At 35.3% G+C, this 68700-nt stretch overlaps 3 protein-coding genes across 4 annotated transcripts; 1 reads left to right on the top strand and 2 right to left on the bottom strand.

The window, feature by feature from the left end:
- Positions 1-11409: 11409 nt before the first annotated feature.
- Positions 11410-21327, bottom strand: LOC128242334 (malonyl-[acyl-carrier protein] O-methyltransferase-like). The gene is made up of 5 exons (XM_052959443.1): positions 21199-21327; positions 18598-18652; positions 14805-14928; positions 12677-12907; positions 11410-12024 (listed from the first exon to the last, which is right to left on the bottom strand). Exons 3-5 carry the CDS (start codon positions 14919-14921, stop codon positions 11527-11529), a joined length of 846 nt encoding a protein of 281 aa, XP_052815403.1. The 5' UTR covers positions 14922-14928; positions 18598-18652; positions 21199-21327; the 3' UTR covers positions 11410-11526.
- Positions 21328-28201: 6874 nt separating this feature from the next.
- LOC128244327 (uncharacterized) lies at positions 28202-42016 on the top strand. Its single transcript, XM_052962342.1, has 12 exons — positions 28202-28272; positions 29304-29378; positions 30473-30645; positions 34306-34456; positions 34842-35008; positions 35242-35381; positions 35704-35894; positions 37521-37588; positions 38346-38499; positions 39893-39973; positions 40928-41035; positions 41612-42016. The coding sequence occupies exons 2-12, from the start codon at positions 29304-29306 to the stop codon at positions 41879-41881; spliced, it is 1578 nt and encodes a 525-aa protein (XP_052818302.1). The 5' UTR covers positions 28202-28272; the 3' UTR covers positions 41882-42016.
- Positions 42017-51506: 9490 nt separating this feature from the next.
- On the bottom strand, positions 51507-63409 carry LOC128242415 (uncharacterized). 2 transcript variants are annotated; one of them, XM_052959556.1, is made up of 6 exons: positions 63351-63409; positions 61830-62012; positions 59895-60029; positions 58247-58309; positions 57661-57750; positions 51507-56487 (listed from the first exon to the last, which is right to left on the bottom strand). In XM_052959556.1, exons 2-6 carry the CDS (start codon positions 61983-61985, stop codon positions 55765-55767), a joined length of 1167 nt encoding a protein of 388 aa, XP_052815516.1. In that variant the 5' UTR covers positions 61986-62012; positions 63351-63409; the 3' UTR covers positions 51507-55764. The 2 variants fall into 2 exon arrangements, with proteins under 2 accessions (XP_052815516.1, XP_052815517.1); XM_052959557.1 differs by having other exon boundaries at positions 63305-63355.
- Between the last annotated feature and the right edge of the window lie 5291 nt (positions 63410-68700).

Genomic DNA, 68700 nt, shown 5'->3' with positions numbered 1-68700 from the left:
ACGAGGACTTAACACGTCTAAATCAGCATGTCTTTACAGCGATTAGACTAGAAGGGCAAGATGATGTCAAATCGGTATGGACCAGAAATGGCCGTATTATTCTGAGGCGCTACAACGAGAGTACATCGTATGTCGAATTTGAAGACTACAATCCATGGCTCGAACTACCGTGGCCTCAGAGACATCATCAACAGTAGACTTCCATTTCTTTTTTTGAACAGTTTACTATAATCTCATATTATTGACTCTTAGTAAATCCTTATAACAACATCAACAGAATCTTATATTGCATTGCCATGCTCTATAAAAGGGACGCTTCGACTATGATCACATACTTATATTTCAAATGAATGAAATGCAACATATTATAAGGACATTTTCTGTAATATGCATATAGCGTGAGATACTCCCTCTTTGTATTACAAGTTATTTCTCAGTCACATAAAATAACATATATTCCATATGTATTATTAAATTTAGAGTTTTATATAAGTAACTCTAGTTCATTTTAACTTCAAATATAGTATGTCATTAACATTTTATTGTTATAAGAGAACAAATTCATATACTTTTTATACCAGAAGTATTAAGAAAATTACGAAAAAGAAATATTATGAAATGTTTTAGTGCATACTTACTTTGCTGCTTTCTTTTGTTGTGTAATGCAATAATAAGACATGAATGTTATTTTTCTTACCTCGTAACTCAAATTGCTTTATTTTGTCAGACACTATTAGATACTTAGTTGGTTATTGTATAAAATACAATTATTGCTGATGTAAGTTAGAGTACCCAATCTTAATGGTTTTCATTTCGTTTTTCGGAAAACCTTTAAAAAGATATTGGAGGTATATAACCAAAAGTAATTGTTCCCTCATACAAAAGTTTGGGTATCTTTTTACAAGTTTTTTTTCATATGTTATCATTTGAAATATTCCAGGTAGAAATGCATTCAGAAGGGAACATATAATAAATATGTTAAAGAAATTGTTTATAACAAATACGGTCATCCAGCCTTTTCGACTTTCTTATTGTTTTTTTTTTTTTAATTTTAATTTGTTTTAGAATATAGCCAAAAGTAATGCTCCCTTACAAAAGTAGAAGTAGAATTTATTTGACAATTGTGTGTTTATCCCATTTCTTGGTAGCCTTATTAAAGTATTGTGCATTCACTAAAGAAATTTGATGGCGCAATGCCAATGAAGTTTACTAGTTTAATAAAATGAAAACACTGTATTCTAGAAGTTTAGTTATGTGTAATGTAGAGCTAAACTATGTATCCGTTTAACAATCTATGTTTATTTGAAAGTATTCAACATTGCATGATTGTATTAATGTATGATGTTATTAATTTGAGATACAATAGCTATATGTCAGAGTATTTGGTTTACTTGTTTTGTTTTTTATTGTGCTAGAGTACAACAATTATTATTAGATCTTTTTTTCAAAAACATATTTCTCTTTATATTTTAATTCATATATAATTTACAACTTGTGTTAAAAGATGGCGCTTATCGCGAAAAAATACACCCCTTATTATTTATTCAATACTGTTAGAACATGGTATGTGTTTTTGTTTATGTTTCTTTTTAAATTAATGCTGCTTAACTTTAATGTGACAGGATAAAAAATATAGTATGAATTAAGTCATTCAGTAACATTAATTGCTCTTATGCGTAGTCATGGCATCTTTTTATAAACGAAAATATATGTTATTTTTTCTGATATTATCTTTTGTAATTGTATCAACAATTTCAAGTACTCATCACGCTTTACAAGACTATCCATATTCTGTTCGGCTGAACAAAAAAAAACTTATGCCACTAAATTTATTTCAAGACCCGTTTCTGAGAGACATCTGGAATATTCCAATTATCTTTATTCTTTTTAAATAATGAGTGTCACTTTTTGTACTCTTAACACTAAAGGACTAGGCAATAAGCAAAAACGTTTACAAGTATTTAAGTATATTGAAGTTAAATCGTATGACGTTATCTTTTTACAAGAAACTTATTCCGACGCATCAACAAGTCAATCCTGGAAACGAGAATGGGATGGTTGTTCATTCTTTTGCGGACTTAAATCAAATAAAGACGGCGTCGCATTCTTTGTCAATAAATTTTCAAATATCAAATGTTTAAATTTTAATGAGTTAGTAGCCGGACGGTTACTCTAGATATAAAAGTTAATAACAAGGATATAACAATAGTTAATGTTATGGGCCTAACGATGATAAGACATCTTTATTTGATCAATTAGAAAATTTTGTGGCTACCAATAATGAACGAAATATAATAATAGGCGTTGATTTCAACACAGTACTTAATCCTTCTATCGACAAGAAAAATGGAAGGACAGATACAAATAGAAAATGTCATCAACACTAAATAAAATGATTTTAAACTGTAATTTGATTGATATTTGGCGCGAAAATATTCCAAACTTGCGCCAGTACACCTGGCATTCAAATACTAGGCCTATTATTTATTCTCGTCTAGACTATTTCATTATCTCCGAATATCTTCGTAATACAATACCTGAATGTGGCATCAAGCCAGGATATAAAACAGACCATTCGACTGTAGTACTCACCCTTAACACACTTGAGCAAAGGAGAGGACCAGGTTTTAAGATAAACAATAATATCATCAATCACACAGAGTACCAAAACCAAATAAAACGATATCACAAAATGTATGTTTACCTTTATTTGGGATAATAAACCTGATAAAATCAAACGGGAACAAATATATTGCTCCAGGGAAAACGGTGGACTTAACCTTCCAAATGTTAAATACTTGTTAAATGCTATTAAAGCAAGCTGGGTAAAAAGACTCATTGATAAAAATAATCGGGGTAAATGGAAAATATTTGTTAACAAGGTATTAGAAAAGAACGGTGGGAGTTTTATACTTGATTGTAAACTTGAAGAAAACGACATTAAAGGCATATGTGGTCATAACGTATTCATTCATAATATTCTGCACTCGTGGAATATACTAAAGAGGGAACAAACAAATATTAATATATGAAAATTCATCATCTGGAACAATTCATTTATTAAATGCAATAATAAATTTTTATATTATAAAGAATGGCATAACAAGGGAATAATATACCTCGGACACATTTTCGACTTTAGAGAAAAGAAATTCTACTCATTTGATAGCATGCAGTTTCTTTACCAAATTCCTAATGATGATTTTTTTTAAAATATTTACAACTGACTAATAATATACCACAATATATGAAGAATGATCTGAAATCTTTGAGTATAACAATTCCAGTAGAATATACGTCGATGATTAATGAAATAAGATCTAAAAAAAACATATCAAAAATTCTCTATAGTACACATATTAAAAACAGCAATATAGAATTAAAGCACAAACAAAAATGGGAAAATCTTTTTTCATAAAGAATTAAATTGGAAGGAAATCTACATAATGCCTTACATAGCTACAATTGATACATGTATACAAGCATTTCAGTTTAAAATAATTAATAGAATCATACATACAAACAGATATTTGTTCAAATGCAAAATATTCAACTCCAGCCAATGTGACTTGTGCTCAAGCAATGAAGAAACAATTAGCCACATGTTTTGGGAGTGCACCATAATACAAGATCTTTGGAAAAAACTAAGGACCTATCTCCACACTAAGGGTATACTTGTTGAACTTAATCTATTGACATTTTTATTTGGAGTAAACACATCTACACGTAGTAAATATTGCAGCACAAAACATTATTATTCTATTGATGAAATATTTTATTTTCTGTTCAAAATACCGACAAGCAATACCAAACTTTCGTAACTTTGAAAGGTACTTGCAAATGCGTATAGATATCGAACGCGAAATAGCCATCATTAAAAATAAATTAGATATTCATTTACATAAGTGGAATTTCATATCATGAAAAATAAAACAAACAACAACAACCAAACATGAAATACCAGTATGTCTCTCAGAAACCCCCTTTTTACCCCCTTCCCCCTTTTTTTATATAAACAAAAACATTAAAATTTAGCTCAGCAATTCAATATCTAAAATGGCAAGGTGTGACAATAAATAAGCTTATTTAACATAGATGAAACATTAAGTCATATGATAATTGAACTTATCCTGTGTATCTGATATACAGTATTTTGTATATATATTGCTGTTGTATAGATATTAATAACAAAAACTCGTCTTGCCTCGGTAATCGCCTTGGTAATGACGGGAAAACTACCATCAGTTGTAGAGGATTTAGGTTTTAGTTGATGGAGTATCTAACGACAAAACAAATTAATATCCTTTCTATAATCATAACGATCGAGGTCGAAAAACAAACACTAAAAGAGAGACAAACAATGTCATAAAACAACAACAATATTACAAAAGTATTGAAATATCGCTAGTAATTAATATGAGGGGGGATGTCGTTGACTGATCAGTGAAACTTTATTCAGAACTCACGCGGAGATTTAACCGGTTAAAAGTCCGTTATGATATGGTCAAAGATATTATTAACCATATAATATTCCTTTCTCAATACAAAGACGGCTGTTTTCGTTTTAAAAGACTTTATAGTGTTATTAGGTCACATAAGAGACATGATATTATATGTTTATTGCAACGGAAGTTTTGCGACACAACCAAGAGTAAATCATTTGAAATCATCCAAATGCAGTTGGTTTCATCAATAATCTCGACTCCATAAAGCTTTCAGAACAGTAAGTTCCATAGTTAATGTGATACAATTAAAACACAACGATACTTACGATAATAATAAGGCGAAGGCAATTACATAAATTTGACCTGTCTTAAAGAAGCTTTGGGTAAATGAGTTTCTAATGTATTTCCATATTATGCCAAAAAAATAACAATTAAAAAAGCAGCCCAATTACCAAATTAAACATGACGCGTCAAATGTTTTATCAGGACACGGTAGTTCCGGTAGTTTGACCTCTAGCATCTGTTTGACGCGTCCATCCGCCAAGGCATGACCTAGTTTATCCTTCGCCTGCTGTAGCATCCCACTGGAGGCATCACTTATAGTCACCTGACCAATACCCCGTTCAAGGAGAGCACTAGAGTAGTTGCCCGTTCCGGAAACTGCGTCCAATACATGGATGTTCTATTCAACGAGATTGAGTTGTTGTTATGTCTTTTATATCAGTCTTTTAATTTATTCTTAGACTAATATCCCACCTGCTTTTGAGAGCTCAAGACTATGTGACATAACGGAATACAACTTACCTTGACTGAACAACGAGACAAAAGCCTTGTATGTTAAATGTAAATATTTTAATAATCGAGATCAACGGGATGAATTATAGCTGAACTTGACATTCGTCGTTAAGTGTCGAGTAAGCAATTACAGAGCTAAATCAGTGTGTGTATACCACGTGATAAATTACGTCATATATGCTACGTCGAAAGGCAAAAAATTGCTTAAAATGAAGACTTGAATGATAGATAGCTTCATTTACAACAACATTCTAAATGAAACGGTAGTTTATGCCACTTAAAGAGCTCCGCTATTGTTTTATTTTCTGAATTTGATGACGTCATTAGTTTTATCAAACATTTCGACAAACCTGTTTCCAAAATAATGTTTTGACAGTGCTCCGTCAGACGGCCGCATTGTGAAAAGGTTTGTCGAAGTGTTTTAAGAAACAAAACTCGCAAACAAATTCTGGTAAAATACCGATGGTGGGGCTCCATAAGCGGCGTAGACTGCGCTATGTAAGTAAGTAAGTAAGTTGTTTATTATAGTGGCATATGCATAACACAAATGACATTCACAATACAAATATAACTGATGATAACACCCAGCCCATCGGCCCTATAAGTAACCTTAATGCTAACATTTCTCAAGGATTGGTACATATATTAACATATATAAGTATGTAAGTCGCGGTGCTGTTTCTCTTTAGCAAATAGTGTGTACTATTAAACAAAATAAAAGTAATCATAATAATAATTTCCAGAATAACGAACAGTTAACGTGTTTATCTAACATCCTTCAGATAAATGAAGCTATGTTTCATTTAAAATGGTGAAGAAATAGTGAAGTTATCTTTGTTTAAAGTCTCTCTTTTTTCAAAATATTGCCTTCCGACGTAGCATTTATGACGCAATTTATCACGTGGTATACACACACTAAATGTGATACATCCTAAGTACAAGTAGTTAAGCACTTTCATGATCGACATGATTATCATATTTAAACGTTAGATAAATTATTGTTATAGTCATTTTATTTAGCTAAATTAAGATAAAGTATCGCCAAATACATTTGTTACATTATAATACGTAGTGTGTTTCACATTAACAATGTGTTTTGGTTGCACTTTTATTGAATAATGCTTTACTTAAACAAAGTATAAAAATTTGATCAATCCAGTACGGCACAGTTACCATGCATACAACTGTTAATTCGTTTGTTTTAAATCGCAAAAATTGCATTTCAACGCCTCATCAATTGCAAACGACTTTTTAATGAGTTCAGAAATTTTCGTTCAACTGATAGAGAACAGAATGCATATCATTTGCCATTTTTAAACATTTGTTTGAAGGTTTATTTATTAGTTTTATATTACTAAAGGTAGGCAAAAATTGGGAAACAATTTAAAAGATGCGGCGCATTTTCGCTTCAATATTTGGTACATTTTGGTCCCGCCACTTGTCACGTTCTTTGCACTGCACCATAATGCATTTTCGCCCTTTTCAACCAACGTTAGCAGCCGAGAACCCCCGTCCTTAATCACATTAATCATATCTTTTCTCAACACATTTCAGCTTCGGCAACGTTCAGCGCAACCACACCTGTGAATACCGTCGCGTATACGGCGACCATCACCTACACTGACCCCGTAACTGTGACTTTGACATGTGACCCTACAGGAAGTCCATTCGCCGTCAACAACGGTATGTGTACACAGCCAACCATCCCTGATACTGACCCATAGCCATGACCTTGACCAGTGACCCAAGTTATGGTGTTTCCTCGTCGTAGCTTTTGAGCGGAGAACGCTGTTACAGATATGGATTTAATGTCATTTTAAAATTTCAAGAATCTTTTCCCCTTTGCATCCTTGGCATCTTGACAAGTTTCCATCTTCCATATTAGTTTTATGACATATTTAGTAGATTGTTTTCTACAGAAGCACAAACACAAAAATAATATAACGTCAGATTTATTTAGTAACTATTTTACAGTTGAAACCAAAACCTTTAATATATAATTTATGCAACGTAATGCAATCTTTTTCTTGAGCAATTGATGTTTATTCGAAATTAGAATTATTTTCAGTATTCAATAATTCTATGGTTTAATACATATTTCAATGAGTACGGTATAATCGTGGAATATTATTATAAATGAATATTTGGATCCAATCTTTGTATATAGGTTAGTTCATCAAAAAATTAGATTCGTCTTTTAAGACATTGCAATGTGGGCAAATTCTTTGTTCTAGAACTGTGTTATTCCACCATGAGTTTACATGCGACTGATGCGACGATAATCTCAACTGGCCTTCAGAAATTCTGAATATCTGTACATTAACACACTTAAGGTTATGTTCATATACACAACCTCATGCATAGAGTTCTCCCCATACAGTAGCAAATTATTTGTACTTTCCAATTGCATACGAAAAGTGTACTAATAAAGGACTGGCCGCGAAATCTCTGGGCCATACCTTGAGCGTTTTGCTTATAAGGAACTGGATCATGACCGCGATGGTGTCCGATGCAAGTGGAAGCCTCTGTTCGTCGTAGTTGCGAGACGTTGAGTTGTAATTATCGTTACTGCTGATTTTGACACTGCAATAAAGGGAATTAGCCTTACACACATAAAACGGCAATCAGAATGTGTTCAAAAATCAGTGACTATGAGTCTGTGATTATTGAAATTTCATTCTAAAAGGTTTCGTCACAAGATCGCTTGTTAAGCACTGTCGTTTATGTTTAGCAATGTTAGGGTATGGGAAGTTCCTACCAGTATAGAGGCAAGGAATTAGTCAATGTTACAATTGATGTAATACATGGAAAGACTTCTGATCTGAACCTCTTGTTTAACACCGAATGTTTTTATCTGTAACAGGCACAAGAGATAAATGATGCATTTAGACAAGCTTCCGGATAAAAGTGTTTTCATTTTTAAATCGTTTAAGAGTTTTAGGTTTGTGAGATTCTGTGCTTACTTTTAAAAGCAAACTATAGCAAACAATTGCACTAATTCGTTTGAGAGTTTAAAGTTTGTGAGAGTATCTGCTTACTTTTAAAAGCAAATTATAGAAAACACTTGCACTAATTCGTTTAAGAGTTTAAAGTTTGTGAGATTTTATGAATACTTTTTAAAGCCAATAATTGAAAGAACTTTGTTTACTAATTCAGGTTTGTGAGATTTGTAATTACTTTAAAAAGCCAATTATAGGAAGGCTTTACACTAAACGTTTAAGAGTTCGTAAAATTTAAAAAGTCAAAAAAGGAAACACTAACACAAAACACGTACATACAAAATACTTGTTAACCAAATACATTCTTAACCATGCAGATATATTTTACTTGAAGGGTTTGTCATAAGAATAGATTAGCTATGTTTGTAATTATAGCATGTTCATCTGTTAAAACATTTCATCAACACCTTGTAGTCTAGAATACATTTCTATAACATTACTATAGCAATACCATTATGAAGAAGAAGAAAGTTTATTCAAGGCAATTATGCGAGAATACCTTTAGCTGAACCAATGATGTAATTATGATTGTAAGATTCAACTGGGTCATTGCAACCATTTAAAACAAAGTGTTTTATTAAAGTCTCAATCATTACGCTTCAAGTTCACGTAATTAACTTCTACATTTACTCATAAAAGTTGCTTCCTTGGTTGGTTTGGTGCATGTATTCCCCGTAAATAATGTTAATAACGTCATTGAAGCGACGATAAAGTAATATCAACTGATTCATCTATCGAGAATGCCACTAATTTATCAATTAATTTACACTTTAATAAAAACAGCATAAATCTCTCATCTATTTTAAAAGATAACCATAATTTGAATTAAGTGGTAGATCCAATAAAGCTGTTTTATGTAAATCAACTTCCATATGTAGGACAATGTCAGAATCTACATAACATAATTTAACGCGTAGTTTAATATACATATTTGAATATGTTCTTCTGTAAAGGTTATAGCCCTGGGACGGCAATCCTTTCGGGAAATTCATTAAAATTGACGAATTAAAGTTTGACCATCAAATGCATTATGACAAGCGTTATAAAAACCCAATCAACCACCAGTTTAAACTTATGACAAAACATTTCAATATGGATTTAACCCTTATTCACCAGGGCCTTCACAGTGGCAACACCTCTGTACAACACCTTTCCCCATGGGCTTAATGTCGGCATAAGATAAATTAAAGCAGTGATAGCGAAAATGACCAATTCGAACAGGTCCTTAATAGCATCAAGTTAAAGTTGTCGGCTGTTGACAACGGAATGAGTTCGGTAGAGACGTAGATCGACGACATTGAAAAGTTATGCAGCTTTGTCAGAAAAGGAAATGACGCACGAAAAATAGAGGTCAACCATAATATACATTTAGTCCTGTATCTGCAATGCAGTCTTTTGAACAAGGAGTAGAAAGATTTAAAGATTATCTCTCTAAAAGATGAAAACGCGGTCGATGAATAACGACCTTCTATTCTACGGGATATCCTAACGTGCCCCTGGAAATAATGAGAACGGTAAATATTTAAGTTAAAATTACAGTTGGACACAAACAGTATGCATCCGACAGTGCGCATCGCTTGGGGCAAAGGTTGTAGGTAAGACTCGCCCCATTGTGGTTAAGTTCCACAATTACAAATCCAAAGAGGCAGTTAGGGTGAAATCCCTCGGACCGGGCATTTAAACTATCTTAAAAAAGGGCCACGGCATCGGAGTCCAATTACAACAGGAGTACCGTGATCTTCGGAAGGCATTCAACCCCATCGCGAAGGCCACCAAAAAACGTGGAAACACTGCCCGTATCATCGGAAATAAACTTAACATTAGTAGAAACTAAACAAAATGATTGTAAATATTAAACTATGTGACACAAAAAACTATAGTGCTTAGGTCGGACCTCAGATACAAATCATGGATTAAAAATGAGCTTTCGAAAAAAATAGCAGATTTTAACTTTTTAGACATGATATATAAGTTTGACATTATTTTCTTATCAGAAACTTGATTAACACGCATAGATTTTTTATATGGTATATATGCACTGTGTTATTTGTGGAGTTTTGTGCTGTTGTGTCATGTTTCTTTTGTTGAAGAGGATTTTAATAGTAGAAGCTCTAACCTTTCTTTCGTCAGATAACTTGAGAATAATAATCAGCTGTCAGATTTTGTTAACATTTCTCCACGTGCTTAGAAAGATCAACTGCTTAAATGTACACATAGTAAACACCTGATTGAATTATGTTAATTCACTTTTATTTAGTGGATTATTTAGTACTTAAGCCAAACAAAATATTTTAGACCTCACATTTTCAAGTACTCAATCATAACCAATTTATCGGATCATAAAGAGGTGGGTTTAACAGTTCCTGTTTTAAAGGGGAAAATGTGTACGTTAGAGGAATAGCTTTCATTAATATACTCTCGAAAATTTACTCTCGAATATTACTTAATAGACTGGCAAAGTGGAGCTTATCTTATAATAAATATTTTGAAAATCAGTCTGGTTTTCTTAAAGGAAAGTCTACGATTGATATTATCTTATATTCAATGATTGCAAAAACATTTTCATTAAAGATTAAACTCTATTGTTGTTTCATTGATTATGAAAAGTGTTTGGATAAATTTACAATATCTATCTATTCTATAAACTTATAACCGAAAATATAAGGACCCGTTTTGTAAAAGTCATTCAGACGATGTACAACATAAAGTACCGTTAAGGCATGTGTACGATGTACATAATTTAAATTGTCTTCACATGGCCCATTCATCGAAACAGGAAGACACCATAGCATCCCATGAACTGATAGAATTTGTTCATTTTGCATCATGAATGCTCTCGAAAATGAATATCATTTTCGCTTGGTATGTCCAAATTCTAACAATTCACGAAGATAATGCCTAAAACAATAGTTTTGCCATTGACTAGCAAAACAAAAATTCTAACAAATATTAATGTTGTAACATTTACTGCTGAATAAATTCTATGTTTCTTTGGCGACAACTCTATAGAGGCCTTCTTTGTTCCTATTGGTGAAGTTACCAATGATATAGGTAACGAGTCAGGCGACTGGGCAGTGTTACTGAAATGAAGTCCTGAAATTCATTACTTTTTATATTTTATTGATATTGCTAGTATACTTTCATGAATACAGAAAATAGGTGTGCATAGTGTGAAATGTTACACACAATTTATGTAAATTTTAACTTTCCAGCAACAATGATCTACCAACATACAAAGTAACGGACTCCCTGTCCAGGCTCGATCCGTCTCTTTTGTCCAGCAATATTTACATTGCTTTGCAAACAAACAATGTGATCGATCCCTCGGTCCTGGCTCTATCTCTCTCCTTTGCCCATGCTTCAAGTTCTCCTCTTTCTTTCAAGTCAGAGATCTTCTCCTTAATTTGCCTCAATTCTTCCTCCGTGGCAAGGGCCCAATAAGACTCCGTATCTCTCCACCAGTCATGCAACGGGCCTTCATAGAACTCATTCTCATTCAGGTAGTGCTTGGAAAGTATGTTAACAGTTTCAACCAGTTCAAATTTGGCCGCAGAAAATGTACTTTCATAGTAATCCAATTCTGGCCAGCGTTTCATGTTGCGTTCTGTGAGGTTCTCATTGATCCGAGAAAACCACAGATTGTTTTTGAGGATATTCGGAAGTTGAGTGGTTACAATGAGTACGCCGTTTTTCTTGATAACTCGTCTTGCCTCGGTAATCGCCTTGGTAATGACGGGAAAACTACCATCAGTTGAAGAGGATTTAGGTTCTAGATGGTGAAGTACCTACAAACAAAAGAAATCAATATCCTTTCTATAATCATAACGATCAACGTCGAAAAGAGAGACAAACAATGTCATAAAACAACAACTATATTACAGAAGTATTGAAATATCGCTAATAATCATTGTGAGGGGGCACGATCAGTGACACGTTATTAAGAACTTATGCGGAGGTTAAACCGATTAAAAGTCCTTAATGATATGGTCAAAGATATTATTAACCGTATAATATTCCTTTCTCAATACAAAGACGACTGTTTTCATTTTAAAAGAGTTTATATTGTTAACTAGATCACATAAGAGACATGTTATTATATGCATATTGCAACTGAAGTTTTGCGACACAACTAAGAGTAAATCATTTTAAATCATTCAAATGCAGTTGGTTTCATCAATAAGTCACATAATCTAGACTCAACAAGGCTTTTATATTTATGAGCATGGACACACATACATGCTTATGAGTATGTCTGTACAGTTACTACTTTCAGAACGGACAGTTCCATAGTGAGTGAGGTACAATTAAAACACAACGATACTTACAATAATAACAAGGCAAAGGCAATAACATAAATTTGACCTGTCTTTAAATGAATTCCTAATGTATTTCCATATGATGCAAAAAATATAACAATTAAAAAAGAAGCCCAATTACCAAATTAAACATGACGGCGTCAAATGTTTTATCAGGAAACGGTAGTTCCGGTAGTTTGACCTCTAGCATCTGTTTGACGCGTCCATCCGCCAAGGCATGACCTAGTTTATCTCTCGCCTGCTGTAGCATTCCACTGGAGGCGTCAATCATAGTCACCTGACCAAGACCCCGTTCAAGGAGAGCACTAGAGTAGTTGCCCGTTCCGCAACCTGCGTCCAATACATGGATGTCCTATTCAACGAGATGTTATTATGTATTTCATCTATTCTTAGACTAATATCCAACCTGCTTTTGAAAGCTCCAGACTATGTGACATAACGGAATATAACTTATCTTGAATGAACAACGAGACAAAAGACTTGTATATTAAATATAAATATTTTAATAATCGAGATCAACGAGATGGCCTAGAACTGAACTTGACGTTCGTCGTTAAGTGTCGTTTAAGCAATCACTGAGCTGAATGCAGTACATCCTAAGTACAAGTAGTTAAGCACTTTCATGATCGACATTTATCATTTATCATATTTAAACGTTAAATACATTATTATTATAGTCATTATATTAGGCTAAATAAAGATAAAGTATCATCAATTACATGTTGATACATTATGATACGCAGTGTGTTTCATACAACAATGAGTTATGGTTGCATTATTATATAATAATGTTTTACTTAAAGGTATTAACATTTGATCACTGAAGTTCGGCACATTAAAGAAGTAGTACAATAACCTTTTAACCTTTTAATGAGTGGTATTCTAATGCATACAAATGTTAATTCGCTTGTATTAAACCACAAAATACTTAAAAATGTCATTTAAACCTCAGCCATAGCAAACGACTATTAAATTATTTCAGAAAGTGTTGTTGAGTGTTGACTTGATAGAGAACTCATCATTGAGAATGCATGTGAATGCATTCTCAATTGTCATTATAAAACATTTGCTTGAAGGTTTATATAATAATATATATATATATACAGTTTTGTAGAATATAGTTTTTGCTTTAGTTTGATGCAATTTTTTCTAATCCCAAAAATGACAACAGTACAAAGGCAGTCCGGGACTGCACCACGTTAGTTGTATGATGAATAGATTGATTTCTACAGTAACACATACAGTAGCGAATATTTAAACTCTTCTTCAGAAATAATATATTGTCAGATTCATTTTGTAACTATTTAATAGTTGGAACCGAAACCTTTAATATATCATTTATGCAACGTAATTTAATCTTTTCCTTGAGAAAATGATGCATAAACAAAATTAGAAATAGTTTCTGAATTCAACAATCTATGGTGTAATACATATTTCAATGAGTATAATCGTGGAATATTATAAATGAATATTTAGATCCAAAATATGTATTAAGGTTACTTCAGTCAAGTAATGAAATTCGTCTTCTAAGACATTGTAATGTGGGCAAATTCTTTGTTCTTCAACTGTATTACTCCACAAACTTTTGCATTTTGCCGACACGATGATTATCTCACCTGACTGAAAGAAATTAATAATTTTGGAATATTATATAGATATAAACTCATTGCGGTAGAGTTTGAATTCAAATCATGTAATGGGTATTTAACTTGAATACCAATATGTAGTATTATTGGTATACTCATCATTAATATCATAAACAGGTAAGGTGACTGGCACGTGCAACAGTACTGAGTAAGCCACTATGCCTAAAGCTGCACTCTCACAGATATATCGGTTTTACAACTTTTTTTATTTTTTGTCATGGAAAAAGCAAATTTTTGTGTAAATATCTGCAAACCAAGGATAGAAAAATGCTGACAAAAGATCAGATCGCTGATTTTTATATTTCTTTTCGAAAATTAATGTTCTATGGCTTAAACCGTTAGTAACGGTTTAAGAAAAAAAATCATGAAACATCATTTTTTTAACTTACCAAAGTTGCCAAAACGTACAATCTGTGAGAATGCAGCTTTACTGTCTGTCCTCTGTATTTACAAACGTTTCTTGTCTACTCATAATAAGGGTTTGAGCCATATACACAATCTATGCTAGAGCCCCCCATGCAGACTGAACTCATTTACGCTTTTCAAAATGCTTAGGAACGTTGTACTAAGAAATTATTCAACCGTTAAATTTCTTGACCATACCTTGAGCTGTTTGCTCGTAAGGAACTGAATCATGGCCGCGATGGTGTCCGAGGCAACTGGGACCCTCTGTTTGTCATAGTTGCGAGACGTTGAGTTGTAGTTCTCGTATTTGCTCATTGTTACGCTGCAATAGACATTTAACGGGAATATAAGTTGTATTTTGGAGCCTTTTTAAACTTCGGAATATATGGCCACGTAGCTATTAAAACACCCTTTTTAGAGGCTTATATTTTGTTATTTATACACAACTCATATGATTTTCATTTTTGAAAATTAAAGTCAAATGAGTTCATTGATGTTTCATGACTTAATTTCTGATATATAAATGACTTCAAGTTTTCACATTTCTCGAATGACGTCAACATCGCTCAAAAACGTTTACGATGTCATCGACAAAAACTTGAAGAGTGTGTTGCTTTAAAATTGCATAATTCTACCAGTGTTTCTTTTTCTTTTCCAAAACTCAAGTAATGAGAGATGAAAGAATTTGAATGCCATAGTTTCGTAATTTTCATTTTTTGTGAGAATTCAACTTTTCCCAGAAATAAAGTTGAGAACCAAATTGAGAACAAAAAGACAAACTTTTCGCCACCTGTGACGTTCCTATATATGTACGATTGATAACGAAGTTACGAAAGCAGCAAACTGTTTTGAACTGTTTTCCTTGACCTAGGAAAGCATTTGATTTAGTAGATGACGATTTTTTTGCATGAACTAAAGCATAACCATTTTACACAATATAATACAGGTTTTCTTTAAGTCTTACTAAGTTAAAAGGCAGCACTTAGTTAAAGTTTGTAATAAGCAATCGGATTTCCTCACATTTACTTCGGATGTAACACAAGGATCCATATTGGGACCACCGTTATTTACATCAATGGCAATACTTTCTGTAACAATAAAATGAAAATACATGTAGGCCAATTTTCAGATTTATCAACCTTCCAGATTCCTGGCTTTAGTTTAACAGAAATTGAAAATAAGCTTCAATTAATCTAAATCGCACAGAGAAATAGCCTTAGGCATGTTGTTAAATCCTACAAGATCGAAATGCATTACAGTCTATACAAAAACCAGCATCCAACCGGCATTTAGAAATATATGAAATGTCTTTAGAATTTGAATGTTAATAATTTAAATGCTCTTCAGAGTTATATCGATAGCAATCTCAAGTGGCTTTCCCAGACTGACTGTTTGTAAATAAAAAAAATCGTTATTAAAGAAAGTTATTTATCATATCGCCGACGAGATGAAGTATTTTAATAATTGATACATTATTATACTTATTTAAAGAAACGGACCCCAGGTTCGTATCATTGCACGAAATATCAAGCGTAGATAATTGTATGATCAAAGGGGATTGATATAGTTCGCTAAGAACCTTTGTTCTACGACAAAATGTTGTACGTACTTTTGACCCAGGTCTTAAGTCCCATACGATAGAGCTAAAATTGTTGTCAGCGTTTTAGGTATCAACCTTCCATTTAAGTATATACTCACACACGAATGGTAAAATTACCAACCTACCGCATTTATAAAACATAAGTAATGTTCAATGATACAATGAAGACTACAGAGACAATGACATGGTCGGCAACCACGGTACTTAACTCCGTTAAATTTCATAAATACCGTGGGACAAATGACTGACAAAATCTCGTTTTAATGAATATGCATGAGGCAGGTGAGGCAACTCTTTTTCCAATGAATTCGAATGTTTTAATTTAATTTTTCTTAAATAACTCTAAACTATCAGTAGCCGCCATGGCCGAGTGGTCTTTATTGCAGACAAATATCATTGTACTATTATTGTTCAATTCAAGCTTTCGTCAAAATAATTTTCAACGCGAAAGCACCTGGTACTTTACGGAACCAATGAAACCGCCTCATTATTTAGCCATGATAACGAGAGTTTCGTAGCCAAATTGCAAACGGTACATAACAAAGCATAAGGTAGTAAGTATCGGGGGTATCCGATGATGGGACAAGTCCAGTACTCAAAACTTTAAGTAAAAGCCCTGTGTAAAGGGGCTAGGGCCGAACATAAGACGCAGAATGAGAGGCAAAAATCTACAAACAGACCGCACAAATAGCTTTATCAATAAATGATAAAGAGTAATTTTGTAAGATAAAACTCAATGTTTTTTATCAAAAATCAACGTTCACTTTCAGTGTCACTTGAGTACATCATTATATTATTCGTTGTATTATTAAATTGCATTGGAAACAACACTAAGGGCGTCTTTGGGCGCTTGTTTCCAGGATAGAATCGAGTCGATTCGGAACGTGTAACTCGCGCAAAACGCCCTAACACCGGGAACCGGTAGTAGAGTTGTTCGCTGTAAATCATGCACGCATCGTTCTTAACTTTACTTTCCTCCATTTTGTTCTCGTGTAGTTCTCGGTCCTCCAGGTTTGTAGGTAGTGCGGAATTTTGACCCGAGAACAATGTTCTTGGGCCTTGTTCGTATCGTTAGGGCGAATGTATCTAGGATCGGACACAGAAGAACAAGAAGAACGAAGCGCCCAAAAACGCCTCTAGCTGTTTGCATTAAAGCACGTAAAACGACACATTATATTACAACGTCTATTGCCCTTGAATACTTTAATTTCTAGAGGCACAGCTATGATGAATGTCACATTCCTCAGATCTGAAACTTGGGCTAACATATAGAAAAGAGCAGGTTTAGGCTAATCGTTTTCTGATTGTGTACTTTTATGCACTGTGCTCCTTTTTTCTCCGTTATTGACAATAAAATAACAGTTCTATTGGACTAGTGCAAATGATACAGTACTTAACTTACTTTAAACTTGTCCTGCACAAAATTTCAAACACCAAGTGTATGTTTCATTTTATTACTGACACTAATTTAACAAGTAAGCCTCGGTGGAAAAGAGACTTACTGAAATATAAACTGTTAAACTATTTTCGGTGAATTCCTCAATCTAGGTACAATTAATGAAAATTTGACAGAATCATCTGCATAAAAAATTGTTTGCAAATCAATGTTGAAATACTTTTAATCTCTTGATAAAATGAAATATGTTGAACACCTGTTTGGAAATTAAAGTCAATTAATGGTAAAAAAATTTTTGGTCAAATCAGAAGGCACTATTTCTCAATTGTTCCAATTATATTTATATCAGAAAATCAGAAGTCGGCCAATATTGATTTAAAGTGACACTCTTATTCAATATCATGTATAACAAACATATATTTTGAGTGATAAACCTTTAACTACTTACCTAATAATGCATTTACAGAAAATATTAATTACTGATATCAAGATTGTAACCGTGTATTTAAAGCTGTAAACGCAAAAATATTAAATGATTGGTGAATGCTAAAATATTTACTACGATCTACTATAATCACAAATGGTAGAAATACTGTGTTTTATGCACATTTCTTTCAAATTAAAATATGTATACTTTATTAGAACCATTGTTTTCGACATTTATTCATCCTTTTTGGAATAATTAAACTATAGTAGTAATTGTGGTAAATCTTATGTGGGAGTAATAGTGCATCTTTGAAGCAAATGAAACGATATATATAAACAATAGCTTGCCCATTTAGTAGTTAGTTTACACAAGAAAATGTAGACCACTAAAATCTTAAATGTTACAAGTATGTCCTCACACAAAATAAATGGTTATGCGACTGCGTCCTATCACACGATTTATTGTTGTAAATGCATACCAAAAAACCTTTAACCTTTATATGATGTGTTTACCAGATTGTTATAAAAGAATTGATTATTTTTATGAATTGTTTATGAAACACACTCACATTTCCACGTGCTAAGTTCCTTCTACAATCTTCCACCAGCACCAGAAGTGAAAATCTGAAATGGTGAAGTGTTATATATATGCAGTTTTCTTAAAAACCTTTCAACGATGACGGTCTGGTTTAAAGTCCCACTGCGTATTATTACAGTCATTAAATATTAAACATTTGAAATGAGCTTTAAAGTATGAAGTAGGATAGAGCACAATATGTTTTTATAAAAAAATGTAACAAATGAAGATCAATGTACTGATATTATCAGAACTAGAATCAACTACCTCTTGGCCATATTTAAATTTGATACGTGACTTTACAAGTTTCAAGTTTATTGGCAATATCGGCAATACAGAAGTCTTTGGCCATGAACATACACATAGGATGAGATGAACACAAATTGAAATGGTGACAAATACAAAATAAAATAAACAAAAATCAAACCAAAAAAGCATTTTACACGTACATAGGATAGAGAACACAATACTAATTTACTTTATTGTACTATCTAGCTACGAAGCAACTGCATCATTCGTGACTTTACAGGACGCAATTATTTTAATAGGCGTATGTATAGTTTATACCTTTAACTTAGTAAACATGTTAATTTGTCGTCATAAGAAGTAAATTTTGAGTACTTTACTGGCAAATAACATCCAGCAAATTTACAAAGTCACAATGATTTTACTTTATATTTAAACAGGACGCAATTATTTTAATAGGCGTACATAGTATGCCTTTAATTTAGTGAACATGTTAATTCGTCGTTCTAAGAAGTAGCATTTGAGTACTTTACTGGTCAATAACTTAAAATTAACAAAGTGACATTGATTTTACTTACTTTTAAATCAGGGGCGTTACCATAAGGGGTCAAGATGAAGGTCCGTCAAGGTCGTAATTTCTGGGCCGCAATAAAGGACGTGCGCTCCAGAACCGAAACATAAATGGTTTAAAAAAACTGAAAAGGATAGATTTTCAACCCGCTCCCAAAGAAAAACATGACTAATTTAAGTCTGGAAAAGTGCATTCTGTAATATTATTTGCATTTTCATGCTCTCATATTGACATGAAAATGAACGCTTTGGCTATTTTAGAATCGCCGAACCAATTGCTCATAATTCCGAAGGACTTAAATAAATAAATAAGAAGAGTTGTCATTTGATATAGAAGCTGATCATAATTGAGGCTGGGTCGCTCCTATGGGATTTAATTATCGATTGATCGCATTTTATCTTGCTTTCATGTCGTATAAACGCACCAGGTAAGCACGCAAGCAAATTACATGAAGCGCGCTAGCGCGTTTTGGTAATTTGCTCGCTTGTCCTGCTGCATTACAGTACAAACGCAAGAAATCAATGCGATCAATATCAATATTAACATTTAAAACAAATCTGCATCACGACTAAAGATTAGCAAAATCATCTGCATTGAGTATTTGTTTTTTAAGAATTGTAACCGACAACATACGCTTGTATACTTAAGTATCTCTATTAAACTGTTTGTTTTGTGGGGGGTTTTCGTTTAAAAATATTTAGCCAAATTGTTAATTGATTGTCAAATACGCATTGGCGGCATGTAAGTATTTTGTAAACAATAGTTATATATTCACTTCATTCCTAAAATGTCAGACCCTTTCACGAAGAAAGTATCAATTAATTTGTATTAAATATTTTCGTAACTTAATTTCCTCAAGGACATACAGCGGGGCGCTGATCATTGTGGTGTAATTCCATCTTTGACTTAGTTTAGTACAACGTAACCTTTTTACCCAAAGCGTGGCGGAAGTTGCGCAGTAGGTCATTGAAATTTCCAAGCCCACGCAGAACATTTACAAGCAGCATTGTTGACGATTTTCTCCAATCCAATCTGATTAAGTGTAAATTGTATATTCATGCAATATGTCACCTTTAGTTAACCATATTCAAAATCAATACAAACATATATGTATGACAAACATACATTTTGAGTGATAAACCTTAAACTCCTTACTAGATAATGCATTTATGAAAAGGATTAATTACTGATAACAAGGTTGTAACTGTGTATTTAATGGCTAAAAACGCAAAAATATTAAATGATTGGTGAGTGCTAAAAGATTTACTGTGATTAATTATCGACTCATAAGGTAGAAATACCGTGTTTTATGAACATTTCTTTCAAATAAAACTCAATATCCTTCATCCGTTTTGGTAAATTAAATCATATGTATAAAGTGTGGTAAATCGTATTAGTAAGAGTGCATCTTTAATACATATGCAATCAAACTTGAACACGTAACTGAAAAAATTCCATTATATTACAAAAAATACACATCTTTATTTTTTGATCGCCTCGAAATATCTTATATTCAAAGATTATTGTCATTGCTTCATTTACGAAACTTTTACATTCTAGGTGTGTTTCGAGTATCAAAATCAGCTTGAATTTGTCCCGAGAGGTGATCATAAGTTCAATTTTAAAGATTATACGACGTTCGATTGTCTTTAAGTGCAAACAATGAATATCCTTACTAATCATGAGTATCTTACAAATAAGTAATTTTCATTATTTATACCTGGGACAATGCAAGATCCGTTTTTTAATTTTATAAATTATATAGTAGATATATACCTTATTAATACGAAAGAAGTCCAATATGTCACCCAAAAAAACTTAAGCGGAGTTAATATATGAATATATTTTCTCCAAACAATTAACAGTTAACGCTTTTACTGCACAAAAGTCTTATCGACGTTGTCGCTGATCACTCATGAATTGCGTGTCTTGTTTATATTTAACTGCCTTATTATATGACGAGATATCGTTACCCATGGTAAACCAAGGATAATCAAAGCGCTGAAAGCACTGATGGACTAGGGCTTCATCTAGGGGAATGTTGATAACCATGTTCTAAGCATTAAACAAATCGGCTCACATCACAAGGGGTCACTGTTTAATGGGCTAGATTAAACTTTAGACTAAAACTGCTTGCAAGCTGCAAAGGAAATTTTAAAAGTGTGGGTAGAGGGAGGTGGGGGGGGGGAGGGCTAAAGTGTTTAATCAGATAAAGTCATAGTTCTTTTGAAAATCTCAATGTCGTTAAATCAGACCTAAACAAATTAATTTACGTGGTTGGCGTATGTTAACCAAAGTACACATACTTGTTTAATTTGAATAAATCATTTTATATCAAAGGTTTTTTATTTGCAGTTTTAGAGAAGATTTTCAATGATGTAATTATATCCTATATAGAAAACCTGTCACCTCTTTTTCAGGGGAGCTTTAAATCACAGGGCCATACTTTGGATAATATTTTTAAAAGACATCAATAAATACAACAGTAGGCCATTCTTGTATTGTCATCTGTCTCTGTCCTGATATGGTTTTGGATTTGGTAAACATTCATAAGTGATGGTTAAAATTAAGATTCATACTAATCATGCCTACCAAAAACACCTGACTGAACAATTAAAATCCAATTTTGGCAGGACTTATTGGTGGTTCAGTGAAATCAACCATGACCTCCCACAATCTGCACTGATCAACAGTAAATGCATTGTTTCCATTGTTCTTATTTTCATAAAGTTAGAAAACAACTGCAGTGAATAAAAATTATTCCTTATCACTGAGAGAAAGTTTAGAATGAACGAAGCCGACGGTTACATTTAGTGGGATATCAAATCCTACAAATGTATTCATCATTTTATGTAACCGTATTTAGTATAAATGTTAAAGTTTTGAAAGTCTAAAAAGTTTCAATTTTTGTATATTTTGTGCTTCATTTAATTTCATTGAAATTTGTTTTTCTTAGAGTTCAATCCCAAGCATACTTCTTCACATTTAAGTGCATAAAAATTCAAATAACATAGACTCTGCAAGGTACTCATATTTGGATGATTCATAAAGATTTGCACAGTTATTTATGTATAATTGCATTTATTGATACAGGTTACCTTTTTCAAATCTATGATTTAGATTGCAAAGTATAACTTATATAAATAAATATATATTCTTAACTTCTAATAAGTAATTAGTTAATTTGTCAACTGCGCACCAAAACACTGAATCTGTATGTATACGCAAGCTTATGCATCAGTCAATTAATTGTAACCATGCAACCCCCCCCCCCCCCGGTCCAGGGAATAGCGGGGACTTTTACTTTCGGTCCAGCCAACCCAAGCTAAAATCCCCGCCCTGCAGGGATGATCTGATGGCAAAGTCCCCACCAAATCCCCCCAGCACCCAAGGGACATTAGGTTAAGCTACATCCGAACTGTATTTTCCACGAAGACCCGATACTGTGGGGCCACCTGAAAGGTAAAAACACGGCCCATTTCCCCGGTATACCCCCGGATGTGGGGGCCCTGGTTACAATTGACTGGTGCATGCTGATCCATAGTAATCCAATCTCATGCCAAGACGATTTCTGGTCTGACATCTCCAGGTAAGTTATTCTTAAGCATAAAAAAGCCTGGACAGCATTTGAGAAAGACTGTTGTGAGGTTAAATCTTCATTACTTCACTATGCCACAACATTGGGTGATTACTGATTTTCATTCTTGGCGAGGAAACAAAAAGTGAGCTCAAAGCGTCTTCAGAAAAAGAACTTTATGCACCAGTCAAATGTAACCACGCCCCCCCCCTCCAGGTCTGGGGAATACTTTGACTTTCAGTCCAACCAATCACCTATAAAATCCCTGCCCTACCCTGCGGGAACGAACTGGTGGTAAAATCCCTGCCAAACAACCTTGCACCCCAAGGATCTTAGGTAAGGGTAATTCCCCGAAGACAAAACCACCGCAATCATCAGGCACTGCGAGGACACCACTGAGAGGTGAAAACACTGCCCTTTTCCCTAGTATACCCCGAGGGGGTGGTAACAATTGACTGGTGCATAATAAAAGTAGAAATCAAAAGTGAGCAGGCAAATGGCGATGGTTTATCACACAATGTCATTGAACAAAATGAACTTACACTGAGAATGGCTCCAAGACATTTCTATGCACATAGGTAAACGCTCATCATATTCATAAGCCAGATGCTATGCACATATTCATACATTTGGCTTCATGTAAAATGAAACTTTATAAATAAGCATGCGCATATTTGATATTTCTTTATCTCCATTTTGCAAAATTGAAATCACATGATTTTATCAAACGAACTTGTATTGCTTGAAATTCTACGTGTCAAATTAAATTTGCTATCCACGGTAAGATGACAATAAATCCGTTTGATGGTGGTAATCATTCAATGGCGACTTTATTGATAAATATCTTCAATATAACACGTATATAATTCACATCATCAGCATCCGGAAGTAGTGATAACATGTACGTGTGAATCATTCGACCGCTCTGATCAGAGTGAATGAGTCAATACAGTAGACTGGTACCCGAATTTAATTTTCCTCAAGAACACAAGTTGTAAGGTTATACAGGTACGCGGCATATGTCTTTTTTTATTTTACATTAATAGTATTTAAACAATCAATACCAAAAATCATGCTGTATTTAAAAAAGTGCTGAGTGACATGCAATGATTAGTTAAAAAATAAACTTTGTATTTAAAAAGAAAATGTCACGGCAACATGCAAATTATGTCGAAAAAAACCCCCAGCCCTGTTAATAAATTAATACCAACATTCTATACAAAGGATAACAATACTTTTTTTTAAAAAAACAACAACAAATATCTTGGTTGTTTACTACTTAGACCGCAAGCTTGATTCGTTTTACGTACCCACAAGACATTCTGAATGCGCGACGGGCACCGTGGTTAGCTGATACTGGTCTCTTTTCGGATAAAAGAGAAAGCGGCTACCAGTCTATCAATCAAGAGCTTTGAACGGACAATGTCGATGCGTACTTTTCCAATATGTTCATATTCTTATTGCATTTAATCTGACCGTATGCAAGAACATTCATGTAGTTAACCCGATTAACTCACTCGCTACGTACCCGTTTCTTGTGGTTCATTAAAAGAACATACAATTAGCTTGTCTGGTTAGGAGAACTATTTTTATTGGATGTTTTAATTGTAATCAGTTCTGGTACTACTTTGATTATTCAAATTTGCTAACGGCAATCCAATCAAAATACAGCGTATGAATACATTACGTCATTGAACTCCCAGATTCGGCTTGAAAATGCAGACATCGCGATTACGGCTATGAACTAGGCCACAAGTGCCCTAGTCCAAAAACCGGCAAGATGTTTTATTTCTCAATAAAATTAATGTACCAAAAGTCTTACAAAAAGAATCAAGTATAAAGGAACGCTAAAGTTAAAAAAAAAAACTTAAATAAAGAACAATATCAAAAAGTACATTGTGAAACTTTTATAAATACTTTGTGTTGTTTATACGTGTGTTTCTCCAGTTCGATTTGGCTCTTGCAGGGTATATGTTGTCATAATCAAATCGTATTATACATGTACACATGTACTATGTTTATATTTGTGTCTAAAAATAACCATCTTCTCCGGCCCATATCCAATATTCTCCGTATGGCTAAAATCCCATTTAGCCACTTTACAAAGGTTATCAGTTAGTTCTAAATATCGTAGAACTTAGTACAGTATTTCCTACTTCAGGATAAGTCCGTAGTTATCGGTCAAACAGATAAAATAACCTTTTAACCATCACACCTTTCCCACCTACAGTTAAGCCTATCGAGCGCCATTTTCTATGCTCGGGATTCTCGAAAAACCGGTCTTCAAAACTGAGAATTGCCTAAGTGGTAATCGGTAATGTCCGCGTATAACGGAAATGGCTGTGCTAGATCTTTTTCTCCGATGTATCTCATCTTATTTATGACGTCACCGGAGCCCCTACTTTTTGTATATACCCCCCCCCCCAAATCCGGGGATGTTTTGTCAATCTCCCTAAAACCTTGTAACCATCCTTCTATTTACGATCCCCGTAAACCTCATTCTCCGGATCATCCGGACATGAACCGCTTAGTAAGCGAGGTAATGAAATCTATACCATAATACATAATAATATAATACTAAATATTGGGAGAAATACCATAATACTATTCTGGACCATCCTGACTATAAAACAAATCCCTTTACCTTAAGGCTTATTCCTGGATTCTGGGGCTCGGAGATGATACTCGTACGATATGATATGTATGCTTGTGTATCCGTATAACTTACCATGATGCAACTATTTAAATGTTAAAGTACGACTTGGAAATAAATGTCTTGACTTAAGTTGACATCTTGTTCTGGTTTATGCGTACTAAGAGAAAACCCTGCAGAAACTACACATCGAACCCACATAACATATTGTCATAAGACCAGTACAATAGCCCGGAAATGTTACCGCCGCACTAGGGCAGGGCTGGTCGGCGGCGGAACAATATTGCCTCTTAACAGGGTATAAATTGCCTCTTAACAGGGTATCTATTGCATCTTAACAGGGTATATATTTCCTCTTTACAGCCTCTTAACAAGGTATATTTTGCCTCTTAATAACAGGGTATAAATTGCCTCTTAACAGGGTATATATTGCCTCTTAACAGGGTATAAATTGCCTCTTAACAGGGTATAAATTGCCTCTTAACAGGGTATATATTGCCTCTTAACAGGGTATATATTGCCTCTTAACAGGGTATATATTGCATCTTAACAGGGTATATGTTGCCTCTTAACAGGGTACATGTTGCCTCTTAACAGGGTACATATTGTCTCTTAACAGGGTACATGTTGCCTCTTATCAGGGTACATATTGCCTCTTAACAGGGTATATATTTTATTATTTTAACTACTGGTCTTGTCCATGTAGTTTTCATTATCTTATTAACTTTTCAAAGAAACTTTATGTTTACCAAAGACCTAAGACCTGAGAAGTTTGCCCTTATAGAACAGAACATACTACAACAATGCGCATGAACCTTCTCTGAAATTATAATAAGAATGGTGAATGTTCTCAAATTTCTATAGATGGATTAAATAGAAAATTCTAGACCATTCTGAACAAATCCTGACAAATACATGAATAAAACACCATAGGGTGGGGGATTATGTCTACTTTTAAATTAAATATACGTCAGACAATTTATGTGTGTATACCACGTGCTAAATTGAGTCATAAATGCTTAGTCAGAGGGCAATATTTTGCTTCGAATGAATACTTCAAACAAAAATAACTATTTTTTCACTTTTTTGAATGAAACATAGCACAGTCTACGCCGCTTACGGGGTCCCGCATTTGGTCTTTTACCAGAGTTTGATTGAGAGCAAAGTTTCTGAAAACATTTCGACAAACCTTTTCACAAAAACGGCCGTCTGACGGAGCACGGTCAAGACATTATTTCGGAAACTGGTTTGTCGAAGTGTTTCATGAAACTAATCACAGACTGCCACTGGTTTAATTTAAAATGGTGTTGTAAAAGAAAAGTTATCTATTTGGGACTCCATTAGAAGCAAGCTATTGCCCTCCGACATAACATTTAAGACGCAATTTATCACGTGGTATTCATACACTGACAATATAACCCCTTAAAAGCTGTTTGCGATGCGTATATTTAATGCGAATGCTCTTCCTCGTGATATTGTTGCTATAACCATTCACCTTATACGCCCCTCCTCAAACCTATCTGACGTAGATCACAAATTGTGCATACGTCATCGAAATATCGACTGCGTCCTTGGTGATGCAGAGCACAGATATCATACCAAACTTGCCCGTTTTATTGTTTGCCATGCATTGTTAGCCTATCAGGGTTGCTAGAGTGTTAAAATGAATAGTTTCTTATTTGTTTAAACTGTCACAAAAATACACAGTTCGTGAAACTTAAATCAAACTAAATCTCGTCTATTACCAATGAAAACGCCCAATTCATCAAGAATTTATCATTATAAGTATAATTATAATTATAATATATTAGAATCTTAGTGGATTATATACCGCAGTCGCTGCTCTCTTGCTTAGGTTGCAAATTTAAGAAGAAATTACATAATAAACTCTAACCTACTTTTTACTTTTTGATTTATCTCTAATATATTTATGTAATGGTAATGTGAGAAACCTCAACTCTAAATTTATACAATGAGTTTATGTAACGACAAAAACTGCTAGTATTATTAAGGACTGAATTGTGTTTATCAATGGCATATTATGTTTTCAATAAACCGCTTATAACGTATCCATCGTAGGCAACATGGACTTCAATTTTGTAAAACAACGGTCATATGTGTCTTTTTATCATATAAGCATTAATAGAATTAAGTTATAATTGCGCAAAATTTAACAAAAAGAAGCAAATTCATCATTACCATCTGATAGTTAAATCAGGTAAAATAATATGGATGTCGTTTCTTCATAGCTTACTTTTTCCCGGTGTTAAAGGTTTTGTTCCTCTATTGAACATTTACAACGAAATATTTATTGTGGCTGATTTCTGCCATTTGTAATTTCGCAAATGGCGGGCCAAAAAATACGCCCTTTGGAGGGGTGAAAAATCGCCATGGCGCGGGGCGAAAATGCACCGCATCATTAGTTCATGGTTTCAATCCGCCACTGATAGTAATGATAGTAATAATAATACGAACTCCTTACTTGAAGGTAAGTTGAGATACAACACTTCAAATATTGCAATTGTTATCTTCAACCACGTGTTTGCCCTGATAAATCTTGTTTATGTCAAATAAATCTCAATTGAACGAGTGTTAAACTGGACATGATTTAGACCGTCAGGTATTTGCTATTTTTTGTTTGTAAAATGCGATTTTAAGTTTTTCATAAAAACGTTTATGTCGCAATGGAAAGTGTTACCCAAACTAGTTTATTACCAGCAATAATGTCCTAAATGATGTATTGAACACGTATATTTTAGGGCGTTTTTGTTGATATCAAACTGTTTTTTGGGGTTGTTTTTTTGCGGTTTGGAAACCTATTTCGAAAGGTTTGCTTGAAGTAACAAATGCATGGTTTTGTGTACAGCTTCAACAACATGATGTAGCTTCTACATGAAGCTGTTATTTCTGAATGTCTCGAAAACGATGAAACCGCAGATAGTCGTTTGCCTCAAAAATCAAACACGATCCAACCGGTTTTCATTTCTTTTGAAACTGTCACAACTGGTGTTGGGAATCGGTTGCAATTTTACTATCGATGATCGGTTCCACTCAAGTAACCGATTATCGATAGTACAATCGGTTTTTAAAATACTAGATAGTACCTGAGTTGTAGTTTTATTCATGTACAGTATTAAACTCTTAATCATTATATGCATATACCTTATGTATATGATTGAAGTTATTAAGTGTTGTTGTATAAAAAATAGTTCATTTTCTTGCTCATTGTGGCTTTCATCAGCCATTTTGTTAAAGATAACATCTGAACACTTACTAATCTTTTATTTTTTTTCGATAATCGATTATAACTAAATACTATCGATTGTCGCCGATTTCAGGCCCAACCAATCGATTTTCGATTATAATCGATCATCGGAACATCACTTGTCACAACAAATACATAGTTCGTGAAAACAATTTAATACCTAAACTAGTTTATTACCAACACAAACGACCTTAATAAGGTATGGCAGCATGACATTGGATACGTTACACACTAATGTATATAGATTTTGGTTTATTGCTCCTTAAAGTCTGCATTTTCTATTTGAATTGTTGTACCGAAAATGGTTATAAATGGTCATGTTTAAATGACATGCTATTATAAAATCTATACGCTAAAATAGTTCTAATTATTCTTTATTTTTTTAGATGGAGGCATTACAATTGGTTTGGTTACCTATTGGTTTAGCTCTGAACGTAATTGAGCAAGCACTGTTTTTACTGGTAAGAAACTAGATACAGATATTCCAAATCCAACCTGCCTCGGCAACTGTTACCGCAGTGTAACATGCAAATGGCGAGCCCGTAAAACGGTTTAAGCTCCCAGTAAATTTCTGATGTTGTTCACTGAACGTGCCAATGCGGTTACGCCAACATCCACAAGTCTGTACCTTGGTAGTTGTGTGGTGGTTGTTGTCTTGTAACAGTATGTGTCTCCTGTGAGGTGTTTACTCGTCCTTCAGCAGTGTCCTGTTAAAGATGCACTCTTACTACTTAATAAGATTTACCACAATTGATACAATTGGTTTAATACACCAAAAAGGATGAATAAATGTCAATGTAAATGTTTTTTTATAAAGGATTCCGAGTTTAATTTGAACGGAAGGTGCAGAAACGGTATTTTTACCGAGATATATATGAGATGATAGTAGATCACAGTAAATCATTTAGCACTCACCAATCAATTAATAATTTTTTGCGTTTTCAGCTTTTAAATACTCGGTTACAATCTTGTTATTAGTAATTCATATTTTCCATAAATGCATTATTTAGTAAGTAGTTAAAGGTGTATCACTCAATTTTTATATTTATTATGCATGTGTATGTATTGATTTTGAATAATAGTGTCACATTAAGCATTATATTGGATAGGTTTCTGGTGACTGGACTTGTGCCTATATGTTCCATTGTTGTATTAAAATAAATATAGATTATAAAAGGAAGACGATAACTTATCGCTTTTTACTGATCAGACACATTGGTACGATACCCCAGGAAAATCGTTTAATTCCATGGAAACCAGAAGACAAACTGTATCGCGATTCTGTTTAATGGCATAACGGTCTAAAGCTAACGGCCCTTGGACTGAAATATTTTCAGCTCAATTTTGACAATATTGATAGTAACTGTAGTTATCAACATTTCTTGAAACCATCAATCTTCCCAAGTGTTCAAGGATCTTATATTAACAAAAAGAGTTGAAATAAATTATGCGAATACTATGATACACAAGTTTATTATAATATTATTTAATAATGTAAGACTATAGTACTATACATCTTGAAACATGCGCCAATATTCAGTTTCCCCGTTTTCAGATCCGCTGGTACGATGCCTACTGCTACACCCCTCTGCAAACAACCTTGTCCCCATTTGTTGCCAAGGTGCCACGCGCCGTAGATATCAGAGGTCGCAAGGTTGATGTATTCACTGCAAATATAGTGTCATGGTCGAGAACGGCGCTTGTCATTCCAATAGCCTGGTGTTTAAAGTGAGTAGAAACGTTTAATCCACCTGGCTGCTCAGAGTTCAGCTGATACTAACGGTCGTTCACGTTCGCTAACTGTTTAAATGCTACGTTTACACTATGTTCCCGGTGGCCACGGCAGCCCCGTTTCAGACCACCGTGGAGAAAACGGGTTAAACGTGAGACAGCGCGAGGGAACGAGATATGCAAACGTGACAGACCGTTATTGCCGTGCATGCCGGGCCAGAATTTTAAACTGTCAAAAAATTTGCCACGGCAGCCACGGTGTGGATGATACACGTAGTAGGTCGTAGTAAAACGGGGTAAACGTAATGACACGTGACAGTACGTGACAGTACGTAATAGGCCGTTACACAACTTATAAATCGTCCGTAGGGGGGGGAGGGGCGGAAATCATATGTAATCCCCGGCATCTGAAATTCCTTTCCAGTTTTGTCACGTTGTGCTTCGTTTTGTCAAGGTTTTCACGGCAAGCTAGAGTGAACGATAGTCGTTTCGTTACGTTTCATTTGCGGTGAAAACACAAAATCTTCTTCATCTTGGGAATTCATGTTTACTTGTCGAAGTATTCTGATACAGTGATACAGTGATTGCTGTTGTTTGGTGGAGTTTATCTATACCGTGGACACAAACGCAATCCAAAGTTCTGCGGTGTTCGCGTTCGATGCATAGGAAGCCTTGACAAAACGTAGAAAACGCATCAGACCTGGATGAAGACGTGATCAGTGTAAGGTATCCCATCAGAACGTATCGGACCGGGACGCAACGTTTACACATCCCTGGTAGACCGCGCCCGGACCTTGGTGCGCCTTGGACGAACCACTTGTTTGCCCATACGGCTTGTCACGGTTACCCCGATAATACGTGAGGAAACTTAGCACAACCTAACAAAACTTGTTTATGGAGACAAAAATGGCCAAAATCACACGGCGCAATACGTTTGGGACAAACGGGGCTGCCGTGGCCATCGGGAACATAGTGTAAACGTAGCTTGTATCACAGTTGCATCCCATCGCTTACACTGCAAGCGAGGCGGCACCTGATCGCAATCTTGAGCCACAATCACATAATGTTATCCTTAACTGAACTCAGTGCAGAAATATATTATCAATTAAGTTTATTCATTTTAATACGTACGCTTTTTCTCATCTACCGGTTTCTACTCAATTATAACTGCAAATCGGTTGCCCTAACATTTTTGTACATGAAAATTCACGTATTTATCCGTTTCCCTGAATCCGTTCTCTTGTGTGTTTGTCAATCAGTAAGTACCTTTCATCTTTGGATACCCCATAACACTACTACGCCATCCTTCGTTGTGTACCGTAAGTTATTTGGCCACGAAAAACTCGTCATCATTAATACTAAATGAGGCAGTTTCATTGGTTCTGCAAGGAACCAGATGTTTTCCCGTTGAAAACAGTTTGAACCGATTCCGCCTTTTCAGTACAATAAATAATATCAAAAGTCAAGACTACATGGCCATGGAGGCTACTGACACTTAACGGTTATTGAAAATATGTAATTTTATCAAGCTAATTCATTGGAAGAAGAGTTATCCCCACTGCCTCATGCATATTCATTAAAGCGATATTTTGTCAGTCAATTGTCCCACGGTATGTATGAAGTTTAACGCAATAAAGTACCGAGGTTGCCGACGATGTCCGTTTCCCTGAGTCTGTTCTCTATTAAGTATGTCCATCGCCATACCTGTATTCTGTTACATGTGTGCCTCTAGATATATTATTCTAGCACACCGGATATATAGGAATTTCCGGTGAATTCAGCCGTGCTGGAAAATTCCATCTGGCACCCCCCTATGCCAGATGAGTCACGCGCTGTGACGTAATACTTTTTTTATTTTTTATTATACACTTAATGTAACCATTATTATGCGATTTCAATAGATAAGTTCCATAAACATTACCTTGACAAAAATATATCATCAAAACAAAATAAAATAATCCTTAAAAGACGTGATATCGTAGGAACTTATTGACGTATGCAGTAAATACAAATTACCTTGCGTCATGACGTCAGTAAACATCATCGCACGCGCTTTTTGGTGAATGAACAAAAATGCGCTATTTATGTATTTTCTTCACAAAACAATGTGATTTAAGGTATGCTTGAAAAAAATCTATCACGTGTTTCCGTTCCGGATAGAATAATTCCGACCCTCGGGCACGCTGCGTTGCCGGTAACTCGGCAAGCCTCGTTACCTGGCAACGCAGGTGCCCTCGGGTCGGATTTTTTTATCCGGAACGGAAACACATGACAGATATTATTAATAGGTCACACAAATGTTGGCTGAAGTGCCCTCCTTGTAATCTACGTCCAATATATTGGTACCATATACATACATAATGCGTTCGATAACTGAACACACAATTATAAATAAATGTTAAGTTAACGTCATTATAATGTTTTGTTTCACTGATAAATCTGTATGCTTCAATTGACATGGTTATATAAATGTTAGATGTGAAAACGGAGACAAATGGGAAGTTATTCTGCTTCCACCTTACCGCTGTAATCCTGTATTGTTGCCCGGTTATCATGAATTCGTAAGCAAAGCACCCGGATATATATGTAGCGTTCCATTTAATGTAGAGTATCGTCCATTTATTAAATATTAATTTTATGGTACGGTCAGACCTGTATTAAGTGGCCACCTTTGAGAAGAGGTCAAAGTGATTGCTTAAGACAGGTGGCCACTTTTAATCCAGGTGGGAAATTTCCGCAACTTAAGCTTTGTCATTTTAACAAAGGTCTAGTACATGTTTTATTTGACAAATTACTGACACTTAAATTACATTGTTTTTCGTTTTCGTGTCATCTAGTGTTGTTTTGTTCAACCTTGACATTAACAGAAGTATAAATACAAATGTAGTTAAAATATTTTTATTCCAAGTACAAACAGAATACAACACGTACATGTACATTCAGTTTTGAATATCTCCACATCAATGCATAGTGTATACATACATCTATAGCAAATAACACAACTTGGCAAAAATCCGCAAAATCAGTTAACACAGTTGTCCATGAAAATACACACACATCCATGTTTTAAGTATTCCGTCATCTCTGTTGATTAACACCTGTCTTAAACAGCCTCTTTGACCTATTCCCAAAAATGGCCATTTACTACAGGCTTGACTGTAATGCACTAGTCAATTGTAACCACGCCTCCACCCACAGGTCCGGGGGTATACCGGGGATAGCCGGGGAAATGGGCCGTGCATTTACCGTTCAGGTGGCCTCGCAGTGCCGATGAATGCGGTGGTTTGGTCTTCGCTTTAAATATAGCGGGAAATGAGCCTTAACTAGGGTCCCTGGGGTGCGGGGGCATTTGGCGGGGATTTTTCCATCTGTTCGTCCCCGCAGGACGGGGTTTTCAGCCGGGGTTGGCTGGACCGAAAGTCAAAGTCCCCGCTTTACCGGACCTGGGGGGGGGGGGGGAGCGTGCTTACAATTGACTTGTGCATAATAGTATATGTACATAATAAATTGAAACATTGACGTTTGTCAAAATTGGTATTGCCACCGGTTGCTATCCTTCATGTGTGATATTAAAACCAATACATTGCTGCATAAGTTACGACCACCCGGTACTATCCTTTATGTGTGATTTTAAAGCCCTATACATAACTGCTTTAGATATGACCACCCGTTGGTAGCCTTTCTGTGTGTTCTACTGCACGATTTTCTTGACCACCTGGATGGCATTGTGGCCAAGGTACAGAAGTCCATCTTCGGGCAACTAGATGACCCGCTGCTCGGGGGATTTATGGATGCTTTCTGTGATAAGGTAGGTTTACTCGACTACTGTACGCTCGTCTTGTTTATACATCAGTCCGAATGCGAAGACAGCTCAATTACTCTCGAGGCCGTTTCCTCAGCAGAATCATGCAATGAATTCCTTTTGAGGACAGACCAAGACAGTTGTACCTAGCAGAACATTAAAATCATAAGATATTTGGTAAGCGGCAGACACCAATACAACTAGAACACTCATTTTTTTTTACAACTGAAAACGTAAACGCCACTATGAATATTCATATTAATAAATACTATTATCATCATACATGTACTATTCTCCCACTGAAATAACAATAAGGTACATAAAACGCTTCAGTGATCTATGATAACGAGTATGACCATCAATTTGTAATTTGCATTTCTCTTTTTTCCAGATAGTAAACTGCTTAGCTCTTTGGTCAATTTTGCTGGTGACCGATTTTAGCTCTATGACCACCAGTGAGACGTGGCTCTTTGTCGGCGCATGCGCTGTAATAATCGCGTATGAATTTGTGTTAGGAGTTGTGAGGGTTCAGGACTACTTTCAGGCGTACTATTTCAGGTAACAATATTGCTTTTCAGAAAAAATAAAGGACCTTAAATTGGATCTATTGTTCATCATGAATTTATACTTTTATTAGACATGTGCCAAATCAATCTTATATAAAAATGTGAAAGCATTCATAACTACATGTGAATAAAGGCACGATCAATTTGAAAAAAAATCAACAGTTCTACAAACGAATTGTATGCCCGTTCGATCCATTTTCAATTTTGCATGTAAAATAACATCAGAAAGTACTGTGCGGGGGAAGGACAGGAGTCCCCTAACGTGGCGGCGGTGATGGAGGGGAAATTGAAGGAGAAATTGGAGTCTCTTGGCATCGGCTTCCTGTGTTTAGCACAAGCCGCCGCCAACCCGATGGAATCTGTATGTAAGTACACCGAAACGAACATATAATTGAAATGTTGAGTAATCGAACCCAACATAAGAAAGTGATATTTTAATAGATGTAATAAATGTGTAATTGTGTGCGTAGTGCTGTGTTCGACATCTTCATTACAAGTGTATTTGATTACTTGCTAGTGAGCCTCGTTATGATATGTGTGTGTGTTTGGTAACTGATGATTTAGTACATACATGGTTGGTATGGCAACAATCTATTCAAAGTAAAAAAATAAGTTGCAAAGGCATTTCAAATAAAGCAGTTTCGTAAAAAAATGTTTTAAAATACTCCCTGTGCGATTTAATTCCAGCGGGAATGGTTGGCGTTCTTTGTTTACTACTGTCAATTCGCTTGGCTCACGCAAGCCTGCAGCATAAACTGAAGCCACGACGTCAACAGCAGAACAATACTTCGAAACAACCTATAGTTCACACGACTGTGACTGGTACTGACTCTGGGGCAAAGTTCACTTATGATGAATCTACCGATGGAAATGACACGGTAAAGCATTACATTAACATACTGGTAAATTGGTAAAATTGTTGTCGGCGTTGTGTAAAACGTGGTGTTTTGGGGGTTTTCTGTACAAATGAACACATGAAATGGGAACAAAAAGTATAACACAGTTTGTATGCCCCCCTTCGAAGAATTTTGCTTTGCACATATCGGTTGATTGGTCGGTCGATAGGTATGTCGGTAGACCAAAGCTGGTCCGAGTGACTCAACAATTCCTGGACCTATCGCCATCACACCTGACATATTGGTTAGGCCAGACCAGTAAATGACCCATATTTATTTAAGGGGTCATCGGGTCAAATGTCAAAGTCACAATGACCTTAAATGCGAAATGTTTGTCCGAGTGATAACTCAACAATGCTTGCACCCATAGTCCTCAAACTTGACTTGGAGGTTGGGCCTAACCAGTAGATGACCCCTAATTAATTTAGGGGTGATCGGGTCAAAGGTCAAGGTCACCTTGCCATTGAACGCGAAAAGCTTGTCCGAATAATAACTAGACAAAGGGTATATTTTTGGTCCTCAAACTCTACGTGGAGAGTGGGCGTGACTAATAGATGACCCCTATTGATATCTTGTGTAGGTACTTACTCTACATAAAATGGTGAGCTTGTCATGGGAAAGACAATGGAAGTTTCTTTCTGATTGATTGTTATTTCACGGCATATCAAAAACTTCATATAAACTGACGATGTACATTGAGAACATGCTATGGAAAAGGATTTTTTTCTGATTAGTTAAATTTTCAAATCGTGACTTACTGGTGTAATGCAACGTACCGCAACAATAACAACATATTTGTTATTGAATTGAAAGATTTCATCGTTTCAAATTGGGTGTTGAAATACTTCTACTAGAGAATAATCTGTCAGTTAAATGGCATTGTCATGATGTAAATGTAGTGCAAATAACTCCCAAGTCCCTTATATAAATTATCATTACGTACATTTAAACACCATTAATCCGACGTCGGACGTCTAACAATCGTTAGAAAATTATTAAAATATGACAGCATTCGCGAAATATTGGTGACGTAAAATATATAGCATCGAAGATTGCAATATTGGCTACACGTTGCCAACATACTGCATCGTTCAGTCTACATGTATTTTGAATTATTTTTAATGAATGTTATTTTACTTTTATTAAAACAACGTTATGCGTGTTTAACCAAATGACAGCACATAAATGTATTTGTAACATAACATGAACTATTATTTATACATTCTACCTAAAGGAACGGATCGCAGCGGCGTGGGTGCATGCGCAGTAATAGGAATTTGCTTAATCATCTTCAACAATAAGTAATGATTCTTTACAAATAAGTAGCTAAACATTTTAAAGATCGAGCGCCCCTGATTGGCTAAGAATGATGGGTAAACACTAACTCATGTAGGCACTCATTAGATGAATATATGACTGCGAGTTAAAACCAATGTGATTTATATCCATTTACATTTGATCCATAGTCGAACAAATGTACTTGATACATGTGTATTTACATGCTAATGAATGTGGGATGATCTTATTTTAATTTTTATTGATGATTATTGGGTACATATAGTTTAAAACCATTGTCTGTCTGGCTACTAACTAGAACTATATTCACAGGAAGACAAGGAGATCCAAGCAGATATCGATGGCAACCAGGAGGTTCACATCCCTGAGATTCATCGCAAGTAATGCCTGGTTTTCTTTTATTTTTAAAGACTTAGTGTTACCATTAATTAAATGTAATGCCTTTACATTGTAAACACATTCTTAAAAAATAATGTTCCATAAAAAAATTTCTTTGACTTACAAACAATTGAAGTTTCATTATTCCTCAATCTAACTCAAGTACACGATCATCTTGAAAGTAAGCGTTGCATTCATGGTATTATGAACAGAACAGAACAGAACAGTTTATTTGGATTTAAACATACAGTTCGCCATCCATCAATATGATCATACATATAAACAATACCATTTAGTATTACATTTAGAATACATTACCATCATATCAAATATATACTTTTACTAAGGAGAACATGCATCAAAACATATTATCAAAGGAAATATTATACTTGTATCAATGATAACAAATATTCAATTTACAAGCATATAGCTTATTTTTACGTCTTATTTTAATGAAACATACATAGTATAAAAACCAACATCAACGAAACAACAACAACAACAACACATCATTGAGTTAACAAATTAGTTCGTATTTTACGCACACAATTTATGAAAGTCACTAACTTCAGAATTAGTTTCTCATTACTTGTGTTTATCAACTCTAAATAAATTATCATGTAAGGTCTTTCAATATAATATTTAAGTAAATATCGCTTGCGTATAACATATTATTTATGATAGCAACTACAAATTTAAGTATTCCTTAAAGTGTTTATCACCCCATATTCAAGCCATATCGTCTTCCCATCTCATCAGTATGAGCGTATACGAAGCCGACTTAGATTCCGACGACGACGACGAGAAATCCGACGTTGAGAAAGACCAACTACCGACTACTCCCAGTCGGTCATTGCTCACCAGGACCCACTCCGTTCCCACGTGGCGACCGGATGGTCGAAAAATGGACAAGGTATACTTCTTCTACATTTCATAACCTTTATTATAAAATATCACTCCTTTGATTTTTTATTCAATATATATATATACTTGGTGAATACAGCGGGCAACAATTGGAACTGTCTCTCCGTACACTCATACGCTGTCACAAAATCTCCCAACGGGGCAACAAGATGCACGTTCTGAACACATCGGCCATTTTCCGTCGAAAACAACCTCGGATGTATATGGATGGTTTACAATGTCAGAAATCTTGACATTTAACTACGCTACAAGAAGATCGGGTAGTAATTTCAATTTAGCAGTTGAACTGAATGACTTCACTCATATTTATGCAACAGTACACTTCACTGGCTATCAAAATAAACGTAAGCTATTCAATATATACTATTATTTTCAACAATACGAAATACTTTTACATATTAACAGCATACATCCGAGGTTGTTTATCGATGTAAAATAACCGAGGTGTTCCGAATGCAAGATGCGATGGCTATCAATATACGCTTAGTAATACAGTTTATACTATTATTTAAAAACTATACGAACTACTTCTACTGATGAACGGCATATATCCGAGGTTATTTTCGATGGAAAATTGTCGAGGTGTTCCGAATGCAAGATGCGTTGTCCTTCTAAAGGAAGTCAATTTCTATATGGTGTATTCTCTATTATTTGCTCTTTTTTCTTATGAATGTAAGTCAACATTAACAAGAGAAAATAACAAATAACAATTGTTTTAATTTAAATATTGATTTACTTTTCATTATTTCTGAAACATCTGTACTTTATCACTAAATTTAAACATTAGAGCGGAAGCATTAGATATGCAGTGTGTGTATACCACGTGATAAATTGCGTCATAAATGCTACGTCGGAAGGCCATATTTTGCTTCGAATGAAGACTTAAAACAAAGATAACTTCACTATTTCTTCACCATATAAGATGAAACATAGCGCAGTCTACGCCTCTTACGGAACCCCGCCTTCGGTCATTTACCAGAGTTTGATTGAGAGTTTAGTTTCTTCAAACACTTCGAAAAACCTTTTCAGAATACGGCCGTCTGACGGAGCACTCTCAAAACATTATTATGGAAACAGGTTTGTTGAAGTGTTTGAGGAAACTAATCACCTAATCAAGATCCGGTAATAAATCGAAGGCGGGGCTCTTTAAGTAGCAGAGACTGTCTTTTGTTTTATTTAAAATGGTGTAGTTAAAGTAAAGTTATCTTTGATTTAAGTCTTCATTTTATGCAAAATGCTGCGTTCCGACGTAGCATATATGACGTAATTTATCACGTGGTATACACACACTGTATGAGCAACATTCTTTATCTTAACGTTATTTCGATGTTAATTTGTGTTATGTAATGAATGTAATTGCAAGATATACCGTTTAAACTCAGGTGTACACAGTCGGCTGCTTCGATCTTTTCCATGATGGTCATAGAATCCTGCTTGAGAGACTTCAGAGTCTTGGCAAACAGGTACGAAATATTGATTCATAATCATGTCAAGTTCGCATCACATAATCTCAATATATATATATACGTTTAAACACGTATGTTGCTCTGGTTTTTGTTATTATAGATGTAATTTTCGACCGATCATCATACACGATCATCAGTTACCCACGGGTACATTTATGTACATGTATATATACATTTCACTACGAAGAATAAGCACGACATAGAATATTTAATACAGTTTAGTTAAAAAATTAGTTGCCGTGGCAACGTTAGATTGTGCAGTTGGACGCTTACTGCACGTACTTTATATTTTGAAAACGTACGGGGGGATTTGGAGTGGCCCGATAAGACAGGTGGCCTTTTAAAGCAGGTGACCGTTCTACCAAGTTTGACTATACACGGTTTCTCCTGCGAAGAAGTCGTGTCGTCTGAAGCAGGAACAAATACAATTTAGAAGTAATTGAATTGTTTTTCTTTGATTGACCGGTTGGTTTAGGTCAATGTCGTGGTGACTTTAAAATAACCTTCAGCAGAAAAATAGTTTCCAATCAACATATGAAGAACGCTTAAACCGAGGGACTTTAAACTTTGTAGATTGATTGGTAATGACCATGAAAAAAAGCTTTTGATTTAGAGGTCAATGGGTTAAGGTCAGGGTCGTGGTGATCTTCAGTTGAAACTCAGTTTACATTCAATATCTGAAGGTCGCTTTGACTGAGGAACCTCAAAGTCATTCGATTGTTATGTGATTTATACCAACTAATCCGATTGCAACATTACATTAATCACTTTCGTTGGCACGATTTTACGCGAGATTGTGGTCGGGTGATGTGGTGGAAACCGGAGTTCCCAGAGGAAACCCATTTGTCCGGCTTGGTGACCCTAAAGACTAAGGGGTTCAAGGCTTTGGAAGCGAGCAAACGTTACTGTAAAACAAATTGTACTAATGTACTAGGCAATTTATACTTTTAGGTAATCGTAGGAATCCACGACAGCCGCAGCATCTTCAAGCTCAAAAAGAAAGTCCCTATTGACAGTACGACAAAGAGAATGGCCAACGTGAAGAAATATGCGTCGATGGTGAGTTCAAACGCAAAAAATACAAAACACGTGTTTTCTTGTTACTGTACACCGAACGCTTGATAAAACTGTTTGATGAATTATCAGAAAAGGTCCCTGTAAAAAATGCATGTACGGATTTTAGGATTAAATGAAACACGTGCTTTAATTGGATCTCTTTTATACAAAGTACTTAAGGTGCACAGTATAGGTTGAAGTAAAACAAAAATGATTTTTGTTTTGATGCATTACTGTGTCATTCAGTTGTCCTTAACACTCAAATCGAAATAAGTCATATGATTTGTGTTCAGTTAAAAACAGTTGCCTTTCAGTATTATTGTGTGTGTTTTAATAAATAGGTACTTGGTCACAAATTCTCCAGTTAATCAATTGCCAAAATATCGCTCATATCTTTTGTATTGGTACATACATCATATGTTTTATCTTCGTTTTGATTATTACAGTCAAATCAGTTAAACATAAAAATGCATTTAAAATAAAAGAATATTTTTATTTGGAATCAACCTATGCCCCTTAATGTAAAAGAAGGAACATCAGTCGTATATTATCAATTAAAGATTGATATTATTTTAATAGGTTTTCTGTATACATGGCACGGACCCCACCCCATACCTGAGGTGTATTTACGACGAGGAAGAGTCGTCTGATAGTATGTACGTGCGTGGGGACGATATGCCAAATTTTCCCTCACGGAAGTTCATCGAGTCCGTCATGCCTATTCACTTCCTGCCGTACTCGGAGTTTATTTCGTCAACAAAAATTCGAAAGGAAGTATACAATGCCTCCATGTTTGGCCCGCATGTTCTGAATGATGACGATAACGACCACGCTGCAATGTTTTATTAAAAACACATCTTTATAAAATAAATGTGGATAGTCTACACATGCGTATATCAACTCATAGTATGTATTTATGCACCAATTATAAATCAATATTTATCATGCATATATTTGGGAAGACTTCGGTCTAACCCATCTGTAATTCGTGTATATTATGTTATTGCATATATGTAAAAAATGATTAAAAAAAAACAAACAAATAAAATATGTTATAATCTAATCGTTAACTTGTATTTTCAATTCAAGACCATGGCCTCGTGATTGAAGAGAACCTCAAGACTACTCCTCTAACCACTTCAATCCTATCGGGGGCCTCTTGACCCCATCCTCGAACTTCATCGATGACCTGCTAAGCCCTTCGTCTATCATCCCAATCCCGTGGGGGGCCTCCTGACTCCTTCCTCGAACTTCCACGATGGCGTCTTAACCCTTAATCTAACCTCCATCCATGGGGGACCTCCTGACTCATTCCCCGAACTTCCGCGATTGTCTGCAAACCCTTACCTCTAACATCCCAATCCCATGGGGGACCTCCTGACCCATTCCTCGAACTTCCACGATGGCCTCTTAACCCTTAATCTAACCTCCATCCATGGGGGACCTCCTGACTCATTCCCCGAACTTCCGCGATTGTCTGCAAACCCTTACCTCTAACATCCCAATCTCATGGGGGACCTCCTGACCCATTCCTCGAACTTCCACGATGGCCTCTTAACCCTGAATCTAACCCCCCGATCCCATGGGGGACCTCCTCACTCCTTCATCGAACTTCTGCGATTGTCTGCTAACCCCTTCTCTAACATCCCAATCTCATGGGGGACCTCCTGACCCATTCCTCGAACTTCCACGATGGCCTCTTAACCCTGAATCTAACCCCCCGATCCCATGGGGGACCTCCTCACTCCTTCCTCGAACTTCTGCGATTGTCTGCTAACCCCTTCTCTAACATCCCAATCTCATGGGGGACCTCCTGACCCATTCCTCGAACTTCCACGATGGCCTCTTAACCCTTAATCTAACCCCCCGATCCCATGGGGGACCTCCTCACTCCTTCCTCGAACTTCTGCGATTGTCTGCTAACACCTTCCTCTAACCTCCTTAATCCCACCTGGGGACCGCCTGACCCACTCCTCGAACTTCGTTGATGGCCTGCTAACCCTAACCTCTAACTTCCCAGTGCCACGGCGGACCTCCTGACTCCTTCCTCGAACTTCCGCGATTGCCTGCTAACCCCTTCCTCTAACCTACTTAATCCCAAAGGGGGCCTCCTGACCCACTCCTCGAACTTCGTTGATTGACTGTTAACCCTAACCTCTAACTTCCCAGTGCCACATGGGTCCTCCTGACTCCTTTCTCGAACTTCCGCAATTGCCTGCTAACCCCTTCTTCCAACCTACTTAATCCCGAAGGGGGCCTCCTGACCCACTCCTCGAACTTCGTTGATGGCCCGTTAATCCTTACCTCTAACTTCCCAGTGCCACGGCGGACCTCCTGACTCCTTCCTCGAACTTCCGCGATTGCCTGCTTACCCCTTCCTCTAACCTACTTCATCCCGAAGGGGGCCTCCTGACTTAAATAGGAAATAGGCAATATTTAACGTTTAGTAGGTGAGATATATGCTATGACATAAGAGAAAGATGTACTGCGACAGGATGGAATCACAAAATCGACTGTAGAACATTATCAAGTCCGGTAAATAAACATTTTATCTCCTGAGTCATGAACGAGTATAATTTGGATTTTTGTAACTTTTTAGAGTGACACTCTTATTTAAAATCAATATATACACATGTTTAACAAACATAAGTTTTGAGTGATAAACCTTTAACTGCTAACTTGATAATGCATTTATGGAAAATATTAATTACTGCGAACAAGTTTCAACTTTGTAACTGTATTAATAGCTGAAAACGCAAAAATATCAAATGATTGGTGAGTGCTAATAGATTTACTGTGATTTACTATCGTTTCATAAGGTAGAAATACCGTGTTTTTTGCAACTTCTTTTCAAATTAAACTCACTTTATAATCGTTCATTTTCAACATCTATTCCTTCTTTTTTTGGTATATTAAAATAATTGTATTAACTGTGGTAAATCTTATTTGGGAGTAAGAGTGCATCTTTTATGATTCTCAATCTACATTATGGTGACAAAACATTTATTTTCTTCTTTCGTTTTCTCATGACATGATGAGGTATTACCAACGAAAATGGTAATATACATCGATTTAACTATAAATTATTAAATGCAAGTCATCATAACAAAGTTAGTTTACGCCCGGGTAGTCACGAAAGAAAACCAATATCGGTATAAACTATCAAAAAGTATAATAAAATAATATATAGTATAATAAAAGACATAATGATTTAACAATTTTTCTTGTTTAGAATTTTAAACCATGGCATATCCATCGTACTATTAACAGTCCATGATGATTTTCGCTTTGCAAGGAGATCGTGTTGTTTAAATAACGCCTATGGCCCATGTTAGTTGTCAGAAAAAAAGGTTTTTAATCCTGGCTTTAAATCATTCACTGAAAGGTATTAAAAAAATGAAAATATGCATAGTAAAGCCCCATTGATAAAAACTAAAAAAACAATAGACAGGAGCAACATGTCTGCATCTAAAAAATATATTATGTATGTATTATAATTCCCCGCACATCAACATTAAAGCGGGGAAAAATCGAGCGCGGGCCAGGAAAAAAATCTCAATACAGATAAGCATAGTAACTCTCTCTTTATATATACATGAACATTTAAAAATATGTAGGGAAAAAACAATGTCAACGCACTCTATGGTATTGAAGAATTTTCAATATTTAAATAGGGAGGCAATATTTGACCATCGACAACTAAGTGGTCAGTTCATAAATATATATATTCATTTACAAATCAAATTAAGATATGAACTGACCACTATATATATACTGGACGAAACGTCCTGCTCTCAACTTTCTAAATTACAACTAATTAAGACCATAGAAGTGAAACCATATCCAATAGTTATAGCTGCGGGACCACTGGGTGTCATTCATCGCATGGCTCGCGGCATTTTGGGTACAAAATTACTCCTTTGAGGAATATCCCATCAATCGGTGGGGGCAAATTATTAAACATCTATTTTCAAATTAGGTTTATGACATTAGCTTAAACTGCCTCCAAAGAACGACACCCTTACCTGTTAATTATAGTGACTTGCAATTTTATTCATTGTGATTTTTTAATAAAACTTTTTATAACAACATAAATTTGTCTTCGTATTGACCGTTTTTATATTAAAAAAACATCTGAAGTTTATAAAGTTTATGATAACACAGACAAACAAATTAAAAAAAAAACGTTTACTCAACACTAAACAAACATTCATAACCATATAGATATATATCTTTATTTTTTCCTTTCAAAAAAGATTTACTGAAAGATTGTCGTTGGCCCTATTTTTTACCAACTTATTGATCGTAAAAGATACGTATGGCTTATACACTGTCAACAAAATTTCAAATTTCTGAAACTTCATTGCGAAATAAAATACGTTATCTGATTAAATAAGTTTATGAACAACTATAAAATATTCACGGCTTATGGATTGTTATAATTTTCCTTTTAATATCCATCATTAATATGTAATTGTATAAATATTAATTGCCTTTAGGTTGACAACCTGAGGAAAACACTGTCGACCGAGACGAAGCTGTGTCAGCAATTATTCAAATTTCGGAAACATCAATGTAATATATAATGCACTATCTAATTAAATATGTTCATTAAGTTTCAAACAGCTTGAAAATATTCACGGCTGGCGAATTGTTATATAGAGTCTCTATCTTATCTAACATGTTATTTTCATATATAAAATGCATGCTATGTTTTACGTAAGTTCTTTCAATGTTTACTTTTCATATTCATAAGACTTATACGTTCTAACATGTTAAATGTGTTCATAGATTCGAAACTTTCGTCTGTGAATATTTGTACTATTATGGCTCAATGCTTTATTCCTGCGGGTAATTTTTCTCTAAAATAAATTAGGACCCCAAGTTTTTTTCTAGGGGGGGGGGGGGTAGTTTTTGATATGCAGTGGGATCTTTTTCTTTTCGTTGGGGCCCTTTTTAATAATGGGGCTCATTTTTCTAAATGAGAGTTATAGCCTTTTGAATTTCTATATACATGTAGTATGATATAGAATCAGTCCGTCACAACATTTGCATGATATAGAATCTGTCCGTCACATCATTTGTATGATAAAGAATCAGTCCGTCACAACATTTGTATGATAAAGAATAAGTCCGTCACAACATCTGTATGATATAAAATCAGTCGGTCACAACATTTGTATGATAAAGAATCAGTCCGTCACAGCATTTGTATGATACAGAATCAGTCCGTCAAAACATTCGTATGGTATAGAATCAGTCCGTCACAACATTTGTATGATAAAGAATCAGTCCGTCACAACATTTGTATGATACAGAATCAGTCCGTCAAAACATTCGTATGATAAAAAATCAGTCCGTCACAACATTTGTATGATTTAGAATCAGTCCATCACAACAGTTTTATGATATAGAATCAGTCCAGTATGGTATAGAATCAGTCCGTCACAACAGTTGTATGATATAGAATCAGTCCGTCAAAACATTCGTATGGTATAGAATCAGTTCATCACAACATTTGTATGATACAGAATCAGTCCGTCAAAACTTTCGTATGGTATAGAATCAGTCCGTCACAACATTTGTATGATTTAGAATAAGTCCGTCACAACATTTGCATGATTTAGAATCAGTCCGTCACAACATTTGTATGATATAGAATCAGTCCGTCAAAACATTTGCATGATATAGAATCAGTCCGTCACAACATTTGTATGATATAGAATCAGTCCGTCACAGCATTTGTATGATATATAATCAGTCCGTCACAACATTTGTATGATATAGAATCGGTCCGTCACAACATTTGTATGATATAAAATCAGTCCGTCAAAACATTCGTATGGTATATAATCAGTCCGTTACAGCATTTGTATGATATAGAATCGGTCCGCCACAACATATCACAACAACGATTGGTTCAACTGAATGAAACTTTATGGGAAACTATACCAACAAGAAGAGATATGCATTTCATCAGCACGTATCGGTTGGATAAACTTTGACAGAGTTGCGAACGTTTTCATTTCTAAAAAGTGTGCTATAGGTCGACTCATAATTTCCCATTTGTACGCATAGTGTCCAACGATAACCTTCATTATCTGCGTAGAGGTCCTTGTTTCATACTTGGGGTTCATTTTTCTATATATGAACATGTCACTCCGATCATAATTCTACAGGGGCTACACAGACATATTACAGGACAGATACAAACAGTGAGCTGTTATAGGTTTCTGAGAGTTATGGCCCTTTCCATTTACAGCAAGGTTACAGAGGAACGCGCATGATATGATAACCATGCTTGTATTCAAATGGAAAGTCTTATATAAGGGTGATACTCTGCACATAGTTCAATTAAAATATTACATGATCGATGCAAGTGGTGATAACTTGAACCAGTTCAACTAGTGGTTGAAAAAAAACCTTCTCAGCAAGGCACGAATCCCAGTCTGGGAGCGGGTGAGTTTGGTTTGTGGTCACCAAGCCGGACAAATGGGTTTCCTCCACGTACTCCGGTCTCTCCGACATTACAAGATCAAACTCACGCGTAAGATCGTGCCAAAGAGCGTGATTAATATAATGTTGTTATAGGCTGTTTCACAATCCTTGTAAAATAAATTAGTTTAAATCAAGATGATATTGCTGCATGACATTGTGCATTATGGTAGCCTCGCACGCAAAACTTTAACTTTATCTGCACTGGCAAAGGTGATATGACCGCGATGTTACAGCCTTCCATGTCGTTAACAATTTGTTTTTCTTGCATATTTATTTCATTATATTCCACGATGTTATCGTGCTCATCCAAATATGTATAAAACCATAGAACTGCTGAATACAGAACATATTGGTTTGTTAATGAATATTTCTGTTTTCGTGTAAAGCATTTGCTCAGAGAAAGAATTTCAGTACTTTACATACATGTATATAAAATACATGCTATGTTTATTTTTCATATTCATAAGCCTTATACGTACTTACAGGTTAAATGTCTTCATAGATTCGAGACTTACGACTGTGAACATTTGTCCTATTCTGTCTCAATGCTTTATTCCTGCGGGTATTTTTTCTCTAAAAAAAATAGGACCCCAAGTTTTTTTTCCTAAGGGGGGGGGGGGGGGTAGTTTTTTATATGCAGTGGGATCTTTTTCTTTTCGCTGGGGCCCTTTTTCATACTGGGTTTCATTTTTCTAAATGAGAGCTATAGCCTTTTTCATTTCTAAATACATGTAGTATGATATAGAATCAGTCCGTCACAACATTTGCATGGTATAGAATCTGTCCGTCACATCATTTGTATGATAAAGAATCAGTCCGTCACAACATTTGCATGGTATAGAATCTGTCCGTCACATCATTTGTTTGATATAGAATCTGTCCGTCACATCATTTGTATGATATAAAATCAGTCCGTCACAACATTTGCATGGTATAGAATCAGTCCGTCACATCATTTGTATGATATAGTATCAGTCCGTTCCACCATTTGTATGATATAAAATTAGTCCGTCACAGCATTTGTATGATATAGAATCAGTCCGTCACAACATTTGTATGATATAGAATCAGTCCGTCACAGCATTTGTATGATACAGAATCAGTCCGTCACAGCATTTGTATGATACAGAATCAGTCCGTCACAACATTTGCATGATATAGAATCAGTCCGTCACAACATTTGTATGATAAAGAATCAGTCCGTCACAACATTTGCATGTATAGAATCTGTCCGTCACATCATTTGTATGATATAGAATCAGTCCGTCACAAAATTTGTATGATATAGAATCAGTCCGTCACAACATTTGTATGATATAGAATCAGTCCGTCACAACATTTGTATGATATAGAATCAGTCCGTCACAACATTTGTATGATATAGAATCAGTCCGTCACAACATTTGTATGATATAGAATCAGTCCGTCACAACATTTGTATGATTTAGAATCAGTCCGTCACAACAATTTTATGATTTAGAATCAGTCCGTTCCAACATTTGTATGATATAGAATCAGTCCGTCACAACATTTGCATGATTTAGAATCAGTCCGTCACAACATTTGTGTGATATAGAATCGGTCCGTTCCAACATTTGTATGATATAGAATCAGTCCATCACAACATTTGTATGATACAGAATCAGTCTGTCAAAACATTCGTATGGTATAGAATCAGTCCGTCAAAACATTCGTATGATAAAGAATCAGCCCGTCACAACATTTGTATGATACAGAATCAGTCCGTCAAAACATTCGTATGATAAAGAATCAGTCCGTCACAACATTTGTATGATTTAGAATCAGTCCATCACAACATTTGTATGATATAGAATCAGTCCGTCAAAACATTAGTATGGTATAGAATCAGTCCGTCACAACATTTGTATGATATAGAATCAGTCCGTCACAACATTTGTATGATATAGAATCAGTCCGTCAAAACATTCGTATGATAAAGAATCAGTCCGTCAAAACATTTGTATGATATAGAATCAGTCCGTCACAACATTTGTATGATATAGAATCAGTCCGTCACAACATTTGTATGATATAGAATCAGTCCGTCAAAACATTCCTATGATAAAGAATCAGTCCGTCACAACATTGGTATGATTTAGAATCAGTCAATCACAACATTTGTATGATACAGAATCAGTCCGTCAAAACATTAGTATGGTATAGAATCAGTCCGTCACAACATTTGTATGATATAGAATCAGTCCGTCACAACATTTGTATGATATAGAATCAGTCCGTCACAACATTTGTATGATATAGAATCAGTCCGTCACAACATTTGCATGATATAAAATCAGTCCGTCACAACATTTGTATGATATAGAATCGGTCCGTCACAACATTTGTATGATATAAAATCAGTCCGTCAAAATATTCGTATGGTATATAATCAGTCCGTTACAGCATTTGTATGATATAGAATCAGTCAGTCAAAACATTCGTATGGTATATAATCAGTCCGTTACAGCATTTGTATGATATAAAATCAGTCCGTCAAAACATTCGTATGGTATATAATCAGTCCGTTACAGCATTTGTATGATATAGAATCGGTCCGCCACAACATATCACAACAACGATTGGTTCAACTGAATGAAACTTTATGGGAAACTATACCAACAAGAAGAGATATGCATTTCATCAGCACGTATCGGTTGGATAAACTTTGACAGAGTTGCGAACGTTTTCATTTCTAAAAAGTGTGCTATAGGTCGACTCATAATTTCCCATTTGTACGCATAGTGTCCAACGATAACCTCCATTATCTGCGTAGAGGTCCTTGTTTCATACTTGGGGTTCATTTTTCTATATATGAACATGTCACTCCGATCATAATTCTACAGGGGCTACACAGACATATTACAGGACAGATACAAACAGTGAGCTGTTATAGGTTTCTGAGAGTTATGGCCCTTTCCATTTACAGCAAGGTTACAGATGAACGCGCATGATATGATAACCATGCTTGTATTCAAATGGAAAGTCTTATATAAGGGTGATACTCTGCACATAGTTCAATTAAAATATTACATGATCGATGCAAGTGGTGATAACTTGAACCAGTTCAACTAGTGGTTGAAAAAAACCTTCTCAGCAAGGCACGAATCCCAGTCTGGGAGCGGGTGAGTTTGGTTTGTGGTCACCAAGCCGGACAAATGGGTTTCCTCCACGTACTCCGGTCTCTCCGACATTACAAGATCAAACTCACGCGTAAGATCGTGCCAAAGAGCGTGATTAATATAATGATGTTATAGGCTGTTTCACAATCCTTGTAAAATAAATTAGTTAAAATCAAGATGATATTGGTGCATGACATTGTGCATTATGGTAACCTCGCACCTCGCACGCAAAACTTTAACTTTGCTCTGGCGAAGGTGATATGACCGCGATTTTACAGCCTTCCATGTCGTTAAAAATTTGTTTTTCTTGCATATTTATTTCATTATATTCCACGATGTTATCGTGCTCATCCAAATATGTATAAAACCATAGAACTGCTGAATACAGAACATATTGGTTTGTTAATGAATATTTCTGTTTTCGTGTAAAGCATTTGCTCAGAGAAAGAATTTCAGTACTTTACATACATGATTATTAAATGTTTAAGTACCAGCTGTTAAATAGGTGTTAAATGATTCTTACGTTGTATCATATCTGAAAAAGAGTTAACTAGTTGCTAATATTTATGTTACTGTAAAGAACCTCAAACTAGTTATGAAACTTATAAAAAAAACGCCAAGCAAGTGTTTAATAATTAAAAATGATCATGGTCTAAAAACTATCATAGTCTACTTCATTGATGTATTTATGTGTGATGTTATTTGTGGAAATAAACGTGTATTCATGTGCATCTATATATTTTACATGCAACGCTGATCTAAACAAAATGTTAGATCACGCCGTCTCATTTCTTTTTTAATTTGATGTGATATTTGTTCATTACAAGGCAATTGCACAGTTTTAACTCTTCAAGTTTAATCACAAATATCATGCAGGGTCTTCAAAATATATATATGGGTAAAAATATAAACAAAATCATAAATGTTTCACAAAAGCACTTTTGACATTACAACAGCATAAACCTAAGCATAGATCAACATCTCTTCTTAACAGCATAAAGCACGAATGAATAAAACATTTTACTCAATAGTATAAACGCACGAGAAAGTACAACATTCTAATCAAAAGCATAAACGTACGCATAAATAAAAATATCTACTCAACAGCATAATTTATGCATAGATAAAACCTTCTACTCAACAGCATAAACTATGCATAAACAAAACATTCTTCTCAACAGCATAAACGCACGAACAAATAAAACATTCCATTCAATAGCCTAATCGCACTCACAAATAAAACATTCTTCTCAACAGCATAATTGCACGCATAAATAAACAATTCTACTCAACAGCATAAACTACGTATAAATAAAACATTCTACTCAACAGCATAAAAGCATAACCAAGTACAAGTTTTTACTCATTAGCTTAAACGCACGCATAAATAAAACATTCTACTCAGCAGCAGTACCACATGAATAATTTAAACTTCTATTCAACAGCATTTACGCACGATTAAATACAACTTTACACTCAACAGCATAAACGCGTGCATAAATCAAACATTTAACTCAGCAGTTTAACGCCACGAGTAAATACAAGTAAACGAACACATATCGAAGGGTAAAAGCGAATAGGTTCTATCTTCTTTATTTGATGTCACTTAGAACCTGTTCGCATTCACAACTCGATACATAAATCATTTTGCTCAACAAGGTACACGCACGCATAAGTACAATGTAAAACATTCTTAACTTTCTACTTATAAGCATATACGGGCGCATAAATAACATTCTTCAAAGACAGACAGACAGACAGTGAATTGTGCTATGAGTGCATTGCAATACTGATAAAAGAAAATTGTGCCGTGATTAATGTGCATACTTTTTCTTTAAATTGTAAATTTGAAAAATATTTAAATCACTTCTAAACCATATTGCCTTATTAAAAAATGACAAAAAATGTTTTTTTTTATTCACAAGAAACATTTTAGAGTTCTAAACCTGCGAGTGAGCGAACACACATGCATCTAATCTAATGAATAAAAAAATCTTAAATTACTGTTTAAGTACTAGATGGTGTATTTCAACTGTTGTGTCCACATATTGTCCCAAAATATTAACAATTTTAATAAAATCGTATCTTTACTCTCAATGGTATACATACTGCTGATTGTAACACACAATCTACCTACTACTTGGAAGTTATATTCAAGGACCATAAAACTGTTAAAGGCCTAGTTTTAGTAATGTTTTGCATGACAATCCCCTGCTGTGCATCACCTGCTAATTGCACTGGTGTCACAGTAGGGGCCAATTTCCTGTGTATTTGTTTATTGGCTCAGGGCTATTTAGTGTCCATTTCAATTATAAAACCTCCAAAACTGCACAGCAGGATACTCAGACCGGGCATCTGATAAAACGGCACCAGGCAATTAGATTAGGATCAATACACAGAGGATGTGTACTATACACCGATTTTTTTTTTTTGATTTTTTTTTTTTTGGGGGGGGGGGGAAGGGTCACTTATAGAAGGCTTAAATGCCTAGTTTAAGGAATGTTTGGCATGACAATTCCCTGCTGTGCATCTCCTGCTAAATGCACTGATGTCACAGTAGGGGCCAATTTCCTGTGTATTTGTTTATTGGCTCAGGGCAATTAAGGGTCCATTTCTATAATAAAACCTCCAAAGCTGCACAGCAGGATATTCAGATCAGAGATCTGAAAAGCCAATTAGGCAAATAGATTAAGATCAATGCACAGAGGTTGTGTACAATACACGGTTTTTTTTGTTTTTTTTTGGGGGGGTCACTTATAGAAGGATCAAACTAGGCCTTTAAACTACACCTTTAAAAAGAATTGTAACTAATACAACACAATTAAAAGCGAGAAGTGGTACTTAAACAGTGCAAGTGTAACATTTAAAAAAATAAATAAATAAACAAATACAAAATAATACTGACATAATATTTTTTGTTCTGTTTTCCTTCACCTGTAACAGATATGTATACATGAAGAGCATACATTTATTTTTTTACGATTAATTAAAAGCTTTTTTGCAGGTCTTTTCTGATAATTACTTCGGAACAAAGTTTGACCTTTTTGTCAGATAATCTAAAAGACTATCAAACTAGTTTAATTTCATGCTTTAAGATAAATGTATGTATGATATTGAAAAGTCATTGACGCACAACTTGAGAAAATATGAAATGACCTTATTCTATTAAATAACTTTTTAATAGCAACATAAATTTCTACTTATCTTGATATGTTTATCATAATATTTCTCACGAAATTGTACTTTGAGATGGCCTTTTCCCATTTGAAAATAAATTTCCTTTTTTTTAACAATTTTCACTTTCAAAAGACAAAATATCATTATACATATGCAAATAATGCAACATCAAGCATTGAAAAAAGAAAAAGAAAAATGAAACCGGACAAAATAAAAAGTATGATTTTTATATAATATGCTGGTGTAAACTAATCATCTTAACATCTGATCTAATCAGGGAAGAGTCCTGTGGAAGACATACATGTATTATAACAAACATTTCACAATTTCAAAACTTTGACCTATAAATTATTTTTGGTTATCATTATCATTTTTATTATCTCACTTAATTGATTAGAAGACCATCGCTAAACACGAACCATTAAGTGATATACATGTATGATAATTATGCAAAGGAAGCCAACATAATATAGAACACATTTCCAAAATGGTAAGACACCGAAATTAAAATGACAAACAAAAATTTGAACTGCTATGATTAAAACTAAGAAAATGACATGTGCTAAGACGGGAAAAGGTTCCAAACAATTTAAAGGCACACTAAAAGTATGCCAATTAGTTTAGGTCCGTTAAACATCGTCAATTCAACATATTCGGGAAGGTACTGCATATTAGCAATATTAATATAAAAAAAGCCATGCATATTGCCACTAAAGCAGAAAGACAAACACATATGGTACAAGAATTACAGTCTGACACGCACTGTGATGTCACACTACAAGAGTTACAGACTGACACACACTGTGATGTCACACTACAAGAGTTACAGCCTGACACGCACTGTGATGTCACACTACAAGAGTTACAGACTGACACGCACTGTGATGCCACACTACAAGAGTTACAGACTGACACACACTGTGATGCCACACTACAAGAGTTACAGACTGACACGCACTGTGATGCCACACTACAAGAGTTACAGACTGACACGCACTGTGATGCCACACTACAAGAGTTACAGCCTGACACTCACTGTGATGCCACTACAAGAGTTACAGCCTGACACTCACTGTGATGCCACACTTCAAGAGTTTCAGACTGACACTCACTGTGATGCCACACTTCAAGAGTTACAGCCTGACACTCACTGTGATGCCACACTACAAGAGTTACAGCCTGACACTCACTGTGATGCCACACTACAAGAGTTTCATACTGACACGCACTGTGATGCCACACTACAAGAGTTACAGACTGACACACACTGTGATGCCACACTACAAGAGTTACAGCCTGACACTCACTGTGATGCCACTACAAGAGTTACAGCCTGACACTTACTGTGATGCCACACTTCAAGAGTTTCATACTGACACTCACTGTGATGCCACACTTCAAGAGTTACAGCCTGACACTCACTGTGATGCCACACTATAAGAGTTACAGCCTGACACGCACTGTGAGGCCACACTACAAGAGTTACAGCCTGACACTCACTGTGATGCCACTACAAGAGTTACAGCCTGACACGCACTGTGATGCCACACTTCAAGAGTTTCAGACTGACACTCACTGTGATGCCACACTACAAGAGTAACAGCCTGACACTCACTGTAATGCCACTACAAGAGTTACAGCCTGACATTTACTGTGATGCCACACTTCAAGAGTAACAGCCTGACACTCACTGTGATGCCACACTTCAAGAGTTTCAGACTGACACTCACTGTGATGCCACTTCAAGAGTTACAGCCTGACACGCACTGTGATGCCACACTACAAGAGTTTCAGACTGACACTCACTGTGATGCCACACTACAAGAGTAACAGCCTGACACTCACTGTGATGCCACTACAAGAGTTACAGCCTGACACTCACTGTGATGCCACACTTCAAGAGTAACAGCCTGACACTCACTGTGATGCCACACTAACAGCAGATTTCTTAGACTTAGACGACTTTTTGCTGCCTGATGTTTTGACAACAGGCACATCAGCTTCAAACCTCAACATGGGAAGATTTGTGTTACTCCCGGTAGTGAACACGGCTTTGTGCATATGTTTCAGTTGCTGATTCTCATCCTTTAGCGATGCTACTTCACGTTTAATCTTCACAAAGTCCTTGAAGTTTTTGTTCTGGGTGTCACTGGAGTAGTTCTTTTTCAAATACTGCAATTCTGCTATGACTTTATAATACTCTTCAAGCACTCTGTCTTTGGTAACCTCAACACTCTGTAACTTTTCTCCCATTTTCTCAATCTCATACCTCATGTCACCAATTTGTTTTTGGTAATACTCCTCTTTCTCAACAGCTACTGACCTTTCTTTATGTAACTTGGCCAGTTTGTTTTTCAAATGGTCAATAAGCTCCATTTGGTCTCTTGTGTTAGAACTTTCCTTTAAATCTGCCTCAAGTTTCATGACTTTGTGTGATAGTTCCATGTTCTTGTGAGCCATGGATTTTAAGTCCTGGGCCAAAGCCTCATTTTGGGATTTCAAGGACTGTAATCCTTGTATTTGAGAGAACTGTGTGGTTTTCTCCCCTGAAAGCTCTTCATTTTCTTTCTTTACAGCATCAAGTTCCATTCTTAGGTCTGAAATAATTCTTCTCTGGTCTTCTATCTCAGCCACCAAGACCTAAATGGAGATATATTTTGAAAACTTTAAACATCTTTACCTTCAAATAAAAAAGGATATACTTGTATATTTACCATTTAAAAGGGCGCAATATTAATGTTGATGTAAAAACATTGTTTTTAATTTTGATTCATTATCATGTTTAACTACTTGGACTTTTAATATTATGATCAAAACAAAAAAGCATATGATTTGTGAACAGATACTTTGGCGCTTTTATAACTGTGAAATATGTGCCCACATAGCTTAGAATTAAAAATATCGTGTATAAAGGCTAACAGATACTTTAGCGCTTTTATAACTGTGAAATATGTGCCCACATAGCTTAGAATTAAAAATATCGTGTATAAAGGCTAACATTTTTTTTATCTGTAAACAAAACATTTTTGGTTTAGATCATGTAAAGTCAAGAGTAAAACATGAAACTGCATTAAAGCAAAATAATTCTTTTCTGCATCACCCTTAAACACGATGTAGGCCTTGCTTTCAATTTTCTTAAGGTTTTGAAAAAAGTACTAATGTTTGATAATCAGACAAATCTCAGTCATAAATCAAATCGAAATGTTTCCGTTTTGAGACATATAAAATAGACGCAGACCCTACTAATGTTAAAGTCCTAGGTTAGAAAACAAACAAACAAAAATCGACTAACCCTAAAATCAAATCGAAATGGAATACTTGTTTTTTTAAATATTTTTTGCACATTCATAGCATTCTATATGGTTATATGATCTTATCACTCAACAAATAGTATTGAAAATACATGGTTGTCAATTGACTCATGGTTTTTGAGCAAAACTGACAAACAGTCATGATGGATTAATTAGTAATAAATTATCACCAATGTTTGGTGTCCATCAATAAATATTCGTTCATATTTGATAATCACGCCATCATTACAAAGTACCAATAATATTAATTAGATATTGCAAAACCAACACATGTAGGTAGATTTGCATATACAAATCATCCACTTGCTTAAAATGTGGTAGTTACCATTTGAAGAACATTTTAACTGAACACTGCCATACAAAGGATGAAAATATAAGCTTTGATTTGATCGAGAAGACAGTTTGTCTACTGAATGACAACAATGTATATGCCAATAGAAAAAGCTTTAATTATTCCCTGTTTTCTGTATTAACTATATATTAAATCGCAATACTGCATCACCTCTAGTTGTGCATTTGAGCCAGACATCTCCTGGATCCGTTCCATGAGGTCCCTGTTTGTGCTCTCTAGCTGGTTCACCTCTGTTCTCAGCTAAAAACAGAAAAAATAAGAAATACTTCTGTTTTGAGATAAATGAAATAGGCGCAGACCCTACTATTGATAAAGTCCTAGGTTAGAAAACAAACAAACAAAAAACTACTTACCCTACCTTTTTTGGACAAGAGGTAACCCTAACAATTAACAATTATTGTTTTGGCCTTCGTTAATATCATCCTTATGACTATGTTCTACCAGTGATGATGCAAAAAAATGTGCATGATGATACAGTTGTAGGTTGGCAAAAAATTACTTCAATCCTCAACTAAAAGGAGAGAAATTTACTATCATATCATATCTTTTTAAGTGCTTAACACATGATTTTCCATTTTTTGTCATTTATAAATTCCACTTAATACAAATACATACACAAGTTGTCTTAATCGTTTTGTCAAATTATTCATTTTAGCAGTTTTCGAGATTGGTGTGACATGAGCTTTTAAAAACTTTAGCTACATGGTAGCCTGACATTTGAGAGTCAGTTTCTCACCTTGACAATGTCTTCACTGTATTTCTTCTCTTGTTCTAGCTTCTCTTGGACCACTGTCATCATCTGTGGAGAAACAAAGGAGGTTAGATTGGATTTTTTTTTCTCTGAGCATGCGTTTTTTCCATGCAGAATGGCATGGATGGGAGAAACTCAGAACCCTTGCAGTGTGTACCCATTCATCAATTACCTATATATAAATAATAATGTATAGACATTTCACTTCAGCCAAAAAACATGTAATGGAATTGTAAATACACCATTTCTTTTCTATTTTTAAGGACTGCGAAGTAACTTTGCCATTTGTAAAAAAAGAAACAATTAATTAAAATGACGAAATGTTTTCTCTGTTCATGTGAACATAGTCTAAGGTGAGATATCACATTTAGAAAAAAAAAATCATTGAGACACTTAAACAAGCAGCAAGCAACAAGACTGTTGCAAATTAGCTAAAAACACCAAACACTAAATGGTATTGATGTATTGAATGGCAAAGAAATTGTACCCAGGTCCCCAGCCCACAGGTTCCTGCCCGTGCCTTACCAAGTACACAGCCCACATGTACCTGGGTATCCCCCCCCCCCGTGCCCTACCAAAATCACAGCCCAAACATACCCAGATAGCTCATCCATGCTCTACCAGGTACAGGCATAGGAAGACATGCCTCATCATGGTGAACTTTCATGGCAAGATTTTGAGAATCCTACAGTGCATGGTCAAGATACAGCCCAGACAAGGATCATTTCAACCTTTGACCTCTTACCTTAACTTTGACCTTTGAGGTACAGACCTTGGTCTTGTGAGTGACACGCCACCTCATCATGGCAAGCTCGTATGAAAATCTTATAATGCATGGTCAAGATACAGTCCAGACAAGGATCATTTCTACCCTTGACCTCTAACCTTGACCTTGACCTTTGAGGTACTGACCTGGTTCTAGTGCGCAACAAATCCTTTAATCCATGGTCAAGATACAGCCAGAAAAGTTCAGTCCAGACTGACGGACACTCGCACACATATGGAACCGCCATTGTAACAACTATTTCTCGCTCACATTAATATAAGTGGTATCAATTCAGTTATGTTCCATATATTGCATACCTCAGCTCTACACTAGTACAGCTACACAAATTGGCCTGTCTATGTATTGCATACCTCAGCTCTAAACTAGTACAGCTACACAAATTGGCCTGTCTATGTATTGCATACCTCAGCTCTACACTAGTACAGCTACACAAATTGGCCTGTCTATGTATTGCATACCTCAGCTCTACACTAGTACAGCTACACAAATTGGCCTGTCTATGTATTGCATACCTCAGCTCTACACTAGTACAGCTACACAAATTGGCCTGTCTATGTATTGCATACCTCAGCTCTACACTAGTACAGCTACACAAATTGGCCTGTCTATGTATTGCATACCTAAGCTCTACACTAGTACAGCTACACAAATTGGCCTGTCTATATATTGCATACCTCAGCTCTACACTAGTACAGCTACACAAATTGGCCTGTCTATGTATTGCATACCTCAGCTCTAAACTAGAGACACAAAAACTGTCAGTTTATTTTTTATATATTGCATATCCCAGCTCTAAATTAGACACACAAAATCTGTCATGTACCATGTACTTAGTATTGCTAATACCTCAGCTCTGTGTTTTTCTGCCATCATAGCATTTATTTCATCAGCACGGTTCAGGTACTGTTCTTGGATTACTTTGATTTGTGCTTTGCTGTCTGCTGCAGCTTTGTGTAGGTCCTCACAGTGGATCTGAGCCTCCTGCAAAAAACAGCAGGTAAAAGTAGGAATAAATTAACAGTAAGTTCATATTGATTAGTGAAGACAGGTGAATGCTGATTTAAATCACTCTCAATTCAGTTTCTGGGTAGAAATCAGTCCCAAGGTATCATTTTTCAGAGATCAGGAGTATCATCACAGTGCACCTGTGTGGGCTTCAACTCAGAACCCAAATCTTTAGGTGAAAGGCCACCAAACACACCATTAGACCACTCTCATTTGTAAGAAGATAAGACCAGTTTAAATGTTCCCAATGATAACATATATATAGTCGAACCCCATTGGCTCGAAATCCTTGTTGGCTCGAACTTGAATTAAAGGACCGATTTCTATATACTGAAGGTAAGCATTCCCGCTTGACTCAAATTTTCCGAGGCTCCAGGTGTTTTCACCCCTGAGGGAGTTCAAGACAATGGGGTTCCACTGTATAAAGAGCACACAAAATAGTCCACATGTACACATACCCATACAAGTAGTGTTTAGCAACCTCTCTCAAACATCTATTATACACCTGCATTAAAAAAAATTGCATTGCTTCTTAAATAATCAAAATGAATTAAATTCTTTGAAATACAATATTGTTTTGATTACTTTTAAGTATATCTATTTTTTAAGGTTCAAATCTATATTAAAAAGAAACATTTAGAAGCAACTGACAACATCAACAGTTTAAAATTCATTATGAAATGACAGTTAAGGTTCATCTTTTAAAAAATATATATATATATAACAGTGGAATAGATATGACTTTGTCTAAAGTGTTTCTTGACAAAACAATTCTAACTAATTATTTCAATACAAAATTGAACAAGCATACGGTGACATGAAACAACATTGTGTAAATAAGATTGAATGAAATAAGGCAGAATGTATTAAAAGAAATTTAAACAGCCTCAGACAGCATAAACTCTTATTTTTCAAACATAAACAGGTGGTGGATCCGTGGTCTAGTGGTAAAGTGGTAAAATATATGACTGTCAATCCAGGGGTCACAGGTCCAATTCCCCACAACTTAGAAAAAAAATAGTTGTCTTCCAAGACGGATGTTAAATGGGGATCCTGTGTGACAATGCTATACACTGGTGCTTGTTAAAGAACCAAGGTAGCTCTAACACTTGGGTTATATTCTGTCTGTGCACTATGCTCCAAAAACCTTACAATATTATCAGAGCACTCTCCTAATGGGCTTTGCCCGAGTGCGGATATAAATAATCTTACACACACACAGATTAACAGGTGTAACTAAACATGAAAACTAGAACATATATGTACCATGATGTTATTCATCCACAACAGAAATTCCTACAAATGGGTGATAAACTGTGCAATTAGAGAATGTTTGAAACTTGCCAGTAATTAAAGCATTTTAATACTTGTACCTTTCAAACAATATGACTATATAGTATACCTGGTCGAATAAACAAATTGATGTATCTAAAAGAATAAAAAATTATACTTATAATGCTTATTTTTACTGCCTGAGTTCAAATGTTTAAAATCAAGTATTTTATTCATATTTGCTGTTAAAAAACCAATTATGGACTGTTATTTGTAATAAACATTCTCCTTAGAAGTACTATGTTAATGTATCACAGTATGTTGTACATCAAATTATTCAGAAAAAAAAAAAGCAAATCATGTACGTAAATACATGTATTATGAAGTCCATATAAGTTCAACTGCCATAAAAAATGACGGTATTTGTTCTAGGCTGAGCCTGCTGACACAAATGAGTCCAAATGTGCCCTTAACATGCATTACTTTTTCTAGTTTGTAACATACCTCTAGCTCTTCAACCCGTTTTTTGAGGACCTTGTTTTCATTGACTGTCTCCTGCACAAACTGCAGCGTCTGGATGTGTTTGTTCGCCAGCCTCTCATCCATCTCAAACTTTTTCTCTCGCGGCATTCGCTCCCCTCCGTTGTAACAGTTCTGCATGACTGCAGCTGCTGTCTTTAACTGCACCTTAAAGAAAATATACATATTTGTTTGTGTCAAGGATGTCTGAAAAATTAACAATTATTTAAATTATGTAATTAATTAATTAAAACTGTTTTATTTTCTCAAATTAAGCAGACTGGTAAAACCTGCTAATCAAGCAAATGCCTGATTGAGCATATTTAGAACAAACAAGAAACATGCCTTCAATAAGCAGTAATAATTTTAAAAATTTAACATTTTTTTACTTATCTAGAAATTAACTTACCATACTAATATTGACAAACAGCAACTTGAAATACTCATTTGAATCTGGGAGTAAGATTACATTGGTCCCACTGTTTGAAAAGATTTTTTTTAATCCAAGCCTTAAGTCGGTCGATTTCCAAAATAAAGAAACCAAATCTTATCAGCAAAATACAGCAACTTCATACACATTTTTAAATTATAGATGTCTAACCTTAAAACTTCCCTTTAAAACTTAAATACTTTCATAACATACAATGTTGATCTTTACCGAAGTTTTTGTGCCAATTACATTTGTACTTTGTACACTTATTTGTTTATATTATCACATGTAGCTACAATAATGGGCGATCAGGCATGCATAAGAAAGGTCAAAATAATCAAGCAGTATCCCTTATCACCCATTGTTGTAGCTAATGGATCCCTGTAACACGTGTTTTTGGAATGATGAGTTTTGGACATACATGTGTGTTATCAGAACATCTGCTTGCTAACAGATAGTGGCCGGAGGTCTCGAGTCTAACATATAAATGGAACGACATAATTTTTGCACCAGTCAATTGTTACCACGCCCCCCAGGTCCAGGGGTATACCGGGGATAGCCGGGGAAATGGGCCATGTTTTACCTTTCAGGTGGCCCCGCAGTGCCAGGTGAATGCAGTGGTTTTGTCTTCGCGCCAAAAATAGCGGGGAATGGGCCTTACCCAGGGTCCCTGGGGTACGGGGGCATTTGGCGGGGATTTTACCAGCAGGCCATCTCCGCAGGGCAGAGACTTTACCCGGGCTTGGCTGGACCGAAAGTCAAATTGCCCTCTATTCACTGGATGGGGGCCTTGGTTAAAATTGACTGGTGCATTATCTAAGTTATGAAATATCATCATAGAAAAAAGTGCCATTTTTGGAAATTGTTATCCACTGTTTTCATATTAATATCAATGTCTTTAGAATATTTGAGTCCAAAATGTCGAAATGTTGAAACTTGTGTTTTCAGCATTTTCATTGTCCCCCGTTTTATCTCCAATACAAGATGAATACATGGAGGAGGAACATGAGATTGAAGAACATACACTTACATACTTATCATTTTAATACGTCTTCAAGAAATATACTGGTTCTTACCTAAACTAAAGAAATAAATTCCTACGCTCTCGTTGTCGATGTAAACAAATACAGGGAAGTAACTTTTACAAAAAGGGTAAAAACGCTACCGAATATTTACACATTTAGTCAAAACGTAAACTAAAGGCAAAACGGACTAGACTAGTACCCTCTTTTTCTTTCTTTTTTGTAGAAAAAGTAACGTAGGGTACTAGTCTAAAACGGACGGTCGCAAATCGAACTTAAATTAAACACCCTTTTATAACAAGTTTATTTGTTTGAAAATATATGACTAATGTTGCGTATTTTAAACAATATACAGTATGGACATTATGTATCATGTTTCATGCCCGAATTAAGAACCTGACGGATTGTACATTGGTGCGTGGTGTAGCTACAATAATGAACGATCAGGGATACTTTTTTATTATTTTGACATTTCTTATGTATCCCTGTAACGCTACAACTCTCTACCATTTAACACTGGGCGAAATAATATATAGTAATATTATGCATCGATGTTGAATAATAACGACAAAGCTGTTCAATATATACCCTACAATGATCTAAATTGGATTTAATTTGTCATAAGAGTCGTTATTTTCATATAAATATTTTCTTGGTCACGAATACTGTTAAACATGTACACAGCCAGTTTAATTTATCCCAGATTTACAGATATCGGGATACTTCATACACAATCGACACATGTTAGTGTTTTATGATATCTGAACATGTATTTTGGTATAATGACATAAATCAATATGTGTTTAAAAGTAGGCAATAATGTTATCGTAGAAATTTGAATTTACAACGCAAATAATTTCAAAATTGTGGCCGCGAGGATTTTCTGCGCAGAACCGTTCGCTACTTTTTGCTGGGATGGTGGACGTCACGAGTCTGCCATAGTAAAACAAAATCGCCAAAAGACCCGTGTACGGCCATTCGGGTCACGAGTCTGCCATAGTAAAACAAAATCGCCAAAAGACCCGTGTACGGCCATTCAGGTCACAAGTCTGCCATAGTAAAACAAAATCGTCAAAAGACCCGTGTACGGCCATTCAGGTCACGAGTCTGCCATAGTAAAACAAAATCGCCAAAAGACTCGTGTACGGCCATTCAGGTCACGAGTCTGCCATAGTAAAACAAAATCGCCAAAAGACCCGTGTACGGCCATTCAGGTCACAAGTCTGCCATAGTAAAACAAAATCGCCAAAAGACCCGTGTACGGCCATTCAGGTCACGAGTCTGCCATAGTAAAACAAAATCGTCAAAAGACCCGTGTACGGCCATTCAGGTCACAAGTCTGCCATAGTAAAACAAAATCGTCAAAAGACCCGTGTACGGCCATTCAGGTCACGAGTCTGCCATAGTAAAACAAAATCGCCAAAAGACCCGTGTACGGCCATTCAGGTCACGAGTGTGCCATAGTAAAACAAAATCGCCAAAAGACCCGTGTACGGCCAAAAGACCCGTGTACGGCCATTCAGGTCACGAGCCTGCCATAGCAAAACAAAATCGCCAAAAGACCCGTGTACGGCCATTCAGGTCACGAGTCTGCCATAGCAAAACAAAATCGCCAAAAGACCCGTGTACGGCCATTCAGGTCACGAGTCTGCCATAGCAAAACAAAATCGTCAAAAGACCCGTGTACGGCCATTCAGGTCACGAGTCTGCCATAGCAAAACAAAATCGCCAAAAGACCCGTGTACGGCCATTCAGGTCACGAGTCTGCCATAGCAAAACAAAATCGTCAAAAGACCCGTGTACGGCCATTCAGGTCACGAGTCTGCCATAGTTAAACAAAGTCGTCAAAAGACCCGTGTATGGCCATTCAGGTCACGAGTCTGCCATAGTAAAACAAAATCGTCAAAAGACCCGTGTACGGCCATTCAGGTGGACTAGTGCTTGGTGATACAGGAACCCTGTGTAGATCATGACTAGTCCACTTTAAAAGTGAAATCCACTCATCACTCATACATTTACAAAAAAATATTAAAATTTAAAAATAAAGTATAAACTTTAAACATATTTGCATATGTTTCATGAAGGAATTATACTTCAAATTTTATTAAAATTGATAAAGAAATGAAACAGTCATAGCAATATTCCGAAAGATTATCGGAAATCGAAGTTAAATCCAATTTGGGGAAGTGAAATCCACCTATAACTCATTTATTCTTAAGATTTGTTTTTGTTTTTTGGAACATATAATGTAATATACTTCTTAAAAGGTTTCTATCTCATTTTTAATGAAATTGATCAAAACATAAAAAAATATATATTTATACTTTAAAATGTACGTACATGTATATATGTTAAAAATGTATGAGTTATGAAAAAAGTTATGAGTTGATCTCACTTTTCAAGTGCATTCACGCGAATCCACTGGATTCCTGTATCAGCCCATACTTATTAAACATAACTTCGCGACAATCGTAACAACTCGGCCATATCCGGCAACCTTTGAGATAGGTCGGAAGTCAAACCAACTTCAGTACAAGTTTACGAAAAGGCCTCCAGCTCAAAATTCATTTTATAGGTAATAATCACTAGCGGATTCAGGTGGGTATTCAGGATAAGCCCCTAAGTCACACCCCCCCTCGAACGTCGAATCCTGGACCCGCCCCTGATTGTTGTGCCAAATGTTTATTAATAAATGCGGCAAAAAGTAACTAAAGGCCTACTTTAAGGAATGTTCGGCATGAAAACCCCCTGCTGTGCATCTTCTGCTATTTGCACTGGTGTCACAGTAGGGTCCAATTTCCTGTTTATTCGTTTATTGGCTCATGGCCATTTAGGGTCCATTTTTACAATAAAACTTCCAAAACTACACAGCAGGATACTCAGATCGAAAATCTGATTAGAGGGATCAATGCAAGTAGATTAAGATCAATAAACAGAGGTGTGTACCTTACACATTTGTCTGTTGTTGTGTTTTGTTGTTTGTTTTTTGTTGTTGTTTTTTTGTTGTTTTTTTTGTTGTTGTTGCTTTTTTTTTGGGGGGGGGGGTCACATACAGAAGGCTTAAACAACTAGGCCTTTAAGTTTGCATGTATCTAATCCTTTATACAATTCCGAATCTATAAACCAGATCAGTGAGACAATTCATTCAATCATGGCCCCATATTCTCGAAACTCCTTAAGCTTTACTGGCTTAAGTAGCTTTTTTCAAAAAGCCAAAATACATACTGAAATTAAATTATGATAAATGGAAAATGGTTTATTGTGATTATCATAATTCAATCTTAAGTATAAAAACTCTTAAAGAAGTCAATATTACGCATTTTATTGAAAACCAAAAATATGAGATTAGCTTAATCCTGTTATAAGGGACTTAAGAAGTTTCGCGAAATTGGGGCCTGACCTATTAGGCCTATATATAGGTCCGTGGTTTCCGTGATTCGATGAAACGTATATATACCGCGACCTAATGAGCATAAGATTTCAGATGAGAAGGTAGCAATTTAGTGCGACAATATTATTTTCTGCGTTTGAGTGAAACGAATTAGAAGTAAATTATTTTCCCTTGTAATGGAATAACCGCCGGGTGGCGTTTTATATGCACGAGTGGTTCATATGCACGAGTATTTCGTGCGCATATGAATGTAAAGGCATTCAGCGCTGGGAAGCCGATACGCTCACATCGATACAATTGCTAGTAAAATTGTAAAAGCAAATGTTTAAGGTGATAGTTTTCTGTTATTATGCAATTTCATCATATTAATGATCTTTTTTGTTCTCAATTGACAATTTTATATTTTGATATAGTACGTGACATGAATCGTCATATAAATGATGTGCATTTTATACCTAATTGTTAAGGAGCTTATGGGTGATGAGGCCCGACATCTAGTGGTACGAGACAAATCCTGTAAATCTGGATGACAAACGGGCAGAGGTTTCTGAGTTTTCCCCAGAAGGAGGGTTTTATCTCAGTTTTTCCTCGGCCAGTCGACCACGTCTGTAAGCTCCATTGTTGTCAGGCATGTTGTTAATAAGACATACTTTGCTTATGTTGCAAGTTCATGCTGTATGTGTTAATCGGTTTCCCAAATCGCTTCACTGAGACTTCCAAAATAATACCATTGAAAAGTAATGATTTTGCTGTTTTTATAGGATAGGAGGTTATAGAATGGTATTAAGGGAATGATACTCCTTTTGTATACTTAATATTAAAATTGTTACCATGCAGCGTAAGTATTTATATATTTGCTTTTTAAACGTACTTACCTTGATCGAACCATAGTGTATACAAATACAAACAATATGTAGAAGATGTAAATAGAAAGCATTCTTAGCTCATACTCGTTCAATGAAAACTTACTGTTGACGGTGATATAAATTCTGAATTACCTGGGTGAAGTGTTGATTCCAAATTTAAGCTAGTAGCACGTCGACTACTGTTTAAATTTTTAAATTTAATTTTGACTTCATTACCAATATGTCTAGGTGCCGAATATTAGAATGTACCGTGTATTCGTCAGCCCTGGGAACAGTGTTAGACTATATTTTCGTTGGATAAAATTGTACATATGATAGTTTGTCTTGTTCAATTGTTGGAGACGACGCTTTAAACGTTTAAACTGGGTGGTTTGAGACATCCATACCCACATCCTGACAGACAGACAGACAGACAGACAGACACATGGAAAGCACATCATGAAATTTTCTCCTATCTTAAAGGGGAATATACTAATTATATGCAACTGGCCCCAATATCACGAAAATACTTAAATCAAATCTTAGTCTCAGCCTCAACTCATTTTTCAACATAGCCTCAAAAGTTATGAAAAACATATATGGTTTTACACCTTTTAAACACATTCTCCCAAGATTCCAGGATAATTCTACAATAAAAAATGTATTTGAATACAATTCATGTTTTTAAACAATTGATCAAGCTTTTTTGGCTAAGAGTTAGTTTTCTTTTAAATATTGACAAAATCCTTTAAAGATGCAATCTTACTCCCAAATAAGATTAACCACAATTAATAATATTGTTTAAATATTTCAAAAAGGATGAATACATGTCGAAAAGAAGGGTTCCGAGTTTAATTTGAATGAAATGATCATAAAACACGGTATTTCTACCTTATGAGACTATAGTAGACCACAGTTAATCTTTTAGCATTCACCAATCATTTAATATTTGTGCGCTTTCTGCTATAAAATATATGGTTACAATCTTGTTATCAGAAATTAATATTTTCCTTAAATGCATTATTTAGTAAGAAGTTAAAGGTTTATCACCCAAAAATTATGTTTGTTATACATGTATATGGATTGATTTTGAATAAGAGTGTCACTTTAATCAACACTTTTCATAAGACACTACGTTTTCAAAAGGTTTATAAACATGCAATTATTA

This window comes from Mya arenaria, chromosome 8 (assembly GCF_026914265.1).
Source record: "Mya arenaria isolate MELC-2E11 chromosome 8, ASM2691426v1".
NCBI classification, from domain to species: Eukaryota; Metazoa; Mollusca; class Bivalvia; order Myida; family Myidae; genus Mya; species Mya arenaria.
The sequence above is the reverse complement of the archived record's forward strand: the minus strand, read 5'-3'. Positions and strand labels throughout refer to the sequence as shown.

What these genes read in the sequence shown, in the direction of transcription:
- LOC128242334 (XM_052959443.1), bottom strand. Translation starts at nt 14,921, where the DNA reads ATGAGCAAATACGAGAACTACAACTCAACGTCTCGCAACTATGACAAA. An exon ending in TTACGAGCAAACAGCTCAAG is followed by an intron (nt 12,908 to 14,804) that starts GTATGGTCAAGA and finishes CTCGTTGAATAG; the next exon opens with GACATCCATGTATTGGACGC. An exon ending in ACGCCGTCATGTTTAATTTG is followed by an intron (nt 12,025 to 12,676) that starts GTAATTGGGCTT and finishes TTTTGTTTGTAG; the next exon opens with GTACTTCACCATCTAGAACC.
- LOC128244327 (XM_052962342.1), top strand. Translation starts at nt 29,304, where the DNA reads ATGGAGGCATTACAATTGGTTTGGTTACCTATTGGTTTAGCTCTGAAC. An exon ending in TGGATGCTTTCTGTGATAAG is followed by an intron (nt 34,457 to 34,841) that starts GTAGGTTTACTC and finishes TCTTTTTTCCAG; the next exon opens with ATAGTAAACTGCTTAGCTCT. An exon ending in TGAAGAAATATGCGTCGATG is followed by an intron (nt 41,036 to 41,611) that starts GTGAGTTCAAAC and finishes TTATTTTAATAG; the next exon opens with GTTTTCTGTATACATGGCAC.
- LOC128242415 (XM_052959556.1), bottom strand. Translation starts at nt 61,985, where the DNA reads ATGCAGAACTGTTACAACGGAGGGGAGCGAATGCCGCGAGAGAAAAAG. An exon ending in AACGGGTTGAAGAGCTAGAG is followed by an intron (nt 60,030 to 61,829) that starts GTATGTTACAAA and finishes TGTTTTTTGCAG; the next exon opens with GAGGCTCAGATCCACTGTGA. An exon ending in ACAGTGAAGACATTGTCAAG is followed by an intron (nt 57,751 to 58,246) that starts GTGAGAAACTGA and finishes TTCTGTTTTTAG; the next exon opens with CTGAGAACAGAGGTGAACCA.